Raw genomic sequence first — 72,089 nt, forward strand, 5'->3', positions numbered from 1 at the left:
ATCAAAGATCTATCCCCGTACCATGGTGATGAGGATTTCGATCCGAGGTCGGATCTTTCCCAAGGGAGGGGAGATGATGCGGAGCATCCTACGGTCATCCCCATGGATCTACCATCGTCTCATCAAGAGCCAAGAGGACCTATGACACGAGCACGAGCTAGAGCTCTCGAGAACGAGGTGACTTCCTTCCTTAGTGATATCACATATGATCCACTCGAGACATGGCTACTACCTAAGTCCGATATGCTATGCATGATTAGGTGTCAAGAGGAGCCTCCCGATGATGCACGTGAAGACGGACAAGCCGCCAAGTCCATGGATGAAGAGAACCAACGGAAACGGGCAAGTTCACCTTCCAGGCCCCGGACATCCGGCCATGACCCCGGACATCCGGCCCCTGGAGCATCCACATCAGCAGCAGCCCAGACGCCCAAGCCTACAGGGCCCGGACATCCGGCGTCCAGCCCGGACATCAGGCCCCAGCCCGGAAATCCGGCCAAAAGCCCGGACATCCGGCGCCACGCTACAGAACATCCAGAAGTTTTGCCCTCCAGCCCGGACATCCGGCCCCCGGCCCGGACATCCGGCCTCTCCTGAAGCCCCGGACATCCGGCCCCCAGCCCGGACATCCGGCCTCTCCCGAAGCCCCGGACATCCGGCCACCTCTGTCTGCGCACAGTAAGGGCTGAGGCCCGTGTACCCCTTCGACTCCCTAGACTATATATACTCTTTCTCCTCCATCTTTCTAGGGTTAGCATTGGTTTAGCTCATATGTGAGATAGAGCATTGCTCATCCATACGGATCTCCTCCTCGAGAGACAGCGACCCCTCTTCGGAGACGATCCACGTTGGATTCAAGACCCCCTCTTGGGTGGCCCCCTTCAAGACCTCCTTTCGGAGAAGAACCGGTTACCTATGTATCGTCCCTTGTTGGATTTGGATCATGTATCTCTTTGTGTTTCGAGGATCTAGCACATGTGTGATTGTTATTGTTGGTTTGAGTGATTCTCTCGTGTCTTCCCCTCGTGTTTCCCCTCGTGTTCTTCGTGTTCTTAGTTGGGATCCGCTCCTTTCGTGAAAGATCGGCTATATAGGGTTCCACCCTACATCATAAACCATCTAGTGTTGCTTCTGAAATTAAATTGAAAAGTGCATGTTTACTTGCCACCAAATCTGATATTGATGAGCTAGTTTTTAGCAAATCTGTTTGCTATGCTTTTTGTGTGCAAAGAGGCATTATTTTCATTCGAGGACGTGCCTTCCTCTTTGCCCCCTGCAGTCACTAACATTTTGCAGGAGTTCGCCGACGTCTTCCCACAAGACGTGCCACCGGGATTACCACCTATTCGAGGGATTGAGCATCAAATTGACTTAATTCTCGGTGCATCGCTACCCAACCGTGCACCATACCGTACCAATCCAGAGGAGACGAAGGAGATTATGCGTCAAGTATAGGAGCTGCTCGACAAAGGTTATATTCGCGAATCCCTTAGTCCTTGTGTTGTTCCTATTATTCTAGTGCCGAAAAAGGATGGTACGTCGCGTATGTGTGTTGATTGTAGAGGCATTAATAATATTACTATTCGTTATCGTCATCCTATTCCTAGGCTAGATGATATGCTTGATGAATTGAGTGCCTCTACAATATTCTCCAAAGTTGATTTGCGTAGTGGATACCATCAAATTCGTATGAAATTGGGAGATGAATGGAAAACATCATTTAAAACTAAGTTTGGCTTATATGAGTGGTTAGTCATCCCTTTTGGGTTAACTAATGCACCTAGTACTTTCATGAGACTAATGAACGAAGTTTTACGTGCTTTCATTGGACGATTTGTGGTAGTCTATTTTGATGATATACTGATTTATAGCAAATCTTTGGAAGAACATTTGGAACATTTACGTGATGTTTTTATTGCTCTACGTGATGCACGTTTGTTTGGTAACCTTGGGAAGTGCACCTTTTGCACCGACCGAGTATCTTTTCTTTGCTATGTTGTTACTCCACAGGGAATTGAAGTTGATAAAGCCAAGATTGAAGCTATTGAGAGTTGGCCGCAGCCCAAAACGGTCACACAAGTGCGGAGTTTTCTTGGACTCGCTGGTTTCTATAGGCGTTTTGTGAGAGATTTTAGCACCATTGCTGCACCTCTGAACGAGCTTACAAAGAAGGATGTGCCTTTTGTTTGGGGTACCGCACAGGAAGAAGCCTTCACGGTATTGAAAGATAAGTTGACACATGCTCCTTTACTCCAACTTCCTGATTTTAATAAGACTTTTGAGCTTGAATGTGATGCTAGTGGAATTGGATTAGGAGGTGTGTTATTACAAGATGGCAAACCTGTTGCATACTTTTCTGAAAAATTGAGTGGGCCTAGTCTGAACTATTCTACTTATGATAAAGAATTATATGCTCTTGTTCGGACTTTAGAAACATGGCAACATTATTTATGGCCCAAAGAATTTGTTATACATTCTGATCATGAATCTTTGAAACACATTAAAAGTCAAGCAAAACTGAACTATAGACATGCTAAATGGGTAAAGAAAATATTATTGCTGATGCATTAAACACAAGAAGGGTAAAGAAAATGTTATTGCTGATGCATTGTCTCGTCGTTATACTATGCTTTCACAACTTGACTTTAAAATATTTGGTTTGGAGACCATCAAAGATCAATATGTGCATGATGCTGAATTTAAAGATGTATTGCAGAATTGTAAAGAAGGTAGAACATGGAACAAGTTCGTCGTTAATGATGGATTTGTGTTTCGTGCTAACAAGCTATGCATTCCAGCTAGCTCCGTTCGTCTTTTGTTGTTGAAGGAGGCGCATGGAGGAGGACTAATGGGACACTTTGGCGTGAAGAAGACGGAGGATATACTTGCTACATATTTCTTTTGGCCAAAGATGAGACGGGATGTTGAGCGTTTTGTTGCTCGCTGCACTACATGTCAAAAAGCTAAGTCATGACTCAATCCTCATGGTTTATATATGCCTTTGCCTGTACCTAGTGTTCCTTGGGAGGATATATCTATGGACTTTGTTTTAGGTTTACCTCGAACAAAGAAGGGGAGGGATAGCATATTTGTTGTCGTGGATAGATTGTCGAAAATGGCACACTTTATACCATGTCATAAAAGCGATGATGCTGTTAATGTTGCTGATTTGTTCTTTCGTGAAATTATTCGCTTGCATGGTGTGCCAAATACTATTGTTTCAGATCGTGATACTAAATTTCTTAGCCACTTTTGGAGATGTTTATGGGCTAAGTTGGGGACTAAACTGCTTTTTAGTACTACTTGTCACCCCCAAACTGATGGACAAACTGAAGTAGTCATAGAACATTGTCTACTATGCTTAGGGCTGTTTTGAAGAATAATAAGAAAATGTGGGAAGAATGCTTGCCTCATATTGAATTTGCTTATAATCGTTCATTGCATTCTACTACTAAGATGTGCCCTTTTGAAATTGTGTATGGTTTCCTACCTCGTGCACCAATTGATTTGTTGCCTCTTCCATCTTCGGAGAAGGTTAATTTTGATGCTAAAGAACGTGCTGAATTGATTTTAAAAATGCATGAGTTAACTAAGGAAAACATTGAGCGTATGAATGCTAAATATAAACTTGCTGGAGATAAGGGTAGAAAACATGTTGTGTTTGCACCTGGAGATCTTGTTTGGTTACATTTGCGTAAGGATAGATTTCCTAATTTGCGCAAATCAAAGCTAATGCCACGTGCTGATGGTCCTTTTAAGGTGTTAGAGAAAATAAATGATAATGCATATAAACTTGAGCTACCTGCAGATTTTGGGGTTAGTCCCACTTTTAACATTGCAGATTTGAAGCCTTATTTGGGTGAGGAAGATGAGCTTCCGTCGAGCATGACTTCATTTCAAGAAGGGGAGGATGATGAGGACATCAATACCATTGTTACACCCACAGCCCCTACTGTTACATATAATGGACCAATTACTAGAGCTCGCGCACGCCAATTAAATTACCAGGTACTTTCGTTTCTTGGTAATGATTCTAATGTTCATGAGAATATGATGCTGCCTAAATTGGATACTTTTGTTTTGCTTACAAATGAAGGGCCTAGCTTGGAGAAGGATGAACATTGGAGCAAGAACAAACATGGAGTTGATGGCATGCGCAAGGGGAACAAGAACGGAGTTACAAGTGATGATTTCAGGACTTTGAAGCCACCATAAGGAGTGAATGAAGCCTTGGACGAAATATACAAGATGCCACTTCATAAATTTCGTCCAGAGGCTATTCTAGGTGCTGCGTCACCTTATTATTGGGCCAGGCCCATGTAATTTCAAAATACATAAGTATAGGCTATTTTTAGAGTCCGTATGTGTGGGGAAACAAGAGATAGGGTTGGTTTCGGACCCCTTCCCCAAGGGCCACGAAATTCCCCCCCTCTTCCTCCATAGATACAGCCCTTAGGGCACCGTTTAGACTTTGGGTTTTGTTTAGATTAAAAGTTCGCCATAGCTGCAACTTCGCATACTTCGTTTGTGTTCAACGACCAGACAAAGGCGTCACAGAACCCCACCTTGATCAATAAAGTTTTCCTCTTATATTCGCAATATCCAGATTGCAAACTTAGTTTCTTGCTTGTTCTTCGTTTGCCTGCAGGAAACAGACCTTCGTGGTCAGGTTGATCGTGCTCCGGCGTGGTCAATAACCTCTCGGAGTTGGTTTAGCGATTGCTAAGGCGCGACGTCCTTGCACGTTCGTAGTCGGATCGTCAAAGTCGACTTCCTCCAAAACGATAGCCACCATCTCATCGAAAGACGGGACACCTTTGCCTCTATCAGCTGTTGTTGAACCATTGGATGTAGTAAGGATGTGGATGTGGTCTTGTTGTGAGAGATAGCTTCTCCACCATCTCCATGCTAGCCAAGTTGTTGCTGCTCCCTCCATCTATGATGACGCGAACAAAACGTTCCTTTACAACTCCCTTTGTATGGAACAAATTATGCCTCTGATTTTGCTCAGCTTTTGTAACCTGCACACTCAAAACACGTTGATGATAAGGACATGGCTACCACAGTTACACCCGTATCCCCTACTGTTTTACCTCTTGGAACAGTTGCTAGAGCTCAGATACGCCAATTAAATTATCAGGTACTTCCGTTTCTTGGTAATGTTTCTAGTGTTCATGAGAATATGATGCTGCCTAACTTAGATACATTTGTGTTGCTTGCAATTGAAGGGCCTAGCACGGACAAGAAGGTTGAACATTGGAGCATGGTCAAGCACGGAGATGAAGGTGCGTGCGAAGAGAATAAGAACGGAGGTTCAAGTGGAGATTTCCGGACTTTGAAGCCACCATGATGACATACAAGATGATGGACGAAATATACAAGATGGCCTTTCATAAATTTCATCCATAGCTTATTATTGGTGTTGCGCCACCTTATTTTGGGCCAGGCCCATGTAATCTATTTTTAGAGTCCATATTGTAGGGAAAATGACTTAGGAGGTGTTTTAGTCCCACCTTGCCAAGGGTGGACAAAGTCCCCTCTCTTTTCCCTACAAATATAGCCCTTAAGGCATCATTTAGACTGGGGTTTTATTTAGTTAAAAGTTAGCCATCGGTGCAACTTCGTGTACTTCAGTTGTGTCCAACGACCAGACCAAGTCCGCTTATGAAACCCCACTTTTATCAATACTTCATCCATATTCGCAATATTCAGATTGCTTAATCATATTCTTGCTTGTTCTTCGATTGCTTGCAGGAATAGACCTTCGTGGTCAGGTTGATCGTGCTCCGGCGTGGTCGATAACCTCTCGAATTTGGTTTAGCGATTGCTAAGGCGCAACGTCGTGCACGTTTGTAGTCGGATCGTCAAAGTCGGCTCCACCAAATCGATAGTTATCATCTCATCGAAAGATCGGGACCCTCGCCTCTATCAAGTGGTATCAGTTTTCAGGTTGCTCGGTGAGATTTTCCAGTTTTTCAGTCTTAGACTGCATCTGTTCTTCATACCTATAGTCCAAGAAAAAGCCACAAAAAAGTTAGATTAGTCCATCCGTGTCCCAGTCAGTCTGAGCCTTTTCACCATTGCCACTTAGTTTTTTTTGCATTGTTGAATTTTCGGTTGCATCGTGTGTCGAGTTGCTGGTTTTGGTATCTAGTCTTTTAGAGTTTCAAGTTCTAGTCACGTTTTGTTCACGCCGCATCCACATGCACGATCATCCACCTCATTGTCATATTCCGCTGCCATTTATTTTTCCATCCCCGTTGTCACCTCCATCCGCAATTGTCGTAAGTCGTCATCTTCTCGATCTGTTTCACCGCCATAATTCTTGTCGCATCCACCGAGCAGAAGTGACGTTTTGTTATTGTCAGGAAAGATTGCGTTATTGGTTGCACGTAAAGTTTTCTTGGAACGCAAAGAGATACAGAAACAGGGAGCAGCCAACGTTGATCATCACGTTTTGGAAAGAAGAAAGAGAAACGAAGTGGAGATTAGGCATTGGATTTGTTGTTGGCTGATTCATTTCTTGTACAAGAAAGGCTACATAGCAGATTCGGTATTTGGACAGTAAGGGAAAAAATAGCAGAAGAAAAAAAAGGGCAGATTGGGTTTGGGTTCCAAGGAAAGGTGTACGTGGGGTGGAGTCCTAGCAATTCACGCTTGCTGGTTTTTTCGTTGGACCGGTCCACCATGATAGAAAAAGAAAGGCAAGTCAGATCAGCCTACTTATAAAAAAAAGGGGGTTCGGCCACATCCTTCTTGTGATCTTGTTGCGATTGATTTTGGTGGACTCAGTTTTGGCTAGTTCTGATCGATCAAAAAAAAGAGAGAGATAGTTGCCACGTTTGGATATTGAAGGAAAAAAAATCATGATTGGCCGTGCATGCATGTATGTTTGGAAAGAGAGATAAGGAAAGAGATCGAATCAGCTAGAAAAAAAAGCGGAGCAGATTGGTTGGATCTGGGACGTGATTCCCTCCCACGTTGGTTGTTTAACTTTGGAAAGAAATAAAAATAAAAGAAAGAAAGAGCTGATCGGTTTGGAAAGGATCTTGAAAAAAAAACAGCTTCCTTACGGGAGACGTGGAGAGCGCGGCAAGGGATAGAAAAGACAAACATTTAGTCCGATTGGTAGTAACTTTGGATTGACTCCTACGTGCAGTTTTTTTTTGGGAACGTCTTGGATCGGTACTAAAAGGAAACAAATAAATATCAGATGCGTTTGTTCTTCGGTTGAAAAAAAAGTTCGCGGAATAAAAGGAACAGAGAGAGAAAAACGGAAGGAACTAGTAAGGAAAGTTTTGAACAAAAAGAAAAAAGAAGAAAAAACACAGCTCGGCTGGCATTTTTGGAAGTAATCCCGCATGAGTTATTTGCTTTTGGGAAGGATATAAATCTTTAAAAAGAATTCTACGCGTCAATCAAGGAGAGCTGGTTGTCATGTTTGGAATTTGGAAGATAGAGGGGGCGTTTCCAAAGAGTAGATATTTTGGTCCGGTTGTTGCCTTGCTGGGATTGTTTTCCTTTGGAAACCGTGAGTAGTGCTTTGAAAAAAAATAGTGAGAGCGAAATACAAGGAAAGGAAGGTACGCACATTATCTTTAACCAGTGAACATAAGGCAAAAAAAAGAGCAGCATGTGGAGTAGCGTGACTAGTGCTTTTAACTAGTACTTGTGACATTTATCTGGTCAAGGAGAAAAAAAAGGAGAGAGAAAACTTGGATCGGTTGAAAAGGAAAGAAATCGAAACGACTCCTTGGCGATCGATCGCTCCCGCGATCGATTCCGACCGCGCGCATCGCTCCGCCTATTCCCTTTCCCTTTCTAGCTTTTTTTTCCTTTTCTGGAAAAGTCCAGCCGTGCCCCTATTCCCTTTTGCCTTTCCATCCCCATCCTCCACGGCTCTACGGCGGCTGCCCTGCTGCTTCACCTCCCCCTCCTCGGCGAGGCGCCTCACGAGTGCCGCGAGGTCAGCGCGGGCGTCGCGAGGGAGGTGGCCAATACGGCGAGGCGCCGTGCCCGCATGAGCACCGCGAGGTCAAAGGGCTACAGCGGCCAATAGGGCGAGGCGCAGCGACATCACCGGCTCCGCGAGGTCCAGGGGCGGAAGCGGTCAATACGGCGAGGCGGTGCCTGTCCGGCGGCGTACGGGCTCCGGCGTGTGCTCGACACGACCTTGCTCCTGCGCCTCCTACCTGGGCCGGACCTCGCGCCGCGTGTCGACCACACCCGCATCACCAAGCTAACCAACGGCGTCCGCGTCGACTCCGAGGATGTCCCGGTACTACCCACCTCTCCCTCCCCTCTTCCTTCCGATGAGTCCATGGCTGCCAGCGGCCACCGTCTCCGAGCTCACGAACACCCAGATTTGACAGGGAGCAGCACAGGGATGTCGATTTTGGCAGCTCTGCTCTGATAATGGCGTCAGAGTACAAGTTGCTAGTTTTCAGCATGAGGAGGGAGAAGATGATTTAAATGTTTTGGAATGACTAATCCAGTGAGGATGGTGGAGAAGAAAATAGAAGGAGTGTGTATGTCAAAACTGAAGAAAAGCAGACCACCTTGGTGGCTCTGTTCTCACAAAAGAAGATTGTTTACTGTTTCACACAAAATCAGATTTTTTGCCAGCAACTCATCCACCTTGGTCTCATCTTTCGTTGACGGCGGAGCACCACGTAGCAGTATCTCTGCGAAAATCCATAGAAGTATCGGAACCGGCTGTGGATATGGGAAAAAGAAAATCCCTAAATGTATCTCTGAAACAATGGCATTTTTAAAGTGAATGAACTAAGACTAGCAGTTCATTTTAATTCTGTTGTGGGAATCTATTTTGGAACTCAATTCTGAACACTTTTCAAAGAGATAGCAGCTGCCACTGTTTCAAGAATGTACTAATTCTCTGAAAATCGCTTTGTTTTTCTGTAGCAAGTTGTCGTATGAATTCTGACAGAAAACTGTCATTTGTTCAAGAAGGAATTATTTTCTGAATCTTTTTTTGTATTTCTGTAGCAATTTATTGTATGAATTCTGAACACTGTGCAAGGAAATCAGCAGCTGCCATTGTTCAGAGAATGAGCTAAATCTCTGAAAATCGCTTTTGTTTTTCTGTAGCAAGTTAATGTATGAAAACTGAATATTGTTCAAAGAAATCAGCAGCTGCCATTATTTTTACATCAGTTTACCCCCTCTTAGTAGAAAGGAACAACTCATTTCTCTCGCTACTCCTAATTTTTTGTTGTGCTTTTCTGTAGGAGGAGAAATTCATCATCAGATCACAAGAACCACAGAACAGCAAGGGTGATATTCAGGTTGACATATTTCCATAGACAACCTAACCTGTACAGGGATGAGTAAGAGATGAAAAACTTCAATTGAAAGCACCGCAAAGGTGTCTAAGCAATGGTAACATCATTTGAAGAACATCCCTTTCCTTCCCCTGATTTATCGTAGGTTAATAACTTACAGCGTAAATGTCAATAACTTACAGCATAATTATCTTTTTATAGGCAGTCTTTCACACTAAAACGACAACACAGGCCTTACAAGATACTTCCTTTTTTCGTACACTGTTCTTCCTGCTAGTATCAGGTTCAGTAACATACACACAAGTAAAAATGCTCATCGTTTCTCTCTGCGTCCACCATGCAAAAAAAGAAGTGCCCCAAGAAGATAATTGCCTCCATTTCTTTTCCCATAGCATCCTATGCGCGTAGTAGCTCTCTAGTCCAGCCCACGACGCCGCGTTATGTCGCCTGTTTTTGGAGGACAGATAAAGGGAATTAGTCCCTTCTGCTTTCTATATAAGAAAATATGATAGCCATAATAAATCCTATAAGATTAACACTGCTAGTCCAGAAAATTTAAGCATTACTGGGTTATTTTGGGGGCATTGTGGCTTTTTATGGCCTGGCAGCCTGCACTTGGAACACTTCCTTGCTGCTTTTTGTTTCTTAAGCTTATCAGAAGCCTTTTCATACATGGTCTTTGGCCTATCACCAAGTTTGAAACCTTTTGTGCGTGACAGCGGGGGGTCTCTCAAACCAAATGTTTGATGCACCTCAACGCCACCCATGCTAGACGCACCAATGGTAGACACAATGTTTTGATGCACCTGCGTAGGGATGTGCAGGTCGCCATCCCCCTCCTGCCTGGCATCAACATTCAGCTGCTGAGGATCATCAATACACCGTCGCTTCCCACCTGAGAGTTGTTGTTCTTGGCGGAGCCGCTTGTCTAACCTGACTTTGTTTATTGCCTCACCGATTCCTTCCACGAACAGGTCGTACGACCTGTCGTCCGTGCATTCGTTTGACAATGCGTCGGACACCTGGCTCATGACTATAGAATGCCTGACTGTCAAGTGTGTTCTCTGTCCATTTTGACCAACATTTCCATCCGTCATCATAGCTAACACATGCCCTGCAGCTACTGTCCACCTAGGATTTATAAAGCTTTCAGGGAGGCTACTCAACCCAATGTGTCTTGCTACCGCTAGGACGTGGCAGCAATGCATACCGTCCCGACTGAACTTGGAACATGAGCAGCGGTAGACATCATCAGGTGATATTGACACAGTGTATATCCTCTTTGAAAACTCTGCGTCCTGGTATTTGCCCCGCCTTGTCACCAGAAATGTTCTTGTTTCGCCAGCAGCAGCAACGACCTCAACTCTGTAAGCTGTGGTTTTTTTCATCTCTTCCACAAATTTGGCGTATATTGGTGGTGTGTATATCTTTGCAGCCTCTCTTTCCATAGGGTCGTAACTCCAGTAACGTTGTTCTCTCAGTTCTGATTTCTCTCTCAGTCGATCAAGGTCGCTATGCTTCTTTTCCTGCACAATCTGGTACTGGTTGAAAAACGTCGCAATCGAGTCTTTTCGGAGGACGTAGCCTTTGAACAGAGAGTTGGTGCTCTCGCTCCTCCCAGTTGATGACGTGAATGGGAAAAATTTGTCCATGTAGTACGCAGGGACCCACTCATCTCTGATTTCAAACAACCGCTTTAGGTGGGTTTCATCCTGAGCATCATGCTTCTCCAACAGAGCGTGCCATCCGCTCTCAAACTCTTCAGGCGTGAACGAGTTCCTGATTAGGCTCCGGAGCTCTGCATGCAAAGTTCCTCGGGCAGCAAAGAAAGTGACTAGTTTCTGTTTCATTTTCCTCTGGATGTGCCAGTTGCAGAAGCGGTGGGTTGAGTGCAACATGACAGCACGTATAGCATTCCGCATTGCGACATCCTGGTCTGTTATTATGGTTTCCGGGTGCAGACCCCCCGTCGACCTCAGAAATGCTCGAAACAGCCACCTGAATGTGTCTTCCTTCTCATCCTTTAACAATGCCGCACCAAACAGGACAGTCTTTCCATAGTTGTCCACACCAACCACAGGGGCAAATGGCATATTGTACTGGTTTGTGGAATAGGTGGTATCAAAAGAGACAAACTGCCCAAACTGGCTGTAGTTTGCTCTACCGATCTGATCTGTACACTTCTAACGGTGTTGTGTGCGTCGACCTGGAGCTGGTAACTGAAACCTGGCATCTTATCCTCAACGCTCTTGAAAATTTTCAGCAGCTCCTCAATGTCTTTGTTCTTGTGTTTAAGTCTTTTCTTTGCATTGCGGTTGCTCAGATACTTAGCATCAAAAGGTACTCCTCTGAAGCTCCCCATCATCCTCCTGAATATGGTCATCACTTTCCTGGGGGGCACTCTGCTTTCTTGAAGAATGTCAATCAATGCCTTGTCAGATTCAGACATCCTTTTGTGGCACTTCATAAACCTAACCAGCCACTCACTGGGAGCCAGCTCATGATTGTGCTGAAGCTTTGTGGATTTTATAACCCATCGTCCAGATTCCTCCTTCACTATTATCTTAACTGGGCACATTGTCCTGTTGATTCTGGAAGTCATCCTCTTCCTCAGCGCAGAATCGTTGCACGCATTCGCCCGACTCCGGTTACAGCTGAATGACTGCTTGTTTATGTGCTTTGAAACCCTCGACTCATATGTGGTGTCCCTTTTTACCGCAAAACCCATACGCCGGGCATATGAGGCGAAAAAGAAGAATGCTTGGTCCCTCGAATCGAACTCAAGACCTGGCTCCGGCGCAGGAGCTTCCATGATTTCCCGGACAGATGGATAATCACCATTACCAAACATTCGGTCCATATCATGTTCCTCGGCTGTCGGGGGCTCAGGTTCAAGTGCACTTTGAAGCTCTGGGTCTGCAGCCACACCATCAGTCTGTTCAACACCATCCAGCACCGAATCTCCCTGGTCCGTGGCTACAGCTGCACGATCCACCGGAGTCGGGCCTTGCTGCGCCTGGTGGACTGCGGAAGCAACGTATCCACCCTCAGCAAGCTCATCTTCATGTATATCCATAACCTGGGAAAAACATACAGATGCAATTCCTTTTTTCTGTAAGTATTTTTCTCTTTTTGGTTATTTTTAGATAGGTACACCTCACAAACTTGTGCATTTTTCAAAACATCCCATAAGAGTCATAGTTTCCTTTTCTTCATACCTCATTCAAGTCGAAGAGTGGTGGCTGCCTTTGCTCATGTGACTCTGTTGTATCCATGTCGAGAACATCATCAACCCAAGTGCCTGCTGCATCGGGACCATCCTCATATGCATCAATAGCCTGGGGGCGGCACATAGAAAAGCATTTGTGTTTATAAGCTCCTCATTTTTATCTCTTTTTTGCTAGTAAACAACATGCATGCAACTTGTGTTTGTTCATCAAACCATAGGTATCTAAGTCATGTTTCTTTTGTACCTCGTTTAAATCAAACAGTGCAGGTTCTTTATGCTCATGAGGATCTGTTCCCGCGAAAGCCCCTGGCCCCGCCATGCCAAAAGCAATATTAGCTGAATGACTCGCCGAATTTATGGTAGCCTCAACTGCCGCAAGCTCTTGAATATTCTCTTGCTCCTCTCTAGCGCGACGCCTCTGCACAAATGACTTTTTTGTGTTCCATGAGAGGGAACGGGGAGGAGGGGAGTGGCAGAGTTAGCATTTTTCTACTTATTGAACCTCTTGCTTTTTGCTACAAAGAATTATTAAAGAGAGAGGGGGTTGGGGGTGATACCTGTGTAAATCTTTCCAGTAAAACGTGCATTGGCATGCTTGATGAACCAGCATTCATCATTTCTCTTACTAGCGGAGAGATCACACCAGCACTGGTCATCTGAAAAGGAAGAAAAAAGAAATGCAAATTAGAACAGTCACTTGTCTTTTTCCTGCAAAATCATAAATGTGCATTGTTCGAAGTCACATATCCAGTTCATTTCTTCTTTTAATATTTTTTCCGCTTACATACTATATATATTTCCTACAGATAGAAAGAATCCTCAAGATCCCGGTGCATTCTTTTTTGCTGTCGAAACTGAAGAAAGAGAGTGCCAGACAACATCCTGTGTTCATTTTCTTTTTAATTTTCTTCCATGAGAATCATGGTTCTGTAAACACAGCAGCAGTTTCAAAATGGCTCAAAAAGTACAATGCATTCTTTGTCATGTAACAACGTTCCTAAGCTATTATTGAATGATCACGGTTTTTTTCAACACGTCCTGGACTTTACATTTGATATATACATCAAGTTTCTGGGACAAAAAACCATCATGGACAACATATTTTTTTGCTCCTTTTCACCCACTTTGTTCCTTCTATCAGTGTTGAATTTTTTCCCCAAATCAGGTATGTTTGTTTTTTAACTACTAATCAGAGAAGCAGATAAAATGTAAAGGGATTTTCACAATGGAAGAGCAAATCAAAGAAAATGGTGGAGGAGAACTCACCATTTTTTGTCTTGGTTTTGTTTTTTCCCTGTGCCTTTTTTTGCGAAGCCCTCCTGCTCAATTCCTCATTTTTGATCCCTTTCTCTTTGTTTTAGTTTTGCTCTCAGCAAGGGTGCTTCGCTGTATCAATGACGAGCCATCCTTACCCAGCTATGCGCTCGACAACTGCAGCCAAGATCGCTTCCTCTCTCCTTTCCCCACCCCCCTCCAATTTTTTGGCTCTGTGTGTGATGGGAAAGGGGGCTGGGCGATGGCACGTGATGGGATCGCCAAGGGTGTAGCAAGGGGAGAGGGGAATCAAGCTATTTGTCTAAAGATCCGCCCCTCCCCCAAGAAAAGTTTCGGCCGGTGCAAAGAATCACGACCTGAATTTGATCCTGATTTCTCTCTCTAATCACGGGGGGTTAGGGGTTTTTGAGGTTGAAGACGATGTGGTTATTTTCAGAATTATCCCCGTAGTTTATTTTTATTCTATATCACCTATCTGGACGGCGCGGAAGGACTAAAAGGGTAAGTACAAAATTGATTTGTTTTCACTGGACCCCCTGTTTTCTATCTTCCATTACTTCTTTTCTTTTTTCAGTCCAAATTGACTAGCGCACAGCGTCGGCTTCTCCCGTCACCTGATCCACACCCGGGGCAACAGCAACCAAATCCGGTGGGCGGACGGGGAACTTGAGGACGGAGGATGGCGGTGGAGTTCCCCATCACCTTGCGGGAGCTCTACACGGACGCCATCACGAACTGAGTAAGTCTGGATCTCACGCCCTTCTGGTCGTTCTCGTCCCCCATTTCGACCATATATTTTTACCATTTTAGCACACGCCTTCCTCAGATCCGGAAGGATTCCAACCCTCTCCCACACACCCCACTGCTGGATGAGACCCATGTGTATTCTGTAGTATGTTTTTCATTTTTGCCTAATACTTGCTTAGCTCGTTATCTAAATATACATCAAATTGAAGAGCAACGGGCGACATGGTTATGGTTCTAATGTCCGTTCTCTAAAATCTGAGAGCAGTGGAAAACATGGGTATATTTCTCATATGTCACTGCTCTAATCCCCATCTTTATGTGGATTATGATTAAAGCAAATACACCTGACTGTTTTAACATGCCAAGCATATTAATATATGCTTACATAATCCAAATGAAGATAATCAAGACCATGCGGCTGATCACCAGTTGTAAAGTTACATCTTAGAAAAGCTGTAGTTTAAATCATAATTCAGCATTTTGTTTGGGAATGTTTGACTGATTTGTGCATTGTTGTATTCATTTTTGGTTGCGCATTCTGATCCAAAGGGGGCATTTTCACAAATTCAGGTGTTGAATCTAAAATCTGGCCCCCATTTGTTTATTCAAGGATGCTTCCTTAAATGGTCATGCCCTGCATCCCCTTCCCATTGATTGTTCTTTTCAATGCCTCTTATGTGGTTGTGTGTGTGTGAGTGAGTGTTCATGCATGCTGTGTTGTGGCTGTGGTGGCGTGTGCCTTTGAGCGTGGTGTTGGGCGACGCCACTGGCTGACACAGACTCTGAATCTTGCCCCTCAACAGTCTTCATCCAGTGCTTGGGCCGGCCTTGAGATCTGATGCTTGGGAGATCAGGCGCATGATGTGTCTGTTTTGATCTGTGCTGTTGCTGTTGTGGTGCATGCATGATCCATGATATGGTTTCATTGTGTGGATGAATCTTTGTCACCCCTGGGAGCACTGTGGATGGCGCAGGGAAAAAAGGCTAGTGGCTACATACATATTCACTTATTCAGTCAGAATGGCCAATTATTCAAGGTTTGTGTTGAGCTGCTGCATTTGCTTTGGTTTATTTATTGCAGTAATGTATATGGGAAATGCACAGTGGGTCACTGTGTTTGCATGAGGGCCACTGAGTGCACCAATACACACAGGTTAGCATTTGGCGCCTTGTGGTGATTAGTTGCCACTTTGACCTGAACAATGCTCTAAGAAACAGGAGCCTGAACATGGATGCATATGCTTTCTTGTGGTCTTAGGACCCAAGCAGAGCAACAGAAAGCACTGATCAACACAGCTTGTCCTCACAAGCACATAGAATTATTTCCTGATGTGCACCTTCATCAACTTTTCTTTTCCCGGGTGTTGAGCAGAGATGTGTTAAACAGTGCAGGCACTGATTTCCTTTTGCATTTGTTTATGAGTGGAAAGGATACGAGACTTTGCCCTCCTCCCAGTAGCCGAAGATGTTTTTTTTTAATTGCGATAATGAAGTGTTGCTTCTACTTGCTCCACTAACCATGTGTTACCTGTTCTCTAGTATAAATTTCTGCTACCTATCTGCTGTTTTTATTTTTCGTAGTAATCAAGCTAGGCTTCAAGAAACATCTTATCCTTAGCACAGCCTATCAGAGTACTTTTTTATAGTACTCATGTTGACCTTTGTTCTTCATCAAAAACAAACTAACAATGCTCAGCATGCTGTACTGCACTAAAGATGTTCATTGTTACTTTTTGTTAACTTTTCATACATTTTTTTTGTAATATAAAGATGCTAAGCATGGTCTTTTCACATTTTTTACACCAAATGACGCATAACTTTTTTTAATTACTTCCTTTTGAGTACTGTCATTTCACAGTTCTCACATAATCATGAATAATCTTCTCTCAGATTTCAGATTTGGCATTAGGAGTTGCTAATAACTCGAAGGGAACAAGGAAATTGTTGGCTTTCTTCAATACATCCAACCAATAGAATTTTATATCAACCATGGCTGAGCAGGCAAGAGCAGTGAGTTCCTTTTAATTTTTGCATTTACATAATTTATCTCAATTGATCACTTTCTTCACTGCAGAAATGTTTATATTCCTTGCACTCGCTGATCTTTTTTTCTTAATAAATGATTGTTTACAGGATTTTGCAACAAAGCTCTCGCTACGGAAATTCATGGCGACGGCGCAGCATGTAACTCTAGATCAAAGGCAGCTTGCCCGTAGCATGGGCCTGGATCATCTGCTTGACCTAAAATGTGATACTCTGCCGCGCGGTGTCGTTCATTATCTGGCATCAAACTTTGATGTACCCTCAAGGGCTATTGAACTCCCCAATGGGTTCAAGTTCACAATCACACCCTACTGCATACACCAGGTCCTGGGGATACCACTTGGCGGAAAAACCATAGAGAAGAAGCAAAACCCAGCACTTAGATCACTGATTGCTCAGCAGACAAAATGCAAAGGAAACTACCCGACCATAAACGAGCTGGATAACTTGATACAACCTGGGCTAGATGGAGATTCATTCAAAAGGATTTTCACAATGTATGCGCTCACCGTGCTCCTCTGCCCTTCAAGCCATGGGGCTGCTAGTCCAGATTACTACCACATTCTGGAAGACCCTGAACAGATTGGCTCATTCGACTTCTGCACGGCTGTCCTTGACAAGCTTGTGGCGTCAATTGATAGCTACAAGGCTGGAGCCACAACGGTGCTCGGCGGGGATCTCTTAACACTCACGGTGTGTAGATACAAAGCATATTATGGATACTTCTTTTTTTCTTTCTCTCTTTCATATCCACATACGTCTATTTGACAGAATATATATATAGGGTTTCTTCAAGCACAATATTTCTTTTTTCATCTCTTTTTTGCTCTTCATCCTCTTGCGCAGATCATATACTTTGAATTTCTTGACACCGACATCATGCCGGTCACAAGCAAGCGGCCACGGATTTCACTTTGGACGTCTGAAATTGTAGCAGAATATGAAAGGCGGGACTGCACAAGCAGCGATAAATTGCTTTACGGCAGGCTCCCGGTAATTATTTTTGTAAACACACAAATCCTTTTGTTTGAGGATTTAACCATCCTCGCACTCTTCCCTTGAAGAAAGATGGTTTCTCTCAGCCACCCCCTATGATTCTGACATGGTGTAAACATAACAAAACTTATGGCAGACAAAGCATGTGTCGGAAACACCCTTCGGTCAAATCAACACACAGTCAAAAGTCACACTAGGTGCCTCGTACGATGAACTCCTGCAGTTCACCCTCTCAATTGTTCCAGAGGAAAACCACCAGATGGTATTTTTTTACTTTTGTCTTTAGAGGTGCAGCATGCAGTTTTATTTTTAATAAAATATATTTGCTTTCTTACATTTTTCTTTTTACAAATTTCAGGTTTTAGACGAGCTTCCAAAGATTATGCATAGCATGCAGAACGAGCTTTTTGATTCAATGCAACATGTACTCGCCAAGAACTTTATGAACCTGCTGAAACTGATGCCGTCAATGCATTCTTCATCGCCTAGCAAAAAACAGAATAGCACAGACAAAGATTCAAGTTGCGTGCCCATTTCAGTGGCTCCGACGGTTCCTTGTGGTAGCCACTTCAGCTTGCAAATGACAAGTACCACACTGGCTGAAGGAAAAGAGGATAATCCTGAAGGAAAACAGGGGCAGAATGTGGCTCAGGGCAGGAAACAGAGCACCACGTTTTTACAGCTGAAGAAACAAAGCCATTGTCTGAAGTACAAAGGAAGAACAACAAAGCCCCCGTACCCGTGCTCTTGAGTTTTGAGGATACAAGTGATGAAGTTTTGGCGGAATGGGACAAACAAGCATGTGCCAATGCCAGGGTACCCAACGTTGAAAGCCTACTTCGAATAATTGACACAATACCAGTTTCGACCGATCTAGACCTGCCGCACTACACGGAAGCATTGGAGGGGATGTACCCACAGAAGGTGCAGGTTGGAGATACCGAGGCTGAACCAACCCACACTTTTAGCTTGCTTTCTTATGTTCTTGACGAGAAAGCATTTTGGCACCGACGGCTGAGTCCACGAGAGCCAGATTTATTAACCTCCAGGGAGCTCAATCTGTTTGAAGAATGGAAGGTCTTTACCAAGGTTGATGGTAGTGAAGGTCCAACCAGCAGCGACCCTATCAGGACGACAGAGGACATCACTAATAGAAACAAAAGGACGACATGCATGTCCTTAAACGAGACGGCTGACAACTGCGTTGCTTTGAAAAAAAGGGCAAGGATGTTTCAGAACACAGATGAGTTGTCGAGCAACATTCATCATGAGATGCCACACACTTTAGGAACTGTAAGCGCATCATCACACGAGAAAGATCAGTCATCAAGCGACGCTAATCTTGGTCAGATCCAACAAACACCGGTCCATGGCACCTCTTCAGCTACCAACAAAGACTTCCCATGGGACGACCCTGATATGGTAGCGCGGTTGATCGAGTCTACCGATAGGATTGAGGAAGAGTGGTTTTCACAACAAAGACAAACTCAGTATACCACATCAGTTACACAAGACATGCACATATCAGAGATCAAGCCCAATGAGATTTGTTGCAGCTTCAGCTCAAATCCAGTCGAAAGTGCTGTTTTCAACGACATTGTGTCACGAATACCACCCCATTCAAGGCAAAAGAGGTATCTCAGTACAATCTCCTCTTTTTTTGTTTTTTCTTCCTTTTTTCTCCTCAATGGGGATGCACTGTCTGTATAACAAGCAATATTTTGTCCTTTTTCATTCCTCTTTTTTGTTCCCATCAAGCTTCTTTCCCACTCTGAATTTTCCATATTTTTCATTTTGTGGCAGCCCAAGAATAGTACAAATGGGCTCGACATGGGTTGAACATAGGGTTTTTGGCCTGAGCATGCAAGTGTATGGCCGGGTCAATAAGTACGTGATCAATATGTTGGGAAAAGCAGTAATGGCCGAGCAAACTGAAAAGGATAGGCTCAATCTTCTCCCGCGAAGTTACTGGTCAAGATACTATGTCGAATGCGACATTGCTGTAAGCAGAAACATAAATATGTGCAGACAATACTCTTTTTTTCCATCCAATGCTCTGTTTCTTTTTTGCGAGCCCCCCTCCCCTTCTTGGTGCCTTTGATGCATCTTTGATCCGGTCAAATTTTTCCAGAAATTATTCCAAAAGGCATTTGAAACTCCATTGGCGTTATCTGTTCACCTGAGGGAGACAATGATAGGATTCCATCTTGACCGAATTCACATGGTATTTTCGTAGTCCAATAAACAAGCCATATAATTTATAGTCTCCATGCAAGTCCCATGTCTTTTCTATTTTTCAGTAAAAAGTCACCATGGCGTTTTGTGCTAATATTGTTTTGTTTATTTTTGGATCAATGTACAGGTGTTTTTACCTTTAAGCTCGTACAGTTTCTGGTACACGGTTGTTGCTAACTTTAGGAAGAAAATGTTCGAAGTCCTCTGCCCAAACAACAGAATCGACTTGATTGCTGATGAAGCTCAGCTTGTAATCAAGAATTTCAAAGCGGCTTTCAAGCTGGCATACAAGAGATCACAAGTAAATGTGACTGACATGGGTGTGTCTTTCCGGAGTGTGTGCTCTTCAACTAAAGAGTAATGCAATCCAACGACTGAACTCAAGCAATTTTATGCATGATCCTTTTCAGTATTTTTTTCATCTAACTTCAGTGATGCAAAAAAACATAATTATGAATTGCAGGGCAGATAGTGGGATCTTCACAATGAAGTTGGTACAAGGACATGATGGAGACAACACTTTGTGTTTCGAACCCCTAAGTCATAGCAACCACCCCTTTTCGTCTTTTTTGTATTTTTTTTGTTCAACTGATAACACACACATCGCATATCCATGTAATGTAGCTCAACTTTTTGCTGCTTAAAACCTCATCCTTTTTTATGCTTTTTGTCAGGCTCATTTTTTTTAGTCTCTCACAGGTGTTTATCTTTTTTATTCTTATATCCTGCTGCGTTTTTACACCAATATAACATGTTTTTTCCTTTTTAACTTCAAGTTAACTGTTATTTTTATGTAAAACAAAAACAGGAGCATGCAAAGAGCATGCGCGAGAGTCTAACTTACTACATGGTTGCTCACCCTTGCAATGAAAACCTGATGCCAGAAACCAAAGAACTCTTAAGAAAATATGTGAGTATTGACTTATCTCTTTAATAACCCCCCCCCCCCCCCCCCCCCCCCCCCACACACACACACACCACCTCTTTTTTATTTAGCTGGTTTTTGCTACATCGTTTATTTTTTTGCTTTCTTTTAGTTATTCACAATGTTCTTAAACTTCTACTTTCATTGAAAAAATAACTTTCTTTTTTCTATGCGTGTTTTTCTTTTCTGCAGGGTGTTCCATTTGACTACTCGGTACGTATGACTAAAGGAAAATTCCCTTCATTTTTCTGTCTTTTTTGCAAACAGATTTTTTTTCTCTTTTACAGTTTTTCCAAGTTTGTATGCATTCCCCCATGATTTCTAACCTTTTCTCTTTCTTATCTCATGAACATAAATCTCACAGACTCCAGGGTATTCTCCATGGGGTCCTGTTGCACAACAATGTTAACTACATCTGGCTGGAAAAGGTCAGATTCTTAAGAATACTTCACAAAATCAGTACTGGAATCCTTGCCCTTTTTGTCAGCTTCATTTTTTTAGGGAAGCCACATGACCAAATACCGAAATATATTATATATAGATCATAATTTTTTTCTGAATAGTTAAGCTGTTTTTAATACAAATAGGTTAGAATTTATACTGGGAAGTTGAAACCATGCCTGTCCCCTCATTTTCCTTTTTCCATTCAAACTTCCTTCATCTTCTTTTTCCAATGGTCTACTAGAGATTTTTGTCACCACTAAAATACATTTTCTTTTGTATGCAGATCATCCCAACAGGACTAAATCATGACCCTAAGATAGATGGAGGATCACCCAAGGATGGCAAAATGCCGTACACATGAGAATGACTCATCGATAAGAGGATTATTACGGCGAAATACTGTTTTTATTTAAATAGTTTTTTTTTGCTTTTTAGTATAGAAAACACATACATTTTTATATATGCTTTTTTGGATAGTGATGACATTTTTGTCCGATGCAAGTTCTTGATCTTTTTGTTCAGATACAAATTAATTGACAACACCGTCACCGCCGAGACAAGCACGTGACACCACCGCCACCTTGTCTTAGGGTTATATACCCCGCGTTGCTGCGTTTATCCGAGTGATCCACAAACGATGAAAATCCCTCTTTTTGCCTACCTCTATCTCGATGAGAAGAAACAAAAGCACTTTTTACCTGTTGGGTAATCATTCGATTAAGTCTTAAATGGGCCCCACTAAAGTTTGAGGCAAATGAACGCATTTTTGTTCGTCTCTCCGGGCTATATATCCTCGCGGAACTTTGGTCATTGAATCAATTTAACCTTAATGAATAACTAATGATTTTGTGGTAGCGACGATGGGCGTCGAGACGAGCACGTGACATCACTGCCACCCTGTCTATCTTAGGGTAACACAAGTCGAGGCGGACGTCGTCGCGGTAGCAACGACGGACGCCGAGACGAGCACGTGACACCACTGCCACCCTGTCTATCTTAGGGTAACGCGAGTCGAGGCGGACGTCGTCGCGGTAGCGACGATGGACGCCGAGACGAGCACGTGACACCACTGCCACCCTGTCTATCTTAGGGTAACGCGAGTCGAGGCGGTAGCGACGATGGACGCCGAGACGAGCACGTGACACCACTGCCACCCTGTCTGAGCGTAACGCGAGTCGAGGCGGACGTCGTCGCGGTAGCGACGATGGACGCCGAGACGAGCACGCGACACCATGGTCACCCTGTCTATCTTAGGGTAACGCGAGTCGAGGCGGACGTCGTCGCGGTAGCGACGACGGACGCCGAGACGAGCACGTGACACCACTGCCACCCTGTATTACCGTAACGCGAGTCGAGGCGGCCGTCGTCGCGGTAGCGACGATGGACGCCGAGACGAGCACGTGACACCACTGCCACCCTGTATTACCGTAACGCGAGTCGAGGCGGCCGTCGTCGCGGTAGCGACGATGGACGCCGAGACGAGCACGTGACACCACTGCCACCCTGTCTATCTTAGGGTAACGCGAGTCGAGGCGGACGTCGTCGCGGAAGCGATGATGGACGCCGAGACGAGCACGTGACACCACTGCCACCCTGTCTATCTTAGGATAACGCGAGTCGAGGTGGACGTCGTCGCGGTAGCAACGACGGACGCCGAGACGAGCACGTGACATCACTGCCATCCTATCTTAGCGTAACGCGAGTCGAGGCGGACGTCGTCGCGGTAGCGACGATGGACGCCGAGACGAGCACGTGACACCACTGCCACCCTGTCTATCTTAAGGTAACGCGAGTCAAGGCGGACGTCGTCGCGGTAGCGACGACGGACGCCAAGACGAGCACGTGACATCACTGCCATCCTATCTTAGCGTAACGCGAGTCGAGGCGGACGTCGTCGCGGTAGCGACGATAGACGCCGAGGCGAGCACGTGACACCACTGTCACCCTATCTATCTTAGGGTAACGCGAGTCGAGGCGGACGTCGTCGCGGTAGCGGCGATGGACGCCGAGACGAGCACGTGACTCCACTGCCACCCTGTCTATCTTAGGGTAACGCGAGTCGAAGCGGACGTCGTCGCGGTAGCGACGACGGACGCCGAAACAAGCACGTGACACCACTGCCACCCTGTCTTACCATAACGCGAGTCGAGGCGGACGTCGTCGCGATAGCGACGATGGACGCCGAGACGAGCACGTGACACCACTGTCACCCTGTCTATCTTAGGGTAACGCGAGTCGAGGCGAACGTCGTCGCGGTAGCGACGACGGACGCCGAGACGAGCACGTGACACCACTGCCACCCTGTCTATCTTAGGGTAACGCGAGTCGAGGCGGACGTCGTCGCGGTAGCGACGATGGACGCCGAGACGACCACGTGACACCACTGCCACCCTGTCTATCTTAGGGTAACGCGAGTCGAGGCGGACGTTGTCGCGGTAGCGACGACGGACGCCAAGACGAGCACGTGACACCACTGCCATCATGTCTTAGGGTAACGCGAGTCGAGGCGGACGTCGTCGCGGTAGCGACGATGGACGCCGAGACGAGCACGTGACACCACTGCCACCCTGTCTATCTTAGGGTAACGCGAGTCGAGGCGGACGTCGTCGCGGTAGCGACGACGGATGCCAAGACGAGCACGTGACATCACTGCCATCCTGTCTTAGCGTAACGCGAGTCGAGGCGGACGTCGTCGCGGTAGCGACGATGGACGCCGAGACGAGCACGTGACACCACTGTCACCCTGTCTATCTTAGGGTAATGCGAGTCGAGGCGAACGTCGTCGCGGTAGCGACGACGGACGCCGAGACGAGCACGTGACACCACTGCCACCCTGTCTATCTTAGGGTAACGCGAGTCGAGGCGGACGTCGTCGCGGTAGCGACGATGGACGCCGAGACGAGCACGTGACACCACTGCCACCCTGTCTATCTTAGGGTAACGCGAGTCGAGGCGGACGTTGGCGCGGTAGCGACGACGGACGCCAAGACGAGCACGTGACACCACGGCCATCATGTCTTAGCGTAACGTGAGTCGAGGTGGACGTCGTCGCGGTAGCGACGATGGACGCCGAGACGAACACGTGACACCACTGCCACCCTGTCTATCTTAGGGTAACACGAGTCGAGGCGCACGTCGTCGCGGTAGCGACGACGGACGCCAAGACGAGCACGTGACTTCACTGCCATCCTGTCTTAGCGTAACTCGAGTCGAGGCGGACATCGTCGCGGTAGCGACGACGGACGCCGAGACGAGCACGTGACACCACTGCCACCCTGTCTATCTTAGGGTAACGCGAGTCGAGGCGGACGTCGTCGCGGTAGCGACGACGGACGCCAAGACAAGCATGTGACATCACTGCCATCCTGTCTTAGCGTAACGTGAGTCGAGGCGGACGTCGTCGCGGTAGCGACGACGGACGCCGAGACGAGCACGTGACACCACTGCCACCCTTTCTATCTTACGGTAACGCGAGTCGAGGCGGACGTCGTCGCGGTAGCGATGATGGACGCCGAGACGAGCACGTGACACCACTGCCACCCTGTCTATCTTAGGGTAACGCGAGTCGAGGCGGACGTCCTCGCGCTAGCGACGACGGACGCCGAGACGAGCACGTGAGACCACTGCCACCCTGTCTATCTTAGGGTAACGCGAATCGAGGCGAACGTCGTCGCAGTAGCGACGACAGATGCCGAGACGAGCACGTGACACCACTGCCACCCTGTCTATCTTAGGGTAACGCGAGTCGAGGCGGACGTCCTCGCGCTAGCGACGACGGACGCCTTGACGAGCACGTGAGACCACTGCCACCCTGTCTATCTTAGGGTAACGCGAGTCGAGGCGAACGTCGTCGCGGTAGCGACGACGGACGCCGAGACGAGCACGTGACACCACTGCCACCCTGTCTATCTTAGGGTAACGCGAGTCGAGGCGGACGTCGTCGCGGTAGCGACGATGGACGCCGAGACGACCACGTGACACCACTGCCACCCTGTCTATCTTAGGGTAACGCGAGTCGAGGCGGACGTTGTCGCGGTAGCGACGACGGACGCCAAGACGAGCACGTGACACCACTGCCATCATGTCTTAGCGTAACGCGAGTCGAGGCGGACGTCGTCGCGGTAGCGACGATTGACGCCGAGACGAGCACGTCACACCATTGTCACCCTGTCTATCTTAGGGTAACGCGAGTCGAGGCGGACGTCGTCGCGGTAGCGACGACGGACGCCGAGACGAGCACATGACACCACTGCCACCCTGTCTTACCGTAACGCGAGTCGAGGCGGACGTCGTCGCGGTAGCGACGATGGACGCCGAGACGAGCACGTGACACCACTGCCACCCTGTCATACCGTAACGCCAGTCGAGGCGCACGTCGTCGCGATAGCGACGATGGACTCCGAGACGAGCACGTGACACCACTGTCACCCTGTCTATCTTAGGGTAACGCGAGTCGAGGCGAACGTCGTCGCGGTAGCGACGACGGACGCCGAGACGAGCACGTGACACCACTGCCACCCTGTCTATCTTAGGGTAACGCGAGTCGAGGCGGACGTCGTCGCGGTAGCGACGATGGACGCCGAGACGAGCACGTGACACCACTGCCACCCTGTCTATCTTAGGGTAACGCGAGTCGAGGCGGACGTTGTCGCGGTAGCGACGACGGACGCCAAGACGAGCACGTGACACCACTGCCATCATGTCTTAGCGTAATGCGAGTCGAGGCGGACGTCGTCGCGGTAGCGACGATTGACGCCGAGGCGAGCACGTCACACCATTGTCACCCTGTCTATCTTAGGGTAACGCGAGTCGAGGCGGACGTCGTCGCGGTAGCGACGACGGATGCCGAGACGAGCACGTGACACCACTGCCACCCTGTCTATCTTACGGTAACGCGAGTCGAGGCGGACGTCGTCGCGGTAGCGACGACGGACGCCAAGACGAGCACGTGACACCACTGCCATCATGTCTTAGCGTAACGCGAGTCGAGGTGGACGTCGTCGCGATAGCGACGATTGACGCCGAGACGAGAACGTCACACCATTGTCACCCTGTCTATCTTAGGGTAACGCGAGTCGATGCGGACGTCGTCGCGGTAGCGACGACGGACGCCGAGACGAGCACGTGACACCACTGCCACCCTGTCTTACCGTAACGCGAGTCGAGGCGGACGTCGTCGCGATAGCGACGATGGACGCCGAGACGAGCACGTGACACCACTGTCACCCTGTCTATCTTAGGGTAACGCGAGTCAAGGCGAACGTCGTCGCGGTAGCGACGACGGACGCCGAGACGAGCACGTGACACCACTGCCACCCTGTCTATCTTAGGGTAACGCGAGTCGAGGCGGACGTCGTCGCGGTAGCGACGATGGACGCCGAGACGAGCACGTGACACCACTGCCACCCTGTCTATCTTAAGGTAACGCGAGTCAAGGCGGACGTCGTCGCGGTAGCGCGAGTCGAGGCGAACGTCGTCGCGGTAGCGACGACGGACGCCGAGACGAGCACGTGACACCACTGCCACCCTGTCTATCTTAGGGTAACGCGAGTCGAGGCGGACGTCGTCGCGGTAGCGACGATGGACGCCGAGACGAGCACGTGACACCACTGCCACCCTGTCTATCTTAAGGTAACGCGAGTCAAGGCGGACGTCGTCGCGGTAGCGACGACGGACGCCAAGACGAGCACGTGACATCACTGCCATCCTATCTTAGCGTAACGCGAGTCGAGGCGGACGTCGTCGCGGTAGCGACGATAGACGCCGAGGCGAGCACGTGACACCACTGTCACCCTATCTATCTTAGGGTAACGCGAGTCGAGGCGGACGTCGTCGCGGTAGCGGCGATGGACGCCGAGACGAGCACGTGACTCCACTGCCACCCTGTCTATCTTAGGGTAACGCGAGTCGAAGCGGACGTCGTCGCGGTAGCGCGAGTCGAGGCGAACGTCGTCGCGGTAGCGACGACGGACGCCGAGACGAGCACGTGACACCACTTCCACCCTGTCTATCTTAGGGTAACGCGAGTCGAGGCGGACGTCGTCGCGGTAGCGACGAAGGATGCCGAGACGACCACGTGACACCACTGCCACCCCGTCTATCTTAGGGTAACGCGAGTCGAGGCGGACGTTGTCGCGGTAGAGACGACGGACGCCAAGACGAGCACGTGACACCACTGCCATCATGTCTTAGCGTAACGCGAGTCGAGGCGGACGTCGTCGCGGTAGCGACGATGGACGTCGAGACGAGCACGTGACACCACTGCCACCCTGTCTATCTTAGGGTAACGCGAGTCGAGGCGGACGTCGTCGCGGTAGCGACGACGGATGCCAAGACGAGCACGTGACATCACTGCCATCCTGTCTTAGGGTAACGCGAGTCGAGGCGGACGTCGTCGCAGTAGCGACGACGGACGCCGAGACGAGCACGTGACACCACTGCCACCCTGTCTATCTTAGGGTAACGCGAGTCGAGGCGGACGTCGTCGCGGTAGCGACGATGGACGCCGAGACGAGCACGTGACACCACTGCCACCCTGTCTATCCTAGGGTAACGCGAGTCGAGGCGGACGTTGTCGCGGTAGCGACGACGGACGCCAAGACGAGCACGTGACACCACTGCCATCATGTCTTAGCGTAATGCGAGTCGAGGCGGACGTCGTCGCGGTAGCGACGATTGACGCCGAGACGAGCACGTCACACCATTGTCACCCTGTCTATCTTAGGGTAACGCGAGTCGAGGCGGACGTCGTCGCGGTAGCGACGACGGACGCCGAGACGAGCACGTGACACCACTGCCACCCTGTCTTACCGTAACGCGAGTCGAGGCGGACGTCGTCGCGATAGCGACGATGGACGCCGAGACGAGCACGTGACACCACTGCCACCCTGTCTATCTTACGGTAACGCGAGTCGAGGCGGACGTCGTCGCGGTAGCGACGACGGACGCTAAGACGAGCACGTGACACCACTGCCACCATGTCTTAGCGTAACGCGAGTCGAGGTGGACGTCGTCGCGATAGCGACGATTGACGCCGAGACGAGAACGTCACACCATTGTCACCCTGTCTATCTTAGGGTAACGCGAGTCGATGCCGACGTCGTCGCGGTAGCGACGACGGACGCCGAGACGAGCACGTGACACCACTGCCACCCTGTCTTACCGTAACGCGAGTCGAGGCGGACGTCGTCGCGGTAGCGACGATGGACGCCGAGATGAGCACGTGACACCACTGCCACCCTGTCTATCTTAGGGTAACGCGAGTCGAGGCGGACGTCGTCGCGGAAGCGATGATGGACGCCGAGACGAGCACGTGACACCACTGCCACCCTGTCTATCTTAGGGTAACGCGAGTCGAGGCGGACGTCGTCGCGGTAGCAACGATGGACGCCGAGACGAGCACGTGACATCACTGCCATCCTATCTTAGCGTAACGCGAGTCGAGGCGGACGTCGCCGCGGTAGCGACGATGGACGCCGAGACGAGCACGTGACACCACTGCCACCCTGTCTATCTTAAGGTAACGCGAGTCAAGGCGGACGTCGTCGCGGTAGCGACGACGGACGCCGAGACGAGCACGTGACACCACTGCCACCCTGTCTATCTTAAGGTAACGCGAGTCGAGGCGAACGTCGTCGCGGTAGCGACGACGGACGTCGAGACGAGCACGTGACACCACTGCCACCCTGTCATACCGTAACGCCAGTCGAGGCGGACGTCGTCGCGATAGCGACGATGGACTCCGAGACGAGCACGTGACACCACTGTCACCCTGTCTATCTTAGGATAACGCGAGTCGAGGCGAACGTCGTCGCGGTAGCGACGACGGACGCCGAGACGAGCACGTGACACCACTGCCACCCTGTCTATCTTAGGGTAACGCGAGTCGAGGCGGACGTCGTCGCGGTAGCGACGATGGACGCCGAGACGAGCACGTGACACCACTGCCACCCTGTCTATCTTAGGGTAACGCGAGTCGAGGCGGACGTTATCGCGGTAGCGACGACGGACGCCAAGACGAGCACGTGACACCACTGCCATCATGTATTAGCGTAACGCGAGTCGAGGCGGACGTCGTCGCGGTAGCGACGATTGACGCCGAGACGAGCACGTGACACCATTGTCACCCTGTCTATCTTAGGGTAACGCGAGTCGAGGCGGACGTCGTCGCGGTAGCGATGATGGACGCCGAGACGAGCATGTGACACCATTGTCACCCTGTCTATCTTAGGGTAACGCGAGTCGAGGCGGACGTCGTCGCGGTAGCGACGACGGACGCCGAGACGAGCACATGACACCACTGCCACCCTGTCTTACCGTAACGCGAGTCGAGGCGGACGTCGTCGCGGTAGCGACGATGGACGCCGAGACGAGCACGTGACACCACTGCCACCCTGTCTATCTTACGGTAATGCGAGTCGAGGCAGACGTCGTCGCGGTAGCGACGACGGACGCCAAGACTAGCACGTGACACCACTGCCATCATGTCTTAGCGTTACGCGAGTCGAGGTGGACGACGTCGCGACAGCGACGACGGACGCCGAGACGAGCACATGACACCACTGCCACCCTGTCTTACCGTAACGCGAGTCGAGGCGGATGTCGTCGCGGTAGCGACGATGGACGCCGAGACGAGCACGTGACACCACTGCCACCCTGTCATACCGTAACGCCAGTCGAGGCGCACGTCGTCGCGATAGCGACGATGGACTCCGAGACGAGCACGTGACACCACTGTCACCCTGTCTATCTTAGGGTAACGCGAGTCGAGGCGAACGTCGTCGCGGTAGCGACGACGGACGCTGAGACGAGCACGTGACACCACTGCCACCCTGTCTATCTTAGGGTAACGCGAGTCGAGGCGGACGTCGTCGCGGTAGCGACGATGGACGCCGAGACGAGCACGTGACACCACTGCCACCCTGTCTATCTTAGGGTAACGCGAGTCGAGGCGGACGTTGTCGCGGTAGCGACGACGGACGCCAAGACGAGCACGTGACACCACTGCCATCATGTCTTAGCGTAACGCGAGTCGAGGTGGACGTCGTCGCGGTAGGGACGATCGACGCCGAGACGAGAACGTCACACCATTGTCACCCTGTCTATCTTAGGGTAACGCGAGTCGATGCGGACGTCGTCGCGGAAGCGACGACGGACGCCGAGACGAGCACGTGACATCACTCCCACCCTGTCTTACCGTAACGCGAGTCGAGGCGGACGTCGTCGCGGTAGCGACGATGGACGCCGAGATGAGCACGTGACACCACTGCCACCCTGTCTATCTTAGGGTAACGCGAGTCGAGGCGGACGTCGTCGCGGAAGCGATGATGGACGCCGAGACGAGCACGTGACACCACTTCCACCCTGTCTATCTTAGGGTAACGCGAGTCGAGGCGGACGTCGTCGCGGTAGCAACGATGGACGCCGAGACGAGCACGTGACATCACTGCCATCCTATCTTAGCGTAACGCGAGTCGAGGCGGACGTCGTCGCGGTAGCGACGATGGACGCCGAGACGAGCACGTGACACCACTGCCACCCTGTCTATCTTAAGGTAACGCGAGTCAAGGCGGACGTCGTCGCGGTAGCGACGATGGACGCCGAGACGAGCACGTGACACCACTGCCACCCTGTCTATCTTAGGGTAACGCGAGTCGAGGCGGACGTTGTCGCGGTAGCGACGACGGACGCCAAGACGAGCACGTGACACCATTGCCATCATGTCTTAGCGTAACGCGAGTCGAGGCGGACGTCGTCGCGGTAGCGACGATTGACGCCGAGACGAGCACGTCACACCATTGTCACCCTGTCTATCTTAGGGTAACGCGAGTCGAGGCGGACGTCGTCGCGGTAGCGACGACAGACGCCGAGACGAGCACATGACACCACTGCCACCCTGTCTTACCGTAACGCGAGTCGAGGCGGACGTCGTCGCGGTAACGACGATGGACGCCGAGACGAGCACGTGACACCACTGCCACCCTGTCTATCTTACGGTAACGCGAGTCGAGGCGGACGTCGTCGCGGTAGCGACGACGGACGCCAAGACTAGCACGTGACACCACTGCCATCATGTCTTAGCGTAACGCGAGTCGAGGTGGACGTCGTCGCGATAGCGACGACGGACGCCGAGACGAGCACATGACACCACTGCCACCCTGTCTTACCGTAACGCGAGTCGAGGCGGACGTCGTCGCGGTAGCGACGATGGACGCCGAGACGAGCACGTGACACCACTGCCACCCTGTCATACCGTAACGCCAGTCGAGGCGCACGTCGTCGCGATAGCGACGATGGACTCCGAGACGAGCACGTCACACCACTGTCACCCTGTCTATCTTAGGGTAACGCGAGTCGAGGCGAACGTCGTCGCAGTAGCGACGACGGACGCCGAGACGAGCACGTGACACCACTGCCACCCTATCTATCTTAGGGTAACGCGAGTCGAGGCGGACGTCGTCGCGGTAGCGACGATGGACGCCGAGACGAGCACGTGACACCACTGCCACCCTGTCTATCTTAGGGTAACGCGAGTCGAGGCGGACGTTGTCGCGGTAGCGACGACGGACGCCAAGACGAGCACGTGACACCACTGCCATCATGTCTTAGCGTAATGCGAGTCGAGGCGGACGTCGTCGCGGTAGCGACGATTGACGCCGAGACGAGCACGTCACACCATTGTCACCCTGTCTATCTTAGGGTAACGCGAGTCGAGGCGGACGTCGTCGCGGTAGCGACGACGGACGCCGAGACGAGCACGTGACACCACTGCCACCCTGTCTTACCGTAACGCGAGTCGAGGCGGACGTCGTCGCGGTAGCGACGATGGACGCCGAGACGAGCACGTGACACCACTTCCACCCTGTCTATCTTACGGTAACGCGAGTCGAGGCGGACGTCGTCGCGGTAGCGACGACGGACGCCAAGACGAGCACGTGACACCACTGCCATCATGTCTTAGCGTAACGTGAGTCGAGGTGGACGTCGTCGCGATAGCGACGATTGACGCCGAGACGAGAACGTCACACCATTGTCACCCTGTCTATCTTAGGGTAACGCGAGTCGATGCGGACGTCGTCGCGGTAGCGACGACGGACGCCGAGACGAGCACGTGACACCACTGCCACCCTGCCTTACCGTAACGCGAGTCGAGGCGGACGTCGTCGCGGTAGCGACGATGGACGCCGAGATGAGCACGTGACACCACTGCCACCCTGTCTATCTTAGGGTAACGCGAGTCGAGGCGGACGTCGTCGCGGAAGCGATGATGGACGCCGAGACGAGCACGTGACACCACTGCCACCCTGTCTATCTTACGGTAACGCGAGTCGAGGCGGACGTCGTCGCGGTAGCAACGATGGACGCCGAGACGAGCACGTGACATCACTGCCATCCTTTCTTAGCGTAACGCGAGTCGAGGCGTACGTCGTCGCGGTAGCGACGATGGACGCCGAGACGAGCACGTGACACCACTGCCACCCTGTCTATCTTAAGGTAACGCGAGTCAAGGCGGACGTCGTCGCGGTAGCGACGACGGACGCCGAGACGAGCACGTGACACCACTGCCACCCTGTCTATCTTAAGGTAACGCGAGTCAAGGCGGACGTCGTCGCGGTAGCGACGACGGACGCCGAGACGAGCACGTGACACCACTGCCACCCTGTCATACCGTAACGCCAGTCGACGCGGACGTCGTCGCGATAGCGACGATGGACTCCGAGACGAGCACGTGACACCACTGTCACCCTGTCTATCTTAGGGTAACGCGAGTCGAGGCGAACGTCGTCGCGGTAGCGACGACGGACGCCGAGACGAGCACGTGACACCACTGCCACCCTGTCTATCTTAGGGTAACGCGAGTCGAGGCGGACGTCGTCGCGGTAGCGACGATGGACGCCGAGACGAGCACGTGACACCACTGCCACCCTGTCTATCTTAGGGTAACGCGAGTCGAGGCGGACGTTGTCGCGGTAGCGACGACGGACGCCAAGACGAGCACGTGACACCACTGCCATCATGTATTAGCGTAACGCGAGTCGAGGCGGACGTCGTCGCGGTAGCGACGATTGACGCCAAGACGCGCACGTCACACCATTGTCACCCTGTCTATCTTAGGGTAACGCGAGTCGAGGCGGACGTCGTCGCGGTAGCGACGACGGACGCCGAGACGAGCACATGACACCACTGCCACCCTGTCTTACCGTAACGCGAGTCGAGGCGGACGTCGTCGCGGTAGCGACGATGGACGCCGAGACGAGCACGTGACACCACTGCCACCCTGTCTATCTTACGGTAACGCGAGTCGAGGCAGACGTCGTCGCGGTAGCGACGACGGACGCCAAGACTAGCACGTGACACCACTGCCATCATGTCTTAGCGTAACGCGAGTCGAGGTGGACGTCGTCGCGATAGCGACGACGGACGCCGAGACGAGCACATGACACCACTGCCACCCTATCTTACCGTAACGCGAGTCGAGGCGGACGTCGTCGCGGTAGCGACGATGGACGCCGAGACGAGCACGTGACACCACTGCCACCCTGTCATACCGTAACGCCAGTCGAGGCGCACGTCGTCGCGATAGCGACGATGGACTCCGAGACGAGCACGTGACACCACTGTCACCCTGTCTATCTTAGTGTAACGCGAGTCGAGGCGAACGTCGTCGCGGTAGCGACGACGGACGCCGAGACGAGCACGTGACACCACTGCCACCCTGTCTATCTTAGGGTAACGCGAGTCGAGGCGGACGTCGTCGCGGTAGCGACGATGGACGCCGAGACGAGCACGTGATACCACTGCCACCCTGTCTATCTTAGGGTAACGCGAGTCGAGGCGGACGTTGTCGCGGTAGCGACGACGGACGCCGAGACGAGCACGTGACGCCACTGCCACCCTGTCTTACCGTAACGCGAGTCGAGGCGGACGTCGTCGCGGTAGCGACGATGGACGCCGAGACGAGCACGTGACACCACTGCCACCCTGTCTATCTTACGGTAACGCGAGTCGAGGCGGACGTCGTCGCGGTAGCGACGACGGACGCCAAGACGAGCACGTGACACCACTGCCATCATGTCTTAGCGTAACGCGAGTCGAGGTGGACGTCGTCGCGATAGCGACGATTGACGCCGAGACGAGAACATCACACCATTGTCACCCTGTCTATCTTAGGGTAACGCGAGTCGATGCGGACGTCGTCGCGGAAGCGACGACGGACGCCGAGACGAGCACGTGACATCACTGCCACCCTGTCTTACCGTAACGCGAGTCGAGGCGGACGTCGTCACAGTAGCGACGATGGACGCCGAGATGAGCACGTGACACCACTGCCACCCTGTCTATCTTAGGGTAACGCGAGTCGAGGCGGACGTCGTCGCGGAAGCGATGATGGACGTCGAGACGAGCACGTGACACCACTGCCACCCTGTCTATCTTAGGGTAACGCGAGTCGAGGCGGACGTCGTCGCGGTAGCAACGATGGACGCCGAGACGAGCACGTGACATCACTGCCATCCTATCTTAGCGTAACGCGAGTCGAGGCGGACGTCGTCGCGGTAGCGACGATGGACGCCGAGACGAGCACGTGACACCACTGCCACCCTGTCTATCTTAAGGTAACGCGAGTCAAGGCGGACGTCGTCGCGGTAGCGACGACGGACGCCAAGACGAGCACGTGACATCACCGCCATCCTATCTTAGCGTAACGCGAGTCGAGGCGGACGTCGTCGCGGTAGCGACGATAGACGCCGAGGCGAGCACGTGACACCACTGTCACCCTATCTATCTTAGGGTAACGCGAGTCGAGGTGGACGTCGTCGCGGTAGCGGCAATGGACGCCGAGACGAGCACGTGACTCCACTGCCACCCTGTCTATCTTAGTGTAACGCGAGTCGAAGCGGACGTCGTCGCGCCGAGACGAGCACGTGACACCACTGCCACCCTGTCATACCGTAACGCCAGTCGACGCGGACGTCGTCGCGATAGCGACGATGGACTCCGAGACGAGCACGTGACACCACTGTCACCCTGTCTATCTTAGGGTAACGCGAGTCGAGGCGAACGTCGTCGCGGTAGCGACGACGGACGCCGAGACGAGCACGTGACACCACTGCCACCCTGTCTATCTTAGGTAACGCGAGTCGAGGCGGACGTCGTCGCGGTAGCGACGATGGACGCCGAGACGAGCACGTGACACCACTGCCACCCTGTCTATCTTAGGGTAACGCGAGTCGAGGCGGACGTTGTCGCGGTAGCGACGACGGACGCCAAGACGAGCACGTGACACCACTGCCATCATGTATTAGCGTAACGCGAGTCGAGGCGGACGTCGTCGCGGTAGCGACGATTGACGCCGAGACGCGCACGTCACACCATTGTCACCCTGTCTATCTTAGGGTAACGCGAGTCGAGGCGGACGTCGTCGCGGTAGCGACGACGGACGCCGAGACGAGCACATGACACCACTGCCACCCTGTCTTACCGTAACGCGAGTCGAGGCGGACGTCGTCGCGGTAGCGACGATGGACGCCGAGACGAGCACGTGACACCACTGCCACCCTGTCTATCTTAAGGTAACGCGAGTCGAGGCAGACGTCGTCGCGGTAGCGACGACGGACGCCAAGACTAGCACGTGACACCACTGCCATCATGTCTTAGCGTAACGCGAGTCGAGGTGGACGTCGTCGCGATAGCGACGACGGACGCCGAGACGAGCACATGACACCACTGCCACCCTGTCTTACCGTAACGCGAGTCGAGGCGGACGTCGTCGCGGTAGCGACGATGGACGCCGAGACGAGCACGTGACACCACTGCCACCCTGTCATACCGTAACGCCAGTCGAGGCGCACGTCGTCGCGATAGCGACGATGGACTCCGAGACGAGCACGTGACACCACTTTCACCCTGTCTATCTTAGTGTAACGCGAGTCGAGGCGAACGTCGTCGCGGTAGCGACGACGGACGCCGAGACGAGCACGTGACACCACTGCCACCCTGTCTATCTTAGGGTAACGCGAGTCGAGGCGGACGTCGTCGCGGTAGCGACGATGGACGCCGAGACGAGCACGTGATACCACTGCCACCCTGTCTATCTTAGGGTAACGCGAGTCGAGGCGGACGTTGTCGCGGTAGCGACGACGGACGCCGAGACGAGCACGTGACGCCACTGCCACCCTGTCTTACCGTAACGCGAGTCGAGGCGGACATCGTCGCGGTAGCGACGAGGGACGCCGAGACGAGCACGTGACACCACTGCCACCCTGTCTATCTTACGGTAACGCGAGTCGAGGCGGACGTCGTCGCGGTAGCGACGACGGACGCCAAGACGAGCACGTGACACCACTGCCATCATGTCTTAGCGTAACGCGAGTTGAGGTGGACGTCGTCGCGATAGCGACGATTGACGCCGAGACGAGAACGTCACACCATTGTCACCCTGTCTATCTTAGGGTAACGCGAGTCGATGCGGACGTCGTCGCGGAAGCGACGACGGACGCCGAGACGAGCACGTGACATCACTGCCACCCTGTCTTACCGTAACGCGAGTCGAGGCGGACGTCGTCACGGTAGCGACGATGGACGCCGAGATGAGCACGTGACACCACTGCCACCCTGTCTATCTTAGGGTAACGCGAGTCGAGGCAGACGTCGTCGCGGAAGCGATGATGGACGTCGAGACGAGCACGTGACACCACTGCCACCCTGTCTATCTTAGGGTAACGCGAGTCGAGGCGGACGTCGTCGCGGTAGCAACGATGGACGCCGAGACGAGCACGTGACATCACTGCCATCCTATCTTAGCGTAACGCGAGTCGAGGCGGACGTCGTCGCGGTAGCGACGATGGACGCCGAGACGAGCACGTGACACCACTGCCACCCTGTCTATCTTAAGGTAACGCGAGTCAAGGCGGACGTCGTCGCGGTAGCGACGACGGACGCCAAGACGAGCACGTGACATCACCGCCATCCTATCTTAGCGTAACGCGAGTCGAGGCGGACGTCGTCGCGGTAGCGACGATAGACGCCGAGGCGAGCACGTGACACCACTGTCACCCTATCTATCTTAGGGTAACGCGAGTCGAGGTGGACGTCGTTGCGGTAGCGGCAATGGACGCCGAGACGAGCACGTGACTCCACTGCCAGCCTGTCTATCTTAGTGTAACGCGAGTCGAAGCGGACGTCGTCGCGCCGAAACAAGCACGTGACACCACTGCCACCCTGTCTTACCGTAACGCGAGTCGAGGCGGACGTCGTCGCGATAGCGACGATGGACGCCGAGACGAGCACGTGACACCACTGTCACCCTGTCTACCTTAGGGTAACGCGAGTCGAGGCGAACGTCGTCGCGGTAGCGACGACGGACGCCGAGACGAGCACGTGACACCACTGCCACCCTGTCTATCTTAGGGTAACGCGAGTCGAGGCGGACGACGTCGCGGTAGCGACGATGGACGCCGAGACGACCACGTGACACCACTGCCACCCTGTCTATCTTAGGGTAACGCGAGTCGAGGCGGACGTCGTCGCGGTAGCGATGATGGGAGCCGAGACGAGCACGTGACACCACTGCCACCCTGTCTATCTTAAGGTAACGCGAGTGAAGGCGGACGTCGTCGCAGTAGCGACGACGGACGCCAAGACGAGCACGTGACATCACTGCCATCCTATCTTAGCGTAACGCGAGTCGAGGCGGATGTCGTCGCGGTAGCGACGATAGACGCCGAGGCGAGCACGTGACACCACTGTCACCCTATCTATCTTAGGGTAACGCGAGTCGAGGCGGACGTCGTCGCGGTAGCGGCGATGGACGCCGAGACGAGCACGTGACTCCACTGCCACCCTGTCTATCTTAGGGTAACGCGAGTCGAAGCGGACGTCGTCGCGGTAGCGACGACGGACGCCGAAACAAGCACGTGACACCATTGCCACCCTGTCTTACCGTAACGCGAGTCGAGGCGGACGTCGTCGCGATAGCGACGATGGACGCCGAGACGAGCACGTGACACCACTGTCACCCTGTCTATCTTAGGGTAACGCGAGTCGAGGCGAACGTCGTCGCGGTAGCGACGACGGACGCCGAGACGAGCACGTGACACCACTGCCACCCTGTCTATCTTAGGGTAACGCGAGTCGAGGCGGACGTCGTCGCGGTAGCGACGATGGACGCCGAGACGACCACGTGACACCACTGCCATGCTGTCTATCTTAGGGTAACGCGAGTCGAGGTGGACGTCGTCGCGGTAGCGGCAATGGACGCCGAGACGAGCACGTGACTCCACTGCCACCCTGTCTATCTTAGTGTAACGCGAGTCGAAGCGGACGTCGTCGCGCCGAGACGAGCACGTGACACCACTGCCACCCTGTCATACCGTAACGCCAGTCGACGCGGACGTCGTCGCGATAGCGACGATGGACTCCGAGACGAGCACTTGACACCACTGTCACCCTGTCTATCTTAGGGTAACGCGAGTCGAGGCGAACGTCGTCGCGGTAGCGACGACGGACGCCGAGACGAGCACGTGACACCACTGCCACCCTGTCTATCTTAGGGTAACGCGAGTCGAGGCGGACGTCGTCGCGGTAGCGACGATGGACGCCGAGACGAGCACGTGACACCACTGCCACCCTGTCTATCTTAGGGTAACGCGAGTCGAGGCGGACGTTGTCGCGGTAGCGACGACGGACGCCAAGACGAGCACGTGACACCACTGCCATCGTGTATTAGCGTAACGCGAGTCGAGGCGGACGTCGTCGCGGTAGCGACGATTGACGCCGAGACGCGCACGTCACACCATTGTCACCCTGTCTATCTTAGGGTAACGCGAGTCGAGGCGGACGTCGTCGCGGTAGCGACGACGGACGCCGAGACGAGCACATGACACCACTGCCACCCTGTCTTACCGTAACGCGAGTCGAGGCGGACGTCGTCGCGGTAGCGACGATGGACGCCGAGACAAGCACGTGACACCACTGCCACCCTGTCTATCTTAAGGTAACGCGAGTCGAGGCAGACGTCGTCGCGGTAGCGACGACGGACGCCAAGACTAGCACGTGACACCACTGCCATCATGTCTTAGCGTAACGCGAGTCGAGGTGGACGTCGTCGCGATAGCGACGACGGACGCCGAGACGAGCACATGACACCACTGCCACCCTGTCTTACCGTAACGCGAGTCGAGGAGGACGTCGTCGCGGTAGCGACGATGGACGCCGAGACGAGCACGTGACACCACTGCCACCCTGTCATACCGTAACGCCAGTCGAGGCGCACGTCGTCGCGATAGCGACGATGGACTCCGAGACGAGCACGTGACACCACTTTCACCCTGTCTATCTTAGTGTAACGCGAGTCGAGGCGAACGTCGTCGCGGTAGCGACGACGGACGCCGAGACGAGCACGTGACACCACTGCCACCCTGTCTATCTTAGGGTAACGCGAGTCGAGGCGGACGTCGTCGCGGTAGCGACGATGGACGCCGAGACGAGCACGTGATACCACTGCCACCCTGTCTATCTTAGGGTAACGCGAGTCGAGGCGGACGTTGTCGCGGTAGCGACGACGGACGCCGAGACGAGCACGTGACGCCACTGCCACCCTGTCTTACCGTAACGCGAGTCGAGGCGGACATCGTCGCGGTAGCGACGATGGACGCCGAGACGAGCACGTGACACCACTGCCACCCTGTCTATCTTACGGTAACGCGAGTCGAGGCGGACGTCGTCGCGGTAGCGACGACGGACGCCAAGACGAGCACGTGACACCACTGCCATCATGTCTTAGCGTAACGCGAGTTGAGGTGGACGTCGTCGCGATAGCGACGATTGACGCCGAGACGAGAACGTCACACCATTGTCACCCTGTCTATCTTAGGGTAACGCGAGTCGATGCGGACGTCGTCGCGGAAGCGACGACGGACGCCGAGACGAGCACGTGACATCACTGCCACCCTGTCTTACCGTAACGCGAGTCGAGGCGGACGTCGTCACGGTAGCGACGATGGACGCCGAGATGAGCACGTGACACCACTGCCACCCTGTCTATCTTAGGGTAACGCGAGTCGAGGCAGACGTCGTCGCGGAAGCGATGATGGACGTCGAGACGAGCACGTGACACCACTGCCACCCTGTCTATCTTAGGGTAACGCGAGTCGAGGCGGACGTCGTCGCGGTAGCAACGATGGACGCCGAGACGAGCACGTGACATCACTGCCATCCTATCTTAGCGTAACGCGAGTCGAGGCGGACGTCGTCGCGGTAGCGACGATGGACGCCGAGACGAGCACGTGACACCACTGCCACCCTGTCTATCTTAAGGTAACGCGAGTCAAGGCGGACGTCGTCGCGGTAGCGACGACGGACGCCAAGACGAGCACGTGACATCACCGCCATCCTATCTTAGCGTAACGCGAGTCGAGGCGGACGTCGTCGCGGTAGCGACGATAGACGCCGAGGCGAGCACGTGACACCACTGTCACCCTATCTATCTTAGGGTAACGCGAGTCGAGGTGGACGTCGTCGCGGTAGCGGCAATGGACGCCGAGACGAGCACGTGACTCCACTGCCAGCCTGTCTATCTTAGTGTAACGCGAGTCGAAGCGGACGTCGTCGCGCCGAAACAAGCACGTGACACCACTGCCACCCTGTCTTACCGTAACGCGAGTCGAGGCGGACGTCGTCGCGATAGCGACGATGGACGCCGAGACGAGCACGTGACACCACTGTCACCCTGTCTACCTTAGGGTAACGCGAGTCGAGGCGAACGTCGTCGCGGTAGCGACGACGGACGCCGAGACGAGCACGTGACACCACTGCCACCCTGTCTATCTTAGGGTAACGCGAGTCGAGGCGGACGACGTCGCGGTAGCGACGATGGACGCCGAGACGACCACGTGACACCACTGCCACCCTGTCTATCTTAGGGTAACGCGAGTCGAGGCGGACGTCGTCGCGGTAGCGATGATGGGAGCCGAGACGAGCACGTGACACCACTGCCACCCTGTCTATCTTAAGGTAACGCGAGTGAAGGCGGACGTCGTCGCAGTAGCGACGACGGACGCCAAGACGAGCACGTGACATCACTGCCATCCTATCTTAGCGTAACGCGAGTCGAGGCGGATGTCGTCGCGGTAGCGACGATAGACGCCGAGGCGAGCACGTGACACCACTGTCACCCTATCTATCTTAGGGTAACGCGAGTCGAGGCGGACGTCGTCGCGGTAGCGGCGATGGACGCCGAGACGAGCACGTGACTCCACTGCCACCCTGTCTATCTTAGGGTAACGCGAGTCGAAGCGGACGTCGTCGCGGTAGCGACGACGGACGCCGAAACAAGCACGTGACACCATTGCCACCCTGTCTTACCGTAACGCGAGTCGAGGCGGACGTCGTCGCGATAGCGACGATGGACGCCGAGACGAGCACGTGACACCACTGTCACCCTGTCTATCTTAGGGTAACGCGAGTCGAGGCGAACGTCGTCGCGGTAGCGACGACGGACGCCGAGACGAGCACGTGACACCACTGCCACCCTGTCTATCTTAGGGTAACGCGAGTCGAGGCGGACGTCGTCGCGGTAGCGACGATGGACGCCGAGACGACCACGTGACACCACTGCCATGCTGTCTATCTTAGGGTAACGCGAGTCGAGGTGGACGTCGTCGCGGTAGCGGCAATGGACGCCGAGACGAGCACGTGACTCCACTGCCACCCTGTCTATCTTAGTGTAACGCGAGTCGAAGCGGACGTCGTCGCGCCGAGACGAGCACGTGACACCACTGCCACCCTGTCATACCGTAACGCCAGTCGACGCGGACGTCGTCGCGATAGCGACGATGGACTCCGAGACGAGCACTTGACACCACTGTCACCCTGTCTATCTTAGGGTAACGCGAGTCGAGGCGAACGTCGTCGCGGTAGCGACGACGGACGCCGAGACGAGCACGTGACACCACTGCCACCCTGTCTATCTTAGGGTAACGCGAGTCGAGGCGGACGTCGTCGCGGTAGCGACGATGGACGCCGAGACGAGCACGTGACACCACTGCCACCCTGTCTATCTTAGGGTAACGCGAGTCGAGGCGGACGTTGTCGCGGTAGCGACGACGGACGCCAAGACGAGCACGTGACACCACTGCCATCGTGTATTAGCGTAACGCGAGTCGAGGCGGACGTCGTCGCGGTAGCGACGATTGACGCCGAGACGCGCACGTCACACCATTGTCACCCTGTCTATCTTAGGGTAACGCGAGTCGAGGCGGACGTCGTCGCGGTAGCGACGACGGACGCCGAGACGAGCACATGACACCACTGCCACCCTGTCTTACCGTAACGCGAGTCGAGGCGGACGTCGTCGCGGTAGCGACGATGGACGCCGAGACAAGCACGTGACACCACTGCCACCCTGTCTATCTTAAGGTAACGCGAGTCGAGGCAGACGTCGTCGCGGTAGCGACGACGGACGCCAAGACTAGCACGTGACACCACTGCCATCATGTCTTAGCGTAACGCGAGTCGAGGTGGACGTCGTCGCGATAGCGACGACGGACGCCGAGACGAGCACATGACACCACTGCCACCCTGTCTTACCGTAACGCGAGTCGAGGCGGACGTCGTCGCGGTAGCGACGATGGACGCCGAGACGAGCACGTGACACCACTGCCACCCTGTCATACCGTAACGCCAGTCGAGGCGCACGTCGTCGCGATAGCGACGATGGACTCCGAGACGAGCGCGTGACACCACTTTCACCCTGTCTATCTTAGTGTAACGCGAGTCGAGGCGAACGTCGTCGCGGTAGCGACGACGGACGCCGAGACGAGCACGTGACACCACTGCCACCCTGTCTATCTTAGGGAAACGCGAGTCGAGGCGGACGTCGTCGCGGTAGCGACGATGGACGCCGAGACGAGCACGTGATACCACTGCCACCCTGTCTATCTTAGGGTAACGCGAGTCGAGGCGGACGTTGTCGCGGTAGCGAAGACGGACGCCTAGACGAGCACGTGACGCCACTGCCACCCTGTCTTACCGTAACGCGAGTCGAGGCGGACGTCGTCACGGTAGCGACGATGGACGCCGAGACGAGCACGTGACACCACTGCCACCCTGTCTATCTTACGGTAACGCGAGTCGAGGCGGACGTCGTCGCGGTAGCGACGACGGACGCCAAGACGAGCACGTGACACCACTGCCATCATGTCTTAGCGTAACGCGAGTCGAGGTGGACGTCGTCGCGATAGCGACGATTGACGCCGAGACGAGAACGTCACACCATTGTCACCCTGTCTATCTTAGGGTAACGCGAGTCGATGCGGACGTCGTCGCGGAAGCGACGACGGACGCCGAGACGAGCACGTGACATCACTGCCACCCTGTCTTACCGTAACGCGAGTCGAGGCGGACGTCGTCACGGTAGCGACGATGGACGCCGAGATGAGCACGTGACACCACTGCCACCCTGTCTATCTTAGGGTAACGCGAGTCGAGGCGGACGTCGTCGCGGTAGCGGCGATGGACGCCGAGACGAGCACGTGACTCCACTGCCACCCTGTCTATCTTAGGGTAACGCGAGTCGAAGCGGACGTCGTCGCGGTAGCGACGACGGACGCCGAAACAAGCACGTGACACCATTGCCACCCTGTCTTACCGTAACGCGAGTCGAGGCGGACGTCGTCGCGATAGCGACGATGGACGCCGAGACGAGCACGTGACACCACTGTCACCCTGTCTATCTTAGGGTAACGCGAGTCGAGGCGAACGTCGTCGCGGTAGCGACGACGGACGCCGAGACGAGCACGTGACACCACTGCCACCCTGTCTATCTTAGGGTAACGCGAGTCGAGGCGGACGTCGTCGCGGTAGCGACGATGGACGCCGAGACGACCACGTGACACCACTGCCATGCTGTCTATCTTAGGGTAACGCGAGTCGAGGTGGACGTCGTCGCGGTAGCGGCAATGGACGCCGAGACGAGCACGTGACTCCACTGCCACCCTGTCTATCTTAGTGTAACGCGAGTCGAAGCGGACGTCGTCGCGCCGAGACGAGCACGTGACACCACTGCCACCCTGTCATACCGTAACGCCAGTCGACGCGGACGTCGTCGCGATAGCGACGATGGACTCCGAGACGAGCACTTGACACCACTGTCACCCTGTCTATCTTAGGGTAACGCGAGTCGAGGCGAACGTCGTCGCGGTAGCGACGACGGACGCCGAGACGAGCACGTGACACCACTGCCACCCTGTCTATCTTAGGGTAACGCGAGTCGAGGCGGACGTCGTCGCGGTAGCGACGATGGACGCCGAGACGAGCACGTGACACCACTGCCACCCTGTCTATCTTAGGGTAACGCGAGTCGAGGCGGACGTTGTCGCGGTAGCGACGACGGACGCCAAGACGAGCACGTGACACCACTGCCATCGTGTATTAGCGTAACGCGAGTCGAGGCGGACGTCGTCGCGGTAGCGACGATTGACGCCGAGACGCGCACGTCACACCATTGTCACCCTGTCTATCTTAGGGTAACGCGAGTCGAGGCGGACGTCGTCGCGGTAGCGACGACGGACGCCGAGACGAGCACATGACACCACTGCCACCCTGTCTTACCGTAACGCGAGTCGAGGCGGACGTCGTCGCGGTAGCGACGATGGACGCCGAGACGAGCACGTGACACCACTGCCACCCTGTCTATCTTAAGGTAACGCGAGTCGAGGCAGACGTCGTCGCGGTAGCGACGACGGACGCCAAGACTAGCACGTGACACCACTGCCATCATGTCTTAGCGTAACGCGAGTCGAGGTGGACGTCGTCGCGATAGCGACGACGGACGCCGAGACGAGCACATGACACCACTGCCACCCTGTCTTACCGTAACGCGAGTCGAGGCGGACGTCGTCGCGGTAGCGACGATGGACGCCGAGACGAGCACGTGACACCACTGCCACCCTGTCATACCGTAACGCCAGTCGAGGCGCACGTCGTCGCGATAGCGACGATGGACTCCGAGACGAGCACGTGACACCACTTTCACCCTGTCTATCTTAGTGTAACGCGAGTCGAGGCGAACGTCGTCGCGGTAGCGACGACGGACGCCGAGACGAGCACGTGACACCACTGCCACCCTGTCTATCTTAGGGAAACGCGAGTCGAGGCGGACGTCGTCGCGGTAGCGACGATGGACGCCGAGACGAGCACGTGATACCACTGCCACCCTGTCTATCTTAGGGTAACGCGAGTCGAGGCGGACGTTGTCGCGGTAGCGAAGACGGACGCCTAGACGAGCACGTGACGCCACTGCCACCCTGTCTTACCGTAACGCGAGTCGAGGCGGACGTCGTCACGGTAGCGACGATGGACGCCGAGACGAGCACGTGACACCACTGCCACCCTGTCTATCTTACGGTAACGCGAGTCGAGGCGGACGTCGTCGCGGTAGCGACGACGGACGCCAAGACGAGCACGTGACACCACTGCCATCATGTCTTAGCGTAACGCGAGTCGAGGTGGACGTCGTCGCGATAGCGACGATTGACGCCGAGACGAGAACGTCACACCATTGTCACCCTGTCTATCTTAGGGTAACGCGAGTCGATGCGGACGTCGTCGCGGAAGCGACGACGGACGCCGAGACGAGCACGTGACATCACTGCCACCCTGTCTTACCGTAACGCGAGTCGAGGCGGACGTCGTCACGGTAGCGACGATGGACGCCGAGATGAGCACGTGACACCACTGCCACCCTGTCTATCTTAGGGTAACGCGAGTCGAGGCGGACGTCGTCGCGGAAGCGATGATGGACGTCGAGACGAGCACGTGACACCACTGCCACCCTGTCTATCTTAGGGTAACGCTAGTCGAGGCGGACGTCGTCGCGGTAGCAACGATGGACGCCGAGACGAGCACGTGACATCACTGCCATCCTATCTTAGCGTAACGCGAGTCGAGGCGGACGTCGTCGCGGTAGCGACGATGGACGCCGAGACGAGCACGTGACACCACTGCCACCCTGTCTATCTTAAGGTAACGCGAGTCAAGGCGGACGTCGTCGCGGTAGCGACGACGGACGCCAAGACGAGCACGTGACATCACCGCCATCCTATCTTAGCGTAACGCGAGTCGAGGCGGACGTCGTCGCGGTAGCGACGATAGACGCCGAGGCGAGCACGTGACACCACTGTCACCCTATCTATCTTAGGGTAACGCGAGTCGAGGTGGACGTCGTCGCGGTAGCGGCAATGGACGCCGAGACGAGCACGTGACTCCACTGCCAGCCTGTCTATCTTAGTGTAACGCGAGTCGAAGCGGACGTCGTCGCGCCGAAACAAGCACGTGATACCACTGCCACCCTGTCTTACCGTAACGCGAGTCGAGGCGGACGTCGTCGCGATAGCGACGATGGACGCCGAGACGAGCACGTGACACCACTGTCACCCTGTCTACCTTAGGGTAACGCGAGTCGAGGCGAACGTCGTCGCGGTAGCGACGACGGACGCCGAGACGAGCACGTGACACCACTGCCACCCTGTCTATCTTAGGGTAACGCGAGTCGAGGCGGACGTCGTCGCGGTAGCGACGATGGACGCCGAGACGACCACGTGACACCACTGCCACCCTGTCTATCTTAGGGTAACGCGAGTCGAGGCGGACGTCGTCGCGGTAGCGACGATGGACGCCGAGACGAGCACGTGACACCACTGCCACCCTGTCTATCTTAAGGTAACGCGAGTGAAGGCGGACGTCGTCGCAGTAGCGACGACGGACGCCAAGACGAGCACGTGACATCACTGCCATCCTATCTTAGCGTAACGCGAGTCGAGGCGGATGTCGTCGCGGTAGCGACGATAGACGCCGAGGCGAGCACGTGACACCACTGTCACCCTATCTATCTTAGGGTAACGCGAGTCGAGGCGGACGTCGTCGCGGTAGCGGCGATGGACGCCGAGACGAGCACGTGACTCCACTGCCACCCTGTCTATCTTAGGGTAACGCGAGTCGAAGCGGACGTCGTCGCGGTAGCGACGACGGACGCCGAAACAAGCACGTGACACCATTGCCACCCTGTCTTACCGTAACGCGAGTCGAGGCGGACGTCGTCGCGATAGCGACGATGGACGCCGAGACGAGCACGTGACACCACTGTCACCCTGTCTATCTTAGGGTAACGCGAGTCGAGGCGAACGTCGTCGCGGTAGCGACGACGGACGCCGAGACGAGCACGTGACACCACTGCCACCCTGTCTATCTTAGGGTAACGCGAGTCGAGGCGGACGTCGTCGCGGTAGCGACGATGGACGCCGAGACGACCACGTGACACCACTGCCAGGCTGTCTATCTTAGGGTAACGCGAGTCGAGGCGGACGTTGTCGCGGTAGCGACGACGGACGCCAAGACGAGCACGTGACACCACTGCCATCATGTCTTAGCGTAACGCGAGTCGAGGCGGACGTCGTCGCGGTAGCGACGATGGACGCCGAGACGAGCACGTGACACCACTGCCACCCTGTCTATCTTAGGGTAACGCGAGTCGAGGCGGACGTCGTCGCGGTAGCGACGACGGATGCCAAGACGAGCACGTGACATCACTGCCATCCTGTCTTAGCGTAACGCGAGTCGAGGCGGACGTCGTCGCGGTAGCGACGACGGACGCCGAGACGAGCACGTGACACCACTGCCACCCTGTCTATCTTAGGGTAACGCGAGTCGAGGTGGACGTCGTCGCGGTAGCGACGATGGACGCCGAGACGAGCACGTGACACCACTGCCACCCTGTCTATCTTAGGGTAACGCGAGTCGAGGCGGACGTTGTCGCGGTAGCGACGACGGACGCCAAGACGAGCACGTGACACCACTGCCATCATGTCTTAGCGTAATGCGAGTCGAGGCGGACGTCGTCGCGGTAGCGACGATTGACGCCGAGACGAGCACGTCACACCATTGTCACCCTGTCTATCTTAGGGTAACGCGAGTCGAGGCGGACGTCGTCGCGGTAGCGACGACGGACGCCGAGACGAGCACGTGACACCACTGCCACCCTGTCTTACCGTAACGCGAGTCGAGGCGGACGTCGTCGCGGTAGCGACGATGGACGCCGAGACGAGCACGTGACACCACTGCCACCCTGTCTATCTTACGGTAACGCGAGTCGAGGCGGACGTCGTCGCGGTAGCGACGACGGACGCCAAGACGAGCACGTGACACCACTGCCATCATGTCTTAGCGTAACGCGAGTCGAGGTGGACGTCGTCGCGATAGCGACGATTGACGCCGAGACGAGAACGTCACACCATTGTCACCCTGTCTATCTTAGGGTAACGCGAGTCGATGCGGACGTCGTCGCGACCGCGACGACGGACGCCGAGACGAGCACGTGACACCACTGCCACCCTGTCTTACCGTAACGCGAGTCGAGGCGGACGTCGTCGCGGTAGCGACGATGGACGCCGAGATGAGCACGTGACACCACTGCCACCCTGTCTATCTTAGGGTAACGCGAGTCGAGGTGGACGTCGTCGCGGAAGCGATGATGGACGCCGAGACGAGCACGTGACACCACTGCCACCCTGTCTATCTTAGGGTAACGCGAGTCAAGGCGGACGTCGTCGCGGTAGCAACGATGGACGCCGAGACGAGCACGTGACATCACTGCCATCCTATCTTAGCGTAACGCGAGTCGAGGCGGACGTCGTCGCGGTAGCGACGATGGACGCCGAGACGAGCACGTGACACCACTGCCACCCTGTCTATCTTAAGGTAACGCGAGTTAAGGCGGAAGTCGTCGCGGTAGCGACGACGGACGCCAAGACGAGCACGTGACATCACTGCCATCCTATCTTAGCGTAACGCGAGTCGAGGGGGACGTCGTCGCGGTAGCGACGATAGACGCCGAGGCGAGCACGTGACACCACTGTCACCCTATCTATCTTAGGGTAACGCGAGTCGAGGCGGACGTCGTCGCGGTAGCGGCAATGGACGCCGAGACGAGCACGTGACTCCACTGCCACCCTGTCTATCTTAGTGTAACGCGAGTCGAAGCGGACGTCGTCGCGCCGAAACAAGCACGTGACACCACTGCCACCCTGTCTTACCGTAACGCGAGTCGAGGCGGACGTCCTCGCGATAGCGACGATGGACGCCGAGACGAGCACGTGACACCACTGTCACCCTGTCTACCTTAGGGTAACGCGAGTCGAGGCGGACGTCGTCGCGGTAGCGACGATGGACGCCGAGACGAGCACGTGACACCACTGTCACCCTGTCTATCTTAGGGTAATGCGAGTCGAGGCGAACGTCGTCGCGGTAGCGACGACGGACGCCGAGACGAGCACGTGACACCACTGCCACCCTGTCTATCTTAGGGTAACGCGAGTCGAGGCGGACGTCGTCGCGGTAGCGACGATGGACGCCGAGACGAGCACGTGACACCACTGCCACCCTGTCTATCTTACGGTAACGCGAGTCGAGGCGGACGTCGTCGCGGTAGCGACGACGGACGCCAAGACTAGCACGTGACACCACTGCCATCATGTCTTAGCGTAACGCGAGTCGAGGTGGACGTCGTCGCGATAGCGACGACGGACGCCGAGACGAGCACGTGACACCACGGCCACCCTGTCTTACAGTAATGCGAGTCGAGGCGGACGTCGTCGCGGTAGCGCAGATGGACGCCGAGACGAGCACGTGACACCACCGCCACCATGTCATACCGTAACGCCAGTCGAGGCGGACGTCGTCGCGGTAGCGACGATGGACGTCGAGACGAGCACGTGACACCACTGGCACCCTGTCTATCTTAGGGTAACGCGAGTCGAGGCGGACGTCGTCGCGGTAGCGACGACGGATGCCAAGACGAGCACGTGACATCACTGCCATCCTGTCTTAGGGTAACGCGAGTCGAGGCGGACGTCGTCGCGGTAGCGACGACGGACGCCGAGACGAGCACGTGACACCACTGCCACCCTGTCTATCTTAGGGTAACGCGAGTCGAGGCGGACGTCGTCGCGGTAGCGACGATGGACGCCGAGACGAGCACGTGACACCACTGCCACCCTGTCTATCTTAGGGTAACGCGAGTCGAGGCGGACGTTGTCGCGGTAGCGACGACGGACGCCAAGACGAGCACGTGACACCACTGCCATCATGTCTTAGCGTAATGCGAGTCGAGGCGGACGTCGTCGCGGTAGCGACGATTGACGCCGAGACGAGCACGTCACACCATTGTCACCCTGTCTATCTTAGGGTAACGCGAGTCGAGGCGGACGTCGTCGCGGTAGCGACGACGGACGCCGAGACGAGCACGTGACACCACTGCCACCCTGTCTTACCGTAACGCGAGTCGAGGCGGACGTCGTCGCGGTAGCGACGATGGACGCCGAGACGAGCACGTGACACCACTGCCACCCTGTCTATCTTACGGTAACGCGAGTCGAGGCGGACGTCGTCGCGGTAGCGACGACGGACGCCAAGACGAGCACGTGACACCACTGCCATCATGTCTTAGCGTAACGCGAGTCGAGGTGGACGTCGTCGCGATAGCGACGATTGACGCCGAGACGAGAACGTCACACCATTGTCACCCTGTCTATCTTAGGGTAACGCGAGTCGATGCGGACGTCGTCGCGACCGCGACGACGGACGCCGAGACGAGCACGTGACACCACTGCCACCCTGTCTTACCGTAACGCGAGTCGAGGCGGACGTCGTCGCGGTAGCGACGATGGACGCCGAGATGAGCACGTGACACCACTGCCACCCTGTCTATCTTAGGGTAACGCGAGTCGAGGCGGACGTCGTCGCGGAAGCGATGATGGACGCCGAGACGAGCACGTGACACCACTGCCACCCTGTCTATCTTAGGGTAACGCGAGTCAAGGCGGACGTCGTCGCGGTAGCAACGATGGACGCCGAGACGAGCACGTGACATCACTGCCATCCTATCTTAGCGTAACGCGAGTCGAGGCGGACGTCGTCGCGGTAGCGACGATGGACGCCGAGACGAGCACGTGACACCACTGCCACCCTGTCTATCTTAAGGTAACGCGAGTTAAGGCGGAAGTCGTCGCGGTAGCGACGACGGACGCCAAGACGAGCACGTGACATCACTGCCATCCTATCTTAGCGTAACGCGAGTCGAGGCGGACGTCGTCGCGGTAGCGACGATAGACGCCGAGGCGAGCACGTGACACCACTGTCACCCTATCTATCTTAGGGTAACGCGAGTCGAGGCGGACGTCGTCGCGGTAGCGGCAATGGACGCCGAGACGAGCACGTGACTCCACTGCCACCCTGTCTATCTTAGTGTAACGCGAGTCGAAGCGGACGTCGTCGCGCCGAAACAAGCACGTGACACCACTGCCACCCTGTCTTACCGTAACGCGAGTCGAGGCGGACGTCCTCACGATAGCGACGATGGACGCCGAGACGAGCACGTGACACCACTGTCACCCTGTCTACCTTAGGGTAACGCGAGTCGAGGCGGACGTCGTCGCGGTAGCGACGATGGACGCCGAGACGAGCACGTGACACCACTGTCACCCTGTCTATCTTAGGGTAATGCGAGTCGAGGCGAACGTCGTCGCGGTAGCGACGACGGACGCCGAGACGAGCACGTGACACCACTGCCACACTGTCTATCTTAGGGTAACGCGAGTCGAGGCGGACGTCGTCGCGGTAGCGACGATGGACGCCGAGACGAGCACGTGACACCACTGCCACCCTGTCTATCTTACGGTAACGCGAGTCGAGGCGGACGTCGTCGCGGTAGCGACGACGGACGCCAAGACTAGCACGTGACACCACTGCCATCATGTCTTAGCGTAACGCGAGTCGAGGTGGACGTCGTCGCGATAGCGACGACGGACGCCGAGACGAGCACGTGACACCACGGCCACCCTGTCTTACCGTAATGCGAGTCGAGGCGGACGTCGTCGCGGTAGCGCAGATGGACGCCGAGACGAGCACGTGACACCACCGCCACCATGTCATACCGTAACGCCAGTCGAGGCGGACGTCGTCGCGATAGCGACGATGGACTCCGAGACGAGCACGTGACACCGCTGTCACCCTGTCTATCTTAGGGTAACGCGAGTCGAGGCGGACGTCGTCGCGGTAGCGACGATGGATGCCGAGACGACCACGTGACACCACTGCCACCCTGTCTATCTTAGGGTAACGCGAGTCGAGGCGGACGTTGTCGCGGTAGCGACGACGGACGCCAAGACGAGCAGGTGACACCACTGCCATCATGTCTTAGCGTAACGCGAGTCGAGGCGGACGTCGTCGCGGTAGCGACGATGGACGTCGAGACGAGCACGTGACACCACTGCCACCCTGTCTATCTTAGGGTAACGCGAGTCGAGGCGGACGTCGTCGCGGTAGCGACGACGTATGCCAAGACGAGCACGTGACATCACTGCCATCCTGTCTTAGGGTAACGCGAGTCGAGGCGGACGTCGTCGCGGTAGCGACGACGGACGCCGAGACGAGCACGTGACACCACTGCCACCCTGTCTATCTTAGGGTAACGCGAGTCGAGGCGGACGTCGTCGCGGTAGCGACGATAGACGCCGAGACGAGCACGTGACATCACTGCCATCCTGTCTTAGGGTAACGCGAGTCGAGGCGGACGTCGTCGCGGTAGCGACGACGGACGCCGAGACGAGCACGTGACACCACTGCCACCCTGTCTATCTTAGGGTAACGCGAGTCGAGGCGGACGTCGTCGCGGTAGCGACGATGGACGCCGAGACGAGCACGTGACACCACTGCCACCCTGTCTATCTTAGGGTAACGCGAGTCGAGGCGGACGTTGTCGCGGTAGCGACGACGGACGCCAAGACGAGCACGTGACACCACTGCCATCATGTCTTAGCGTAATGCGAGTCGAGGCGGACGTCGTCGCGGTAGCGACGATTGACGCCGAGACGAGCACGTCACACCATTGTCACCCTGTCTATCTTAGGGTAACGCGAGTCGAGGCGGACGTCGTCGCGGTAGCGACGACGGACGCCGAGACGAGCACGTGACACCACTGCCACCCTGTCTTACCGTAACGCGAGTCGAGGCGGACGTCGTCGCGGTAGCGACGATGGACGCCGAGACGAGCACGTGACACCACTGCCACCCTGTCTATCTTACGGTAACGCGAGTCGAGGCGGACGTCGTCGCGGTAGCGACGACGGACGCCAAGACGAGCACGTGACACCACTGCCATCATGTCTTAGCGTAACGCGAGTCGAGGTGGACGTCGTCGCGATAGCGACGATTGACGCCGAGACGAGAACGTCACACCATTGTCACCCTGTCTATCTTAGGGTAACGCGAGTCGATGCGGACGTCGTCGCGACCGCGACGACGGACGCCGAGACGAGCACGTGACACCACTGCCACCCTGTCTTACCGTAACGCGAGTCGAGGCGGACGTCGTCGCGGTAGCGACGATGGACGCCGAGATGAGCACGTGACACCACTGCCACCCTGTCTATCTTAGGGTAACGCGAGTCGAGGCGGACGTCGTCGCGGAAGCGATGATGGACGCCGAGACGAGCACGTGACACCACTGCCACCCTGTCTATCTTAGGGTAACGCGAGTCAAGGCGGACGTCGTCGCGGTAGCAACGATGGACGCCGAGACGAGCACGTGACATCACTGCCATCCTATCTTAGCGTAACGCGAGTCGAGGCGGACGTCGTCGCGGTAGCGACGATGGACGCCGAGACGAGCACGTGACACCACTGCCACCCTGTCTATCTTAAGGTAACGCGAGTTAAGGCGGAAGTCGTCACGGTAGCGACGACGGACGCCAAGACGAGCACGTGACATCACTGCCATCCTATCTTAGCGTAACGCGAGTCGAGGCGGACGTCGTCGCGGTAGCGACGATAGACGCCGAGGCGAGCACGTGACACCACTGTCACCCTATCTATCTTAGGGTAACGCGAGTCGAGGCGGACGTCGTCGCGGTAGCGGCAATGGACGCCGAGACGAGCACGTGACTCCACTGCCACCCTGTCTATCTTAGTGTAACGCGAGTCGAAGCGGACGTCGTCGCGCCGAAACAAGCACGTGACACCACCGCCACCCTGTCTTACCGTAACGCGAGTCGAGGCGGACGTCCTCGCGATAGCGACGATGGACGCCGAGACGAGCACGTGACACCACTGTCACCCTGTCTACCTTAGGGTAACGCGAGTCGAGGCGGACGTCGTCGCGGTAGCGACGATGGACGCCGAGACGAGCACGTGACACCACTGTCACCCTGTCTATCTTAGGGTAATGCGAGTCGAGGCGAACGTCGTCGCGGTAGCGACGACGGACGCCGAGACGAGCACGTGACACCACTGCCACCCTGTCTATCTTAGGGTAACGCGAGTCGAGGCGGACGTCGTCGCGGTAGCGACGATGGACGCCGAGACGAGCACGTGACACCACTGCGACCCTGTCTATCTTACGGTAACGCGAGTCGAGGCGGACGTCGTCGCGGTAGCGACGACGGACGCCAAGACTAGCACGTGACACCACTGCCATCATGTCTTAGCGTAACGCGAGTCGAGGTGGACGTCGTCGCGATAGCGACGACGGACGCCGAGACGAGCACGTGACACCACGGCCACCCTGTCTTACCGTAATGCGAGTCGAGGCGGACGTCGTCGCGGTAGCGCAGATGGACGCCGAGACGAGCACGTGACACCACCGCCACCTTGTCATACCGTAACGCCAGTCGAGGCGGACGTCGTCGCGATAGCGACGATGGACTCCGAGACGAGCACGTGACACCGCTGTCACCCTGTCTATCTTAGGGTAACGCGAGTCGAGGCGGACGTCGTCGCGGTAGCGACGATGGATGCCGAGACGACCACGTGACACCACTGCCACCCTGTCTATCTTAGGGTAACGCGAGTCGAGGCGGACGTTGTCGCGGTAGCGACGACGGACGCCAAGACGAGCACGTGACACCACTGCCATCATGTCTTAGCGTAACGCGAGTCGAGGCGGACGTCGTCGCGGTAGCGACGATGGACGTCGAGACGAGCACGTGACACCACTGCCACCCTGTCTATCTTAGGGTAACGCGAGTCGAGGCGGACGTCGTCGCGGTAGCGACGACGGATGCCAAGACGAGCACGTGACATCACTGCCATCCTGTCTTAGGGTAACGCGAGTCGAGGCGGACGTCGTCGCGGTAGCGACGACGGACGCCGAGACGAACACGTGACACCACTGCCACCCTGTCTATCTTAGGGTAACGCGAGTCGAGGCGGACGTCGTCGCGGTAGCGACGATAGACGCCGAGACGAGCACGTGACATCACTGCCATCCTGTCTTAGGGTAACGCGAGTCGAGGCGGACGTCGTCGCGGTAGCGACGACGGACGCCGAGACGAGCACGTGACACCACTGCCACCCTGTCTATCTTAGGGTAACGCGAGTCGAGGCGGACGTCGTCGCGGTAGCGACGATGGACGCCGAGACGAGCACGTGACACCACTGCCACCCTGTCTATCTTAGGGTAACGCGAGTCGAGGCGGACGTTGTCGCGGTAGCGACGACGGACGCCAAGACGAGCACGTGACACCACTGCCATCATGTCTTAGCGTAATGCGAGTCGAGGCGGACGTCGTCGCGGTAGCGACGATTGACGCCGAGACGAGCACGTCACACCATTGTCACCCTGTCTATCTTAGGGTAACGCGAGTCGAGGCGGACGTCGTCGCGGTAGCGACGACGGACGCCGAGACGAGCACGTGACACCACTGCCACCCTGTCTTACCGTAACGCGAGTCGAGGCGGACGTCGTCGCGGTAGCGACGATGGACGCCGAGACGAGCACGTGACACCACTGCCACCCTGTCTATCTTACGGTAACGCGAGTCGAGGCGGACGTCGTCGCGGTAGCGACGAGGGACGCCAAGACGAGCACGTGACACCACTGCCATCATGTCTTAGCGTAACGCGAGTCGAGGTGGACGTCGTCGCGATAGCGACGATTGACGCCGAGACGAGAACGTCACACCATTGTCACCCTGTCTATCTTAGGGTAACGCGAGTCGATGCGGACGTCGTCGCGACCGCGACGACGGACGCCGAGACGAGCACGTGACACCACTGCCACCCTGTCTTACCGTAACGCGAGTCGAGGCGGACGTCGTCGCGGTAGCGACGATGGACGCCGAGATGAGCACGTGACACCACTGCCACCCTGTCTATCTTAGGGTAACGCGAGTCGAGGCGGACGTCGTCGCGGAAGCGATGATGGACGCCGAGACGAGCACGTGACACCACTGCCACCCTGTCTATCTTAGGGTAACGCGAGTCAAGGCGGACGTCGTCGCGGTAGCAACGATGGACGCCGAGACGAGCACGTGACATCACTGCCATCCTATCTTAGCGTAACGCGAGTCGAGGCGGACGTCGTCGCGGTAGCGACGATGGACGCCGAGACGAGCACGTGACACCACTGCCACCCTGTCTATCTTAAGGTAACGCGAGTTAAGGCGGAAGTCGTCGCGGTAGCGACGACGGACGCCAAGACGAGCACGTGACATCACTGCCATCCTATCTTAGCGTAACGCGAGTCGAGGCGGACGTCGTCGCGGTAGCGACGATAGACGCCGAGGCGAGCACGTGACACCACTGTCACCCTATCTATCTTAGGGTAACGCGAGTCGAGGCGGACGTCGTCGCGGTAGCGGCAATGGACGCCGAGACGAGCACGTGACTCCACTGCCACCCTGTCTATCTTAGTGTAACGCGAGTCGAAGCGGACGTCGTCGCGCCGAAACAAGCACGTGACACCACCGCCACCCTGTCTTACCGTAACGCGAGTCGAGGCGGACGTCCTCGCGATAGCGACGATGGACGCCGAGACGAGCACGTGACACCACTGTCACCCTGTCTACCTTAGGGTAACGCGAGTCGAGGCGGACGTCGTCGCGGTAGCGACGATGGACGCCGAGACGAGCACGTGACACCACTGTCACCCTGTCTATCTTAGGGTAATGCGAGTCGAGGCGAACGTCGTCGCGGTAGCGACGACGGACGCCGAGACGAGCACGTGACACCACTGCCACCCTGTCTATCTTAGGGTAACGCGAGTCGAGGCGGACGTCGTCGCGGTAGCGACGATGGACGCCGAGACGAGCACGTGACACCACTGCGACCCTGTCTATCTTACGGTAACGCGAGTCGAGGCGGACGTCGTCGCGGTAGCGACGACGGACGCCAAGACTAGCACGTGACACCACTGCCATCATGTCTTAGCGTAACGCGAGTCGAGGTGGACGTCGTCGCGATAGCGACGACGGACGCCGAGACGAGCACGTGACACCACGGCCACCCTGTCTTACCGTAATGCGAGTCGAGGCGGACGTCGTCGCGGTAGCGCAGATGGACGCCGAGACGAGCACGTGACACCACCGCCACCTTTTCATACCGTAACGCCAGTCGAGGCGGACGTCGTCGCGATAGCGACGATGGACTCCGAGACGAGCACGTGACACCGCTGTCACCCTGTCTATCTTAGGGTAACGCGAGTCGAGGCGGACGTCGTCGCGGTAGCGACGATGGATGCCGAGACGACCACGTGACACCACTGCCACCCTGTTTATCTTAGGGTAACGCGAGTCGAGGCGGACGTTGTCGCGGTAGCGACGACGGACGCCAAGACGAGCACGTGACACCACTGCCATCATGTCTTAGCGTAACGCGAGTCGAGGCGGACGTCGTCGCGGTAGCGACGATGGACGTCGAGACGAGCACGTGACACCACTGCCACCCTGTCTATCTTAGGGTAACGCGAGTCGAGGCGGACGTCGTCGCGGTAGCGACGACGGATGCCAAGACGAGCACGTGACATCACTGCCATCCTGTCTTAGGGTAACGCGAGTCGAGGCGGACGTCGTCGCGGTAGCGACGACGGACGCCGAGACGAACACGTGACACCACTGCCACCCTGTCTATCTTAGGGTAACGCGAGTCGAGGCGGACGTCGTCGCGGTAGCGACGATGGACGCCGAGACGAGCACGTGACACCACTGCCACCCTGTCTATCTTAGGGTAACGCGAGTCGAGGCGGACGTTGTCGCGGTAGCGACGACGGACGCCAAGACGAGCACGTGACACCACTGCCATCATGTCTTAGCATAATGCGAGTCGAGGCGGACGTCGTCGCGGTAGCGACGATTGACGCCGAGACGAGCACGTCACACCATTGTCACCCTGTCTATCTTAGGGTAACGCGAGTCGAGGCGGACGTCGTCGCGGTAGCGACGACGGACGCCGAGACGAGCACGTGACACCACTGCCACCCTGTCTTACCGTAACGCGAGTCGAGGCGGACGTCGTCGCGGTAGCGACGATGGACGCCGAGACGAGCACGTGACACCACTGCCACCCTGTCTATCTTACGGTAACGCGAGTCGAGGCGGACGTCGTCGCGGTAGCGACGACGGACGCCAAGACGAGCACGTGACACCACTGCCATCATGTCTTAGCGTAACGCGAGTCGAGGTGGACGTCGTCGCGATAGCGACGATTGACGCCGAGACGAGAACGTCACACCATTGTCACCTTGTCTATCTTAGGGTAACGCGAGTCGATGCGGACGTCGTCGCGACCGCGACGACGGACGCCGAGACGAGCACGTGACACCACTGCCACCCTGTCTTACCGTAACGCGAGTCGAGGCGGACGTCGTCGCGGTAGCGACGATGGACGCCGAGATGAGCACGTGACACCACTGCCACCCTGTCTATCTTAGGGTAACGCGAGTCGAGGCGGACGTCGTCGCGGAAGCGATGATGGACGCCGAGACGAGCACGTGACACCACTGCCACCCTGTCTATCTTAGGGTAACGCGAGTCAAGGCGGACGTCGTCGCGGTAGCAACGATGGACGCCGAGACGAGCACGTGACATCACTGCCATCCTATCTTAGCGTAACGCGAGTCGAGGCGGACGTCGTCGCGGTAGCGACGATGGACGCCGAGACGAGCACGTGACACCACTGCCACCCTGTCTATCTTAAGGTAACGCGAGTTAAGGCGGAAGTCGTCGCGGTAGCGACGACGGACGCCAAGACGAGCACGTGACATCACTGCCATCCTATCTTAGCGTAACGCGAGTCGAGGCGGACGTCGTCGCGGTAGCGACGATAGACGCCGAGGCGAGCACGTGACACCACTGTCACCCTATCTATCTTAGGGTAACGCGAGTCGAGGCGGACGTCGTCGCGGTAGCGGCAATGGACGCCGAGACGAGCACGTGACTCCACTGCCACCCTGTCTATCTTAGTGTAACGCGAGTCGAAGCGGACGTCGTCGCGCCGAAACAAGCACGTGACACTACCGCCACCCTGTCTTACCGTAACGCGAGTCGAGGCGGACGTCCTCGCGATAGCGACGATGGACGCCGAGACGAGCACGTGACACCACTGTCACCCTGTCTACCTTAGGGTAACGCGAGTCGAGGCGGACGTCGTCGCGGTAGCGACGATGGACGCCGAGACGAGCACGTGACACCACTGTCACCCTGTCTATCTTAGGGTAATGCGAGTCGAGGCGAACGTCGTCGCGGTAGCGACGACGGACGCCGAGACGAGCACGTGACACCACTGCCACCCTGTCTATCTTAGGGTAACGCGAGTCGAGGCGGACGTCGTCGCGGTAGCGACGATGGACGCCGAGACGAGCACGTGACACCACTGCGACCCTGTCTATCTTACGGTAACGCGAGTCGAGGCGGACGTCGTCGCGGTAGCGACGACGGACGCCAAGACTAGCACGTGACACCACTGCCATCATGTCTTAGCGTAACGCGAGTCGAGGTGGACGTCGTCGCGATAGCGACGACGGACGCCGAGACGAGCACGTGACACCACGGCCACCCTGTCTTACCGTTATGCGAGTCGAGGCGGACGTCGTCGCGGTAGCGCAGATGGACGCCGAGACGAGCACGTGACACCACCGCCACCTTGTCATACCGTAACGCCAGTCGAGGCGGACGTCGTCGCGATAGCGACGATGGACTCCGAGACGAGCACGTGACACCGCTGTCACCCTGTCTATCTTAGGGTAACGCGAGTCGAGGCGGACGTCGTCGCGGTAGCGACGATGGATGCCGAGACGACCACGTGACACCACTGCCACCCTGTTTATCTTAGGGTAACGCGAGTCGAGGCGGACGTTGTCGCGGTAGCGACGACGGACGCCAAGACGAGCACGTGACACCACTGCCATCATGTCTTAGCGTAACGCGAGTCGAGGCGGACGTCGTCGCGGTAGCGACGATGGACGTCGAGACGAGCACGTGACACCACTGCCACCCTGTCTATCTTAGGGTAACGCGAGTCGAGGCGGACGTCGTCGCGGTAGCGACGACGGATGCCAAGACGAGCACGTGACATCACTGCCATCCTGTCTTAGGGTAACGCGAGTCGAGGCGGACGTCGTCGCGGTAGCGACGACGGACGCCGAGACGAACACGTGACACCACTGCCACCCTGTCTATCTTAGGGTAACGCGAGTCGAGGCGGACGTCGTCGCGGTAGCGACGATGGACGCCGAGACGAGCACGTGACACCACTGCCACCCTGTCTATCTTAGGGTAACGCGAGTCGAGGCGGACGTTGTCGCGGTAGCGACGACGGACGCCAAGACGAGCACGTGACACCACTGCCATCATGTCTTAGCATAATGCGAGTCGAGGCGGACGTCGTCGCGGTAGCGACGATTGACGCCGAGACGAGCACGTCACACCATTGTCACCCTGTCTATCTTAGGGTAACGCGAGTCGAGGCGGACGTCGTCGCGGTAGCGACGACGGACGCCGAGACGAGCACGTGACACCACTGCCACCCTGTCTTACCGTAACGCGAGTCGAGGCGGACGTCGTCGCGGTAGCGACGATGGACGCCGAGACGAGCACGTGACACCACTGCCACCCTGTCTATCTTACGGTAACGCGAGTCGAGGCGGACGTCGTCGCGGTAGCGACGACGGACGCCAAGACGAGCACGTGACACCACTGCCATCATGTCTTAGCGTAACGCGAGTCGAGGTGGACGTCGTCGCGATAGCGACGATTGACGCCGAGACGAGAACGTCACACCATTGTCACCCTGTCTATCTTAGGGTAACGCGAGTCGATGCGGACGTCGTCGCGACCGCGACGATGGACGCCGAGACGAGCACGTGACACCACTGCCACCCTGTCTTACCGTAACGCGAGTCGAGGCGGACGTCGTCGCGGTAGCGACGATGGACGCCGAGATGAGCACGTGACACCACTGCCACCCTGTCTATCTTAGGGTAACGCGAGTCGAGGCGGACGTCGTCGCGGAAGCGATGATGGACGCCGAGACGAGCACGTGACACCACTGCCACCCTGTCTATCTTAGGGTAACGCGAGTCAAGGCGGACGTCGTCGCGGTAGCAACGATGGACGCCGAAACGAGCACGTGACATCACTGCCATCCTATCTTAGCGTAACGCGAGTCGAGGCGGACGTCGTCGCGGTAGCGACGATGGCCGCCGAGACGAGCACGTGACACCACTGCCACCCTGTCTATCTTAAGGTAACGCGAGTTAAGGCGGAAGTCGTCGCGGTAGCGACGACGGACGCCAAGACGAGCACGTGACATCACTGCCATCCTATCTTAGCGTAACGCGAGTCGAGGCGGACGTCGTCGCGGTAGCGACGATAGACGCCGAGGCGAGCACGTGACACCACTGCCACCCTGTCTATCTTAGGGTAACGCGAGTCGAGGCGGACGTTGTCGCGGTAGCGACGACGGACGCCAAGACGAGCACGTGACACCACTGCCATCATGTCTTAGCGTAATGCGAGTCGAGGCGGACGTCGTCGCGGTAGCGACGATTGACGCCGAGACGAGCACGTCACACCATTGTCACCCTGTCTATCTTAGGGTAACGCGAGTCGAGGCGGACGTCGTCGCGGTAGCGACGACGGACGCCGAGACGAGCACGTGACACCACTGCCACCCTGTCTTACCGTAACGCGAGTCGAGGCGGACGTCGTCGCGGTAGCGACGATGGACGCCGAGACGAGCACGTGACACCACTGCCACCCTGTCTATCTTACGGTAACGCGAGTCGAGGCGGACGTCGTCGCGGTAGCGACGACGGACGCCAAGACGAGCACGTGACACCACTGCCATCATGTCTTAGCGTAACGCGAGTCGAGGGGGACGTCGTCGCGATAGCGACGATTGACGCCGAGACGAGAACGTCACACCATTGTCACCCTGTCTATCTTAGGGTAACGCGAGTCGATGCGGACGTCGTCGCGACCGCGACGATGGACGCCGAGACGAGCACGTGACACCACTGCCACCCTGTCTTACCGTAACGCGAGTCGAGGCGGACGTCGTCGCGGTAGCGACGATGGACGCCGAGATGAGCACGTGACACCACTGCCACCCTGTCTATCTTAGGGTAACGCGAGTCGAGGCGGACGTCGTCGCGGAAGCGATGATGGACGCCGAGACGAGCACGTGACACCACTGCCACCCTGTCTATCTTAGGGTAACGCGAGTCAAGGCGGACGTCGTCGCGGTAGCAACGATGGACGCCGAGACGAGCACGTGACATCACTGCCATCCTATCTTAGCGTAACGCGAGTCGAGACGGACGTCGTCGCGGTAGCGACGATGGACGCCGAGACGAGCACGTGACACCACTGCCACCCTGTCTATCTTAAGTTAACGCGAGTTAAGGCGGAAGTCGTCGCGGTAGCGACGACGGACGCCAAGACGAGCACGTGACATCACTGCCATCCTATCTTAGCGTAACGCGAGTCGAGGCGGACGTCGTCGCGGTAGCGACGATAGACGCCGAGGCGAGCACGTGACACCACTGTCACCCTATCTATCTTAGGGTAACGCGAGTCCAGGCGGACGTCGTCGCGGTAGCGGCAATGGACGCCGAGACGAGCACGTGACTCCACTGCCACCCTGTCTATCTTAGTGTAACGCGAGTCGAAGCGGACGTCGTCGCGCCGAAACAAGCACGTGACACCACTGCCACCCTGTCTTACCGTAACGCGAGTCGAGGCGGACGTCCTCGCGATAGCGACGATGGACGCCGAGACGAGCACGTGACACCACTGTCACCCTGTCTACCTTAGGGTAACGCGAGTCGAGGCGAACGTCGTCGCGGTAGCGACGACGGACGCTGAGACGAGCACGTGACACCACTGCCACCCTGGCTATCTTAGGGTAACGCGAGTCGAGGCGGACGTCGTCGCGGTAGTGACGATGGACGCCGAGACGAGCACGTGACACCATTGCCACCCTGTCGATCTTAGGGTAACGCGAGTCGAGGCGGACGTCGTCGCGGTAGCGACGACGGATGCCAAGACGAGCACGTGACATCACTGTCATCCTGTCTTAGCATAACGCGAGTCGAGGCGGACGTCGTCGCGGTAGCGACGATGGACGCCGAGACGAGCACGTGACACCACTGTCACCCTGTCTATCTTAGGGTAATGCGAGTCGAGGCGAACGTCGTCGCGGTAGCGACGACGGATGCCGAGACGAGCACGTGACACCACTGCCACCCTGTCTATCTTAGGGTAACGCGAGTCGAGGCGGACGTCGTCGCGGTAGCGACGATTGACGCCGAGACGAGCACGTCACACCATTGTCACCCTGTCTATCTTAGGGTAACGCGAGTCGAGGCGGACGTCGTCGCGGTAGCGACGACGGACGCCGAGACGAGCACGTGACACCACTGCCACCCTGTCTTACCGTAACGCGAGTCGAGGCGGACGTCGTCGCGGTAGCGACGATGGACGCCGAGACGAGTACGTGACACCACTGCCACCCTGTCTATCTTACGGTAACGCGAGTCGAGGCGGACGTCGTCGCGGTAGCGACGACGGACGCCGAGAATAGCACGTGACACCACTGCCACCCTGTCTATCTTAGGGTAACGCGAGTCGAGGCGGACGTCGTCGCGGTAGCGACGATGGACGCCGAGACGAGCACGTGACACCACTGCCACCCTGTCTATCTTACGGTAACGCGAGTCGAGGCGGACGTCGTCGCGGTAGCGACGATGGACGCCAAGACTAGCACGTGACACCACTGCCATCATGTCTTAGCGTAACGCGAGTCGAGGTGGACGTCGTCGCGATAGCGACGACGGACGCCGAGACGAGCACGTGACACCACGGCCACCCTGTCTTACCGTAACGCGAGTCGAGGCGGACGTCGTCGCGGTAGCGCAGATGGACGCCGAGACGAGCACGTGACACCACCGCCACCCTGTCATACCGTAACGCCAGTCGAGGCGGACGTCGTCGCGATAGCGACGATGGACTCCGAGACGAGCACGTGACACCGCTGTCACCCTGTCTATCTTAGGGTAACGCGAGTCGAGGCGGACGTCGTCGCGGTAGCGACGATGGATGCCGAGACGACCACGTGACACCACTGCCACCCTGTCTATCTTAGGGTAACGCGAGTCGAGGCGGACGTTGTCGCGGTAGCGACGACGGACGCCAAGACGAGCACGTGACACCACTGCCATCATGTCTTAGCGTAACGCGAGTCGAGGCGGACGTCGTCGCGGTAGCGACGATGGACGTCGAGACGAGCACGTGACACCACTGCCACCCTGTCTATCTTAGGGTAACGCGAGTCGAGGCGGACGTCGTCGCGGTAGCGACGACGGATGCCAAGACGAGCACGTGACATCACTGCCATCCTGCCTTAGGGTAACGCGAGTCGAGGCGGACGTCGTGGCGGTAGCGACGACGGACGCCGAGACGAGCACGTGACACCACTGCCACCCTGTCTATCTTAGGGTAACGCGAGTCGAGGCGGACGTCGTCGCGGTAGCGACGATGGACGCCGAGACGAGCACGTGACACCAGTGCCACCCTGTCTATCTTAGGGTAACGCGAGTCGAGGCGGACGTTGTCGCGGTAGCGACGACGGACGCCAAGACGAGCACGTGACACCACTGCCATCATGTCTTAGCGTAATGCGAGTCGAGGCGGACGTCGTCGCGGTAGCGACGATTGACGCCGAGACGAGCACGTCACACCATTGTCACCCTGTCTATCTTAGGGTAACGCGAGTCGAGGCGGACGTCGTCGCGGTAGCGACGACGGACGCCGAGACGAGCACGTGACACCACTGCCACCCTGTCTTACCGTAACGCGAGTCGAGGCGGACGTCGTCGCGGTAGCGACGATGGACGCCGAGACGAGTACGTGACACCACTGCCACCCTGTCTATCTTACGGTAACGCGAGTCGAGGCGGACGTCGTCGCGGTAGCGACGACGGACGCCGAGACGAGCACGTGACACCACTGCCACCCTGTCTATCTTAGGGTAACACGAGTCGAGGCGGACGTCGTCGCGGTAGCAACGATGGACGCCGAGACGAGCACGTGACATCACTGCCATCCTATCTTAGCGTAACGCGAGTCGAGGCGGACGTCGTCGCGGTAGCGACGATGGACGCCGAGACGAGCACGTGACACCACTGCCACCCTGTCTATCTTAAGGTAACGCGAGTTAAGGCGGAAGTCGTCGCGGTAGCGACGACGGACGCCAAGACGAGCACGTGACATCACTGCCATCCTATCTTAGCGTAACGCGAGTCGAGGCGGACGTCGTCGCGGTAGCGACGATAGACGCCGAGGCGAGCACGTGACACCACTGTCACCCTATCTATCTTAGGGTAACGCGAGTCGAGGCGGACGTCGTCGCGGTAGCGGCAATGGACGCCGAGACGAGCACGTGACTCCACTGCCACCCTGTCTATCTTAGTGTAACGCGAGTCGAAGCGGACGTCGTCGCGCCGAAACAAGCACGTGACACCACTGCCACCCTGTCTTACCGTAACGCGAGTCGAGGCGGACGTCCTCGCGATAGCGACGATGGACGCCGAGACGAGCACGTGACACCACTGTCACCCTGTCTACCTTAGGGTAACGCGAGTCGAGGCGAACGTCGTCGCGGTAGCGACGACGGACGCTGAGACGAGCACGTGACACCACTGCCACCCTGGCTATCTTAGGGTAACGCGAGTCGAGGCGGACGTCGTCGCGGTAGTGACGATGGACGCCGAGACGAGCACGTGACACCATTGCCACCCTGTCGATCTTAGGGTAACGCGAGTCGAGGCGGACGTCGTCGCGGTAGCGACGACGGATGCCAAGACGAGCACGTGACATCACTGTCATCCTGTCTTAGCATAACGCGAGTCGAGGCGGACGTCGTCGCGGTAGCGACGATGGACGCCGAGACGAGCACGTGACACCACTGTCACCCTGTCTATCTTAGGGTAATGCGAGTCGAGGCGAACGTCGTCGCGGTAGCGACGACGGATGCCGAGACGAGCACGTGACACCACTGCCACCCTGTCTATCTTAGGGTAACGCGAGTCGAGGCGGACGTCGTCGCGGTAGCGACGATTGACGCCGAGACGAGCACGTCACACCATTGTCACCCTGTCTATCTTAGGGTAACGCGAGTCGAGGCGGACGTCGTCGCGGTAGCGACGACGGACGCCGAGACGAGCACGTGACACCACTGCCACCCTGTCTATCTTAGGGTAACGCGAGTCGAGGCGGACGTCGTCGCGGTAGCGACGATGGACGCCGAGACGAGCACGTGACACCACTGCCACCCTGTCTATCTTACGGTAACGCGAGTCGAGGCGGACGTCGTCGCGGTAGCGACGATGGACGCCAAGACTAGCACGTGACACCACTGCCATCATGTCTTAGCGTAACGCGAGTCGAGGTGGACGTCGTCGCGATAGCGACGACGGACGCCGAGACGAGCACGTGACACCACGGCCACCCTGTCTTACCGTAACGCGAGTCGAGGCGGACGTCGTCGCGGTAGCGCAGATGGACGCCGAGACGAGCACGTGACACCACCGCCACCCTGTCATACCGTAACGCCAGTCGAGGCGGACGTCGTCGCGATAGCGACGATGGACTCCGAGACGAGCACGTGACACCGCTGTCACCCTGTCTATCTTAGGGTAACGCGAGTCGAGGCGGACGTCGTCGCGGTAGCGACGATGGATGCCGAGACGACCACGTGACACCACTGCCACCCTGTCTATCTTAGGGTAACGCGAGTCGAGGCGGACGTTGTCGCGGTAGCGACGACGGACGCCAAGACGAGCACGTGACACCACTGCCATCATGTCTTAGCGTAACGCGAGTCGAGGCGGACGTCGTCGCGGTAGCGACGATGGACGTCGAGACGAGCACGTGACACCACTGCCACCCTGTCTATCTTAGGGTAACGCGAGTCGAGGCGGACGTCGTCGCGGTAGCGACGACGGATGCCAAGACGAGCACGTGACATCACTGCCATCCTGCCTTAGGGTAACGCGAGTCGAGGCGGACGTCGTCGCGGTAGCGACGACGGACGCCGAGACGAGCACGTGACACCACTGCCACCCTGTCTATCTTAGGGTAACGCGAGTCGAGGCGGACGTCGTCGCGGTAGCGACGATGGACGCCGAGACGAGCACGTGACACCACTGCCACCCTGTCTATCTTAGGGTAACGCGAGTCGAGGCGGACGTTGTCGCGGTAGCGACGACGGACGCCAAGACGAGCACGTGACACCACTGCCATCATGTCTTAGCGTAATGCGAGTCGAGGCGGACGTCGTCGCGGTAGCGACGATTGACGCCGAGACGAGCACGTCACACCATTGTCACCCTGTCTATCTTAGGGTAACGCGAGTCGAGGCGGACGTCGTCGCGGTAGCGACGACGGACGCCGAGACGAGCACGTGACACCACTGCCACCCTGTCTTACCGTAACGCGAGTCGAGGCGGACGTCGTCGCGGTAGCGACGATGGACGCCGAGACGAGTACGTGACACCACTGCCACCCTGTCTATCTTACGGTAACGCGAGTCGAGGCGGACGTCGTCGCGGTAGCGACGACGGACGCCGAGACGAGCACGTGACACCACTGCCACCCTGTCTATCTTAGGGTAACACGAGTCGAGGCGGACGTCGTCGCGGTAGCGACGATGGACGCCGAGACGAGCACGTGACACCACTGCCACCCTGTCTATCTTACGGTAACGCGAGTCGAGGCGGACGTCGTCGCGGTAGCGACGACGGACGCCAAGACTAGCACGTGACACCACTGCCATCATGTCTTAGCGTAACGCGAGTCGAGGTGGACGTCGTCGCGATAGCGACGACGGACGCCGAGACGAGCACGTGACACCACGGCCACCCTGTCTTACCGTAACGCGAGTCGAGGCGGACGTCGTCGCGGTAGCGCAGATGGACGCCGAGACGAGCACGTGACACCACCGCCACCCTGTCATACCGTAACGCCAGTCGAGGCGGACGTCGTCGCGATAGCGACGATGGACTCCGAGACGAGCACGTGACACCGCTGTCACCCTGTCTATCTTAGGGTAACGCGAGTCGAGGCGGACGTCGTCGCGGTAGCGATGATGGATGCCGAGACGACCACGTGACACCACTGCCACCCTGTCTATCTTAGGGTAACGCGAGTCGAGGCGGACGTTGTCGCGGTAGCGACGACGGACGCCAAGACGAGCACGTGACACCACTGCCATCATGTCTTAGCGTAACGCGAGTCGAGGCGGACGTCGTCGCGGTAGCGACGATGGACGTCGAGACGAGCACGTGACACCACTGCCACCCTGTCTATCTTAGGGTAACGCGAGTCGAGGCGGACGTCGTTGCGATAGCGACGATGGACTCCGAGACGAGCACGTGACACCACTGCCACCCTGTCATACCGTAACGCCAGTCGAGGCGGACGTCGTCGCGATAGCGACGATGGACTCCGAGACGAGCACGTGACACCACTGCCACCCTGTCTATCTTAGGGTAACGCGAGTCGAGGCGGACGTCGTCGCGGTAGCGACGATGGACGCCGAGACGAGCACGTGACACCACTGCCACCCTGTCTATCTTAGGGTAACGCGAGTCGAGGCGGACGTTGTCGCGGTAGCGACGACGGACGCCAAGACGAGCACGTGACACCACTGCCATCATGTCTTAGCGTAATGCGAGTCGAGGCGGACGTCGTCGCGGTAGCGACGATTGACGCCGAGACGAGCACGTCACACCATTGTCACCCTGTCTATCTTAGGGTAACGCGAGTCGAGGCGGACGTCGTCGCGGTAGCGACGACGGACGCCGAGACGAGCACGTGACACCACTGCCACCCTGTCTTACCGTAACGCGAGTCGAGGCGGACGTCGTCGCGGTAGCGACGATGGACGCCGAGACGAGCACGTGACACCACTGCCACCCTGTCTATCTTACGGTAACGCGAGTCGAGGCGGACGTCGTCGCGGTAGCGACGACGGACGCCAAGACGAGCACGTGACACCACTGCCATCATGTCTTAGCGTAACGCGAGTCGAGGTGGACGTCGTCGCGATAGCGACGATTGACGCCGAGACGAGAACGTCACACCATTGTCACCTTGTCTATCTTAGGGTAACGCGAGTCGATGCGGACGTCGTCGCGACCGCGACGACGGACGCCGAGACGAGCACGTGACACCACTGCCACCCTGTCTTACCGTAACGCGAGTCGAGGCGGACGTCGTCGCGGTAGCGACGATGGACGCCGAGATGAGCACGTGACACCACTGCCACCCTGTCTATCTTAGGGTAACGCGAGTCGAGGCGGACCTCGTCGCGGAAGCGATGATGGACGCCGAGACGAGCACGTGACACCACACCCACCCTGTCTATCTTAGGGTAACGCGAGTCAAGGCGGACGTCGTCGCGGTAGCAACGATGGACGCCGAGACGAGCACGTGACATCACTGCCATCCTATCTTAGCGTAACGCGAGTCGAGGCGGACGTCGTCGCGGTAGCGACGATGGACGCCGAGACGAGCACGTGACACCACTGCCACCCTGTCTTACCGTAACGCGAGTCGAGGCGGACGTCGTCGCGGTAGCGACGATGGACGCCGAGACGAGCACGTGACACCACTGCCACCCTGTCATACCGTAACGCCAGTCGAGGCGGACGTCGTCGCGATAGCGACGATGGACTCCGAGACGAGCACGTGACACCACTGTCACCCTGTCTATCTTAGGGTCACGCGAGTCGAGGCGGACGTCGTCGCGGTAGCGACGACGGACGCCGAGACGAGCACGTCACACCATTGTCACCCTGTCTATCTTAGGGTAACGCGAGTCGAGGCGGACGTCGTCGCGGTAGCGACGACGGACGCCGAGACGAGCACGTGACACCACTGCCACCCTGTCATACCGTAACGCGAGTCGAGGCGGACGTCGTCGCGGTAGCGACGATGGACGCCGAGACGAGCACGTGACACCACTGCCACCCTGTCATACCGTAACGCCAGTCGAGGCGGACGTCGTCGCGATAGCGACGATGGACTCCGAGACGAGCACGTGACACCACTGTCACCCTGTCTATCTTAGGGTCACGCGAGTCGAGGCGGACGTCGTCGCGGTAGCGACGATTGACGCCGAGACGAGCACGTCACACCATTGTCACCCTGTCTATCTTAGGGTAACGCGAGTCGAGGCGGACGTCGTCGCGGTAGCGACGACGGACGCCGAGACGAGCACGTGACACCACTGCCACCCTGTCATACCGTAACGCGAGTCGAGGCGGACGTCGTCGCGGTAGCGACGACGGACGCCAAGACGAGCACGTGACATCACTGCCATCCTATCTTAGCGTAACGCGAGTCGAGGCGGACGTCGTCGCGGTAGCGACGATAGACGCCGAGGCGAGCACGTGACACCACTGTCACCCTATCTATCTTAGGGTAACGCGAGTCGAGGCGGACGTCGTCGCGGTAGCGGCAATGGACGCCGAGACGAGCACGTGACTCCACTGCCACCCTGTCTATCTTAGTGTAACGCGAGTCGAAGCGGACGTCGTCGCGCCGAAACAAGCACGTGACACCACTGCCACCCTGTCTTACCGTAACGCGAGTCGAGGCGGACGTCCTCGCGATAGCGACGATGGACGCCGAGACGAGCACGTGACACCACTGTCACCCTGTCTACCTTAGGGTAACGCGAGTCGAGGCGAACGTCGTCGCGGTAGCGACGACGGACGCTGAGACGAGCACGTGACACCACTGCCACCCTGGCTATCTTAGGGTAACGCGAGTCGAGGCGGACGTCGTCGCGGTAGTGACGATGGACGCCGAGACGACCACGTGACACCACTGCCACCCTGTCTATCTTAGGGTAACGCGAGTCGAGGCGGACGTTGTCGCGGTAGCGAAGACGGACGCCAAGACGAGCACGTGACACCACTGCCATCATGTCTTAGCGTAACGCGAGTCGAGGCGGACGTCGTCGCGGTAGCGACGATGGACGCCGAGACGAGCACGTGACACCACTGCCACCCTGTCGATCTTAGGGTAACGCGAGTCGAGGCGGACGTCGTCGCGGTAGCGACGACGGATGCCAAGACGAGCACGTGACATCACTGTCATCCTGTCTTAGCATAACGCGAGTCGAGGCGGACGTCGTCGCGGTAGCGACGATGGACGCCGAGACGAGCACGTGACACCACTGCCACCCTGTCATACCGTAACGCCAGTCGAGGCGGACGTCGTCGCGATAGCGACGATGGACTCCGAGACGAGCACGTGACACCACTGTCACCCTGTCTATCTTAGGGTCACGCGAGTCGAGGCGAACGTCGTCACGGTAGCGACGACGGACGCCGAGACGAGCACGTGACACCACTGCCACCCTGTCTATCTTAGGGTAACGCGAGTCGAGGCGGACGTCGTCGCGGTAGCGACGATGGACGCCGAGACGAGCACGTGACACCACTGCCACCCTGTCTATCTTAGGGTAACGCGAGTCGAGGCAGACGTCGTCGCGGTAGCGA

General features: G+C 56.3%; 2 protein-coding genes across 9 annotated transcripts; one reads left to right on the top strand and one right to left on the bottom strand.

Moving 5' to 3' along the window:
• The first annotated feature begins 7,958 nt into the window (after window positions 1-7,958).
• Window positions 7,959-21,712, top strand: LOC109749713 (uncharacterized). Of its 8 annotated transcripts, none has more exons than XM_020308665.4 (16): window positions 7,959-8,278; window positions 9,249-9,399; window positions 13,338-14,307; window positions 14,381-14,545; window positions 16,444-16,563; window positions 16,687-17,289; window positions 17,443-17,589; window positions 17,729-17,854; window positions 17,951-19,226; window positions 19,396-19,594; window positions 19,724-19,816; window positions 19,955-20,184; window positions 20,291-20,737; window positions 20,945-20,965; window positions 21,117-21,180; window positions 21,480-21,712. In XM_020308665.4, the coding sequence occupies exons 5-9, from the start codon at window positions 16,543-16,545 to the stop codon at window positions 18,341-18,343; spliced, it is 1,290 nt and encodes a 429-aa protein (XP_020164254.1). In that variant the 5' UTR covers window positions 7,959-8,278; window positions 9,249-9,399; window positions 13,338-14,307; window positions 14,381-14,545; window positions 16,444-16,542; the 3' UTR covers window positions 18,344-19,226; window positions 19,396-19,594; window positions 19,724-19,816; window positions 19,955-20,184; window positions 20,291-20,737; window positions 20,945-20,965; window positions 21,117-21,180; window positions 21,480-21,712. The 8 variants fall into 8 exon arrangements, with proteins under 8 accessions (XP_020164254.1, XP_073357452.1, XP_020164256.1 ...); XM_073501351.1 differs by having other exon boundaries at window positions 16,444-16,554; XM_020308667.4 differs by lacking the exons at window positions 7,959-8,278; window positions 9,249-9,399 and adding an exon at window positions 15,357-15,590 and having other exon boundaries at window positions 14,027-14,307.
• LOC109749714 (protein FAR1-RELATED SEQUENCE 5) lies at window positions 9,409-12,640 on the bottom strand. The gene is made up of 3 exons (XM_020308673.4): window positions 12,521-12,640; window positions 9,869-12,381; window positions 9,409-9,749 (listed from the first exon to the last, which is right to left on the bottom strand). Exons 2-3 carry the CDS (start codon window positions 11,393-11,395, stop codon window positions 9,741-9,743), a joined length of 1,536 nt encoding a protein of 511 aa, XP_020164262.2. The 5' UTR covers window positions 11,396-12,381; window positions 12,521-12,640; the 3' UTR covers window positions 9,409-9,740.
• Window positions 21,713-72,089: the final 50,377 nt, after the last annotated feature.

The sequence above is a fragment of the Aegilops tauschii genome, chromosome 6 (genome assembly GCF_002575655.3).
Source record: "Aegilops tauschii subsp. strangulata cultivar AL8/78 chromosome 6, Aet v6.0, whole genome shotgun sequence".
NCBI lineage: Eukaryota > Viridiplantae > Streptophyta > Magnoliopsida > Poales > Poaceae > Aegilops > Aegilops tauschii.

Coding starts and splice junctions, on each gene's coding strand:
- LOC109749714 (XM_020308673.4), bottom strand. CDS start 11,395: ATGCCATTTGCCCCTGTGGTTGGTGTGGACAACTATGGAAAGACTGTC.
- LOC109749713 (XM_073501348.1), top strand. CDS start 18,502: ATGTACCCACAGAAGGTGCAGGTTGGAGATACCGAGGCTGAACCAACC. Junction 19,595..19,723: donor ATGTCGAATGCGACATTGCT/GTAAGCAGAAAC, acceptor AAATTTTTCCAG/AAATTATTCCAAAAGGCATT. Junction 20,185..20,290: donor GTGTGCTCTTCAACTAAAGA/GTAATGCAATCC, acceptor TATGAATTGCAG/GGCAGATAGTGGGATCTTCA.